The 59,322-nt window shown below is 41.1% G+C and overlaps 5 protein-coding genes across 8 annotated transcripts; 2 read left to right on the top strand and 3 right to left on the bottom strand.

Annotated features, from left to right (window-relative positions):
* Window positions 1-10,171: 10,171 nt before the first annotated feature.
* On the bottom strand, window positions 10,172-11,770 carry LOC110933646. The gene has a single exon (XM_022176858.1). It carries the CDS (start codon window positions 11,768-11,770, stop codon window positions 10,172-10,174), a length of 1,599 nt encoding a protein of 532 aa, XP_022032550.1.
* Window positions 11,771-13,243: 1,473 nt separating this feature from the next.
* On the top strand, window positions 13,244-15,975 carry LOC110936788 (rho GDP-dissociation inhibitor 1). The gene is made up of 5 exons (XM_022179188.2): window positions 13,244-13,712; window positions 14,563-14,626; window positions 15,156-15,377; window positions 15,496-15,620; window positions 15,721-15,975. Exons 1-5 carry the CDS (start codon window positions 13,470-13,472, stop codon window positions 15,787-15,789), a joined length of 723 nt encoding a protein of 240 aa, XP_022034880.1. The 5' UTR covers window positions 13,244-13,469; the 3' UTR covers window positions 15,790-15,975.
* Window positions 15,976-16,133: 158 nt separating this feature from the next.
* LOC110936787 lies at window positions 16,134-17,712 on the top strand. Its single transcript, XM_022179187.2, has 2 exons — window positions 16,134-16,688; window positions 16,861-17,712. Exons 1-2 carry the CDS (start codon window positions 16,283-16,285, stop codon window positions 17,553-17,555), a joined length of 1,101 nt encoding a protein of 366 aa, XP_022034879.1. The 5' UTR covers window positions 16,134-16,282; the 3' UTR covers window positions 17,556-17,712.
* Window positions 17,713-18,204: 492 nt separating this feature from the next.
* Window positions 18,205-22,760, bottom strand: LOC110936789 (phospholipid--sterol O-acyltransferase). 4 transcript variants are annotated; one of them, XM_022179190.2, is made up of 14 exons: window positions 22,361-22,760; window positions 21,598-21,733; window positions 21,369-21,513; window positions 21,120-21,289; window positions 20,718-21,008; window positions 20,459-20,627; window positions 20,288-20,387; window positions 20,124-20,218; window positions 19,986-20,037; window positions 19,832-19,903; window positions 19,093-19,261; window positions 18,913-19,017; window positions 18,761-18,845; window positions 18,205-18,679 (listed from the first exon to the last, which is right to left on the bottom strand). In XM_022179190.2, exons 1-14 carry the CDS (start codon window positions 22,571-22,573, stop codon window positions 18,598-18,600), a joined length of 1,884 nt encoding a protein of 627 aa, XP_022034882.1. In that variant the 5' UTR covers window positions 22,574-22,760; the 3' UTR covers window positions 18,205-18,597. The 4 variants fall into 4 exon arrangements, with proteins under 4 accessions (XP_022034882.1, XP_022034881.1, XP_022034883.1 ...); XM_022179189.2 differs by having other exon boundaries at window positions 20,459-20,630; window positions 22,361-22,759; XM_022179191.2 differs by having other exon boundaries at window positions 20,459-20,630; window positions 21,598-21,758; window positions 22,361-22,500.
* A 22,305-nt stretch (window positions 22,761-45,065) lies between these two features.
* LOC110933647 lies at window positions 45,066-46,145 on the bottom strand. The gene has a single exon (XM_022176859.1). It carries the CDS (start codon window positions 46,143-46,145, stop codon window positions 45,066-45,068), a length of 1,080 nt encoding a protein of 359 aa, XP_022032551.1.
* Window positions 46,146-59,322: the final 13,177 nt, after the last annotated feature.

The following is a 59,322-nucleotide window of genomic DNA, read 5'->3' as shown; positions in this document are numbered from 1 at the left end:
ACCGATATGTAATAAATTTTTATAGGATTTAGGACTTTTTTTATGATATTGAACGTTCAATTGTAATTATCTTTTTAATATGCTTTGTAAGACCATGTGTAGTGGAAGGGGAAAATAATGCCCCCAAGTGTGGGCATTTTACGCCACGTGGCGGTCCAGTCAGCAAAGGGGCATTATTGGGCGTTTTAGAAAAATGGGTGTAGTGGGGATGGGGCATTATTGGGCATTATTGGGGCATTAAATAAAAAAAAGAAAAAAAAAAGAAAAAATCTTATTGGATAGGACAAGGGGGATGAAATCTGATTGGACAAAGGCAAAGGGTGTTAGGCGTGGTTTATAAAACGCTAAAGGGGCATTTTTTGATTTTTTGCTTAAAAAAACGCCCCATGTAATGGTACATGGGCGTTTTCAAGCGTTTTTTTTGAATTTTTTTTAAAAAAAACGCCCCATTACACAGGGTCTAATAAAGATCAAATATGTGATACTGACATTCATGAGTGAACTAATTATTGTCAGATGTTTATTGAAAACGATTGGAAATATGATTAGGAGGCTTTGGCAATTATCTACCACACAAACATTATTATATTATATGCATGATATAGAAAAATGGTCGGTATCCTCACATTTATACACCAGTGACTTATGTCTGCCATTAAGATTTAAGATAGCCAGACTTGACTCAATTATTATAATTTATATAAAACATTGTTCTATATAATATTTGTTATTATTTTATATAATTTACCCACATTTCCCACTAGTTTGACTAGTACCTGTCTGTCAGCTGAATTAGTTATATAAAAATCTAATACATGGTTATTACGTGACATTAGCTGGGTTTACCGTCTTGATCAACCTGTCAGTGATAAATGGGTTTATATATGTGTGTGTCCAACTTATCAAACTGATAATGCTAATTAAAACCATATTTATTCATGAGTAAATTACTTTTTTTTACTCAATGTGTTTTATTTCACTTGACTTCAAAATAAAAAAGTTTAACGCTTTGAGTTTTTAACCACTTATTTTATAACATTTTGAGTCTAACTTTTAACACTTGTACTTTTGATCTTAGACTCAAGTGGTTAGAATCACTAAAACACAGAGACTCAAAAAGTTATAAAATGAACGATTAGAGACTCAGGGCGTTAAACTTTTTGATTTTGAACTACAATAGTTAAAACCATTAAAACACAAGTACTCAAAAACTAATTTACTCTTTATTCATATTGAAACCAACTTTATATATGTGTGTGTTATTTAAAAAAATCACATGTTATTTGTCCCAGACGTGATTTGAACCAATTGGTTGAAGATCATTTTAAATACTATATATGAGTTTGTTGCAAGGCATGTTTGGACTCCTTTCAGGAGCATGTAATACATTATAAAGAGCTCCTAACGTTTATACCAACACGATTTGATTTGATTTGGTTAGACACGTTTATTCTGACATATTCCGGCATCTTGGGTTTTGTTAAGAAAGAAGCACGTTAATTTTTTTGACCGACTCATTGGATGGAAGATCAACACCCAGACTAGCTTAGCTGACATTTTAGTCTTTGGATGAATGTGAGGAAAACACACATGTGTGGATCTAATAGAGGTTTCTCTCTTGTGAGATTGGGATCCGCGTTTTCAAGGTGAGTCAGACTGCTTTGAAAGTCGCTTCTTGCAAAGTGACCAAACATGAGAAATCATGCCCCGACAATCAACATGTGTCGTACCATTTGCATTTTGATACTTTTGGTATCTTTGCGCCCGTGGTTGTGGTGCTACTTAGTTGAGTTCAACGGGTCATGCTCTGTTATGTTTGACACTTTGATACATTCAAATCAAATAATCATAAGTTCTTTGGGATAATTTATTAGTGTGTTTAGTTATGAGTAACTGTAAATATATAAATAAGTTTTTTTAAAGAAACATCCTAAAAAGACTAGTATACTAACAAAAAAGATTTATATTTATAAATAGAGTTACGTTCATTAGTGAACAACTCCCTTGATAGTAAACTGTGTGTACTAATCCTAGCCCTTGATTATCAATAAACAAGTGTAAATCAATGGTCAGGATTTGATCAAGATTTGATGATGAAAACACACTAGTGTATTTTATGATTTTATGATGTAAATCAATGGCCAAGATTTGTTCACTCAGTTCACAAATACACTAGTGTTCACTCTAGAACCACACCCTTTATAAATATAGATAAAAGATCAAATACAAATACAGTTATCGTACAAAACGAACGAATGACGTGGAAAAGTAAAAATGGGGCAGTGACATTTTCGGAATTATTCTATTAGTAAGGTAATTAATTATCAAAAGTATAGTAATTATGGAGTGGTAATCGGATCTGGCCCGAAGTACAATTTTTTTTTTTGAACGGCAAATTTGGATCACTGACGGACCACTGGAGTATCATCGTGCCACCAGCGGAATCACCCGATCATATCCATCTCCACTAGGCATAATGCCTATACACCAATTCAGGAGGAAATCCAATAAATATGGGAAAACCCCCCTTGTGGGAATCGAACTCAAGACCTATTGGTCTCAAAGCCTTATCCCACCCCCAAGATGCCACTAGGCTATAAAGCCATGGGCCCGAAGTATAATTCTAACAACCATTTTTGCTTATTATGCAACCAAGCCGACCGTTGGCATATAAAGAAAGTTGTTTTGGGTGACATCTTATGTTGGCCACTTTTACGTACTCTTCTAGAATCCAAAAGACTCAAAACAGCTCAACGATCAACTACTTGATTAGTCATATCATATAAGAAGCACGCTTTTTATATTTTTTAATTAATTAACATTACTCGTTATTTGTTTGAACGGACAGCAAATGTAATAAAATATATAAAAACACACTGGAGTCAGAAAACAACCAAGAGTAAGACCATACACATATACGCCAACTGCCAAACCACACTCCGAAGCCAACCCAAAACAGGACAACTTAGACTTAGACAATCAACATGAATCATTCTTGTTCTAATCCAACAAATAGATGTGTTTAAGTGTTTTGATAGCTTCGGCTATCTTAGACAGACAAATTTCATTGTGAAACACCTTTGGGTTCAGTTAGCTTGTTATTGGCTATTGAATAATGTCTAGTAATAATTAATTTCTCATGTTATCTAAAGTACACAATATTTTATTATTATAAATTATATTTTTTGTTACATGTGTGAATGTTTGACATAATTGGCTTTGGAAATATGATCATATAGATTTTTGTTACCTAATGCATGGACAATTATAATATTCCCGAGTGTAATGGCAGGGTATACTGACAAGCCAATTTTTAAATACAGTATAGTAAAAAGACACATTTGTTGCTAGTATTCCATTCTATATATAAGACGTTTTACACTATTTTGTCGTGGATTAGTTAAATACTTTACTTGAATAATATGTTACAAAATTTTGAAATAGGTGGAAAATCTAACTTATAATAAAAGACTTCAAATAATGTCACATGGCATTCTCTCCTTCAACCTTATAAATTTTATTTATAATTATTTAATAAATTTCTTTTAATATTAATATTAATATTAATATTAATATTAATAACTAATATATAGATATCATTTATTTTTAGACCCTTTGTTTTTTTATTTTGAATCCAAAGTTTTTCATCTTTTACAATTTAATCCCAACTCATTTTTATTTTCAATTTTGATCCACCATACTTATCAGCTTTCCCAAGTTTTTCGTTTCGTTCTAAATTTTGTGAGTTAATGCACCGCAACGTGTGTGTGGGGTTCAACATTTTTTCCGTATATTTTTCCCGTTTGACTGCCCGTCGTAGCACATCTATTTTTCTCCGTTTAACAACATTGGCCAACGCCCGGGTCCTGGATTGAATTAGTTATTTTTCTGTGTTTTACGTTTTGGTTTAATTTCTCTGCAAGAACGTTCGTGATTTAAAGATTTTATGTCTGCTTTTCGCTCGGCGTTATTTTTTTCGTTCTTATTTAATTTTTTTTACGAGCTTTTTAGGTGTTGGTGGTTGCTGATAGTGGTATAGCATTGGTACTACTTGACACAGTTTTACAACCACCACTGCAACGCAGGGGCTTAATACTAGTTAAGGAATATAGAAACCACATAGAACAAAAAGAGCACCAAACGCTAATAAAACATTAAGTGCAAACTCATAATTGTAGATAGCACGCAAGTTTGTATCACATATTACGTTGTTTCGTCGTAAAAAGGAGGTTTTCGGAATATACATGAATGTAAACGATGATTCCATTTATGTGAGCCAAGGCTGTGTGTTCAGTTCACTTCAGTTTTTTACCCATATCTGTCCTATATTTGTAGGATTTGGTTTAGAAAACGTAAAACCAAACTAGTTTGGTTACTTTGGTTTTTTATTAGTTACATGTATAAAGTGGTTCAGTTATTGTTCCGTTAACCGACCATCAAACCTTCTTTTTTAGATCTGTCTTAAGCGAGTCAAGTTTATCATATATCTAAAAATATAAAATATTTCAAAATTCAATGCATATCTAGGCTTTAACACAGAGAGAAATCTCATATTCATTCACTCGATGAGCTAAATTTTAATAAAACAAATACATTAATTTTGTGAATGCATGTAACCGATAACCAAACAAATATAGGCGATTATTAATAATGTTAACATCAATAAGTTGTATTTTTTCTTTGATTAATTTGGTTTGTTTGCTTTATAGTTTGCTATATCGATTTTTTATCACCCTAACACAATAAAATAGATACACTAGGCTTGTTATAGCTAAAGGTATTTTTTCTTATAAAACAACTATTATATATATATATATATACACATAGAGAGAGAGAGAAAGGTTAACATACTTCACGACTTATCATACTTCACGTAGGAGACAATGGTAACCGTTGGATCAGGGGTATAATCACGCATGGAACATATAATCACGCATGGGACCATATAATCACGTATGGGACCACATAATCACGCATGGGATCCAAAATCACGCACGTTATTTTGGTCAAAAAAATAATTACGCATGTTATATATTTCGTGAAGTACGTTAATGTACGTTAAAGCGTGAAGTACATTATACTTTCTATATATATATATATTGTTGACGAAGAACGATGGATATTAACTTTATTTTTATAATAGTATATAGTTTTTTATTATTTTTTATTTAATATATTATAATAATTTTATTATTATATTTACTGTTATAACATATTTTTTATTTTTTTTCTGTTTCTAAAACGATATATTTCCTTTACCATTTTTTAATAATTCTTTTTTCTTTTTTAGAACATATATTAATTTATCAATTAATTTGATACTTCTTTAATATTTTATGTTTATAACTTTTTTTCTAAAAACTTAAATACGTAGTTGTGCTTTATTTTTTCTCTCGACATTCCGTTATAAATTTTGTTAAAAACGAAATTGTACTCAAAATAAAGTATTTATTTGATATCATAAAAAGGTTCGATGATAAACTAAATCGTTCTAATGGTCTGACTTTCTAAAAACATGATTTATTTTCAAATCACGTTTGTTTTACATTATTATTTGATCGGTTTCGTCGCAACACGCGACGTAAAAAAAACTCTCAGAGTGTGAGGTTGCTCAGCGTCTTCTTGATGAGAAGACGGCTGAGTGCCGTGCGTCTGAGCTACTTGCTGAGGAAGCTTCAGCTGATAGTAGGTGGTTGCTATCCCGTGGCGTTCCATTGGTAATGTTCCTTGCTTGCTCTGTTGTTGTCTTCCTTTTTAATTTTACTTTTGTGTATTCATTTCTGCTATCTTGCTCGACTTTGTTTTTCATGCAGCTTGCTGATCGTATCTTGCATTCTCCTGAGCTTGCCCGCTATATGTTTGAGTTGGGTGGGGCAGGCTATAATAGTGGGCGCAAGTATGGGTATGCTGAAGGTAGGTGTGCTGCTGTAAACAATGAGAAGGATTACCACTTTGAGTTGTTTAAAGAGGATTGTGAGGGTGCTTATGCTGCTAAGCGCCAAGAATTTTCGATGCTTGATTTTGCTGTTGTTCGAGCCGCTGGGAAGTTGGCTCATAAAGCGGATGGAGTAGCTTTACTGAAGAAAGCTTTGGGAGATGATGGCGATGGTGGTGCAGGAGGTGCTGGTTCTAGCCATTCTTGATTAGAAGTTTCCGGCCTGTGTGCCGTGTATAGCCCTGAATGGGCTTGTAATGGTTGTTTTTGAGACAATTTGAAATTTCTTACCTGTGGTGTTATGTATTTGACAGATATGTTGTTACTTTGATTATGGTTATGCAAATTTTGAAATCGTCATAATATGTGCATGTTTAATTACTTTGATTAGGTGTCACGAATGAATGATGGCGCTGATAGGTGATGTTGTGTTATTACAACGTTTTTATTCTGTCGTTTAGGTATGCGCGCTTGTATGTGACATACGAAGTGATCGAGTTGCAGGTTATTGTGTGAGCTCAGCTGGGATTACAGCCTTGGGAGCATTACAATGTTTTGTTACCTTGCTATCGATATTTTCGTGTTCATGTGGGCACGAAGTTATGTTTTTTGGCGTTTTGTAGGCTTTGGTTGTGTGTCTGACCCGGCTGTTCACTTGGTTGTGACGAGCCTTGGAGGTCTACAACGTTTCCTTTGGTCGAGCCATTGATGTTTTCGTGTACGCCCGAAGTAATAAATGCAGTTGTGACAAAAAATTTGCATGAAATGAAGGTAGCCAAACACTTCTTGTATTAAGTAAATGTGTCGGCGATTCGCCCTATACGATTACATGTTTGTATTATATGTAGCATTTTCGTAACTGTTGGGCATTCCAGGTTCGTGGAACCTCTTTGTCGTTCATGGTGCGTAGCTTGTATGCCCCCTTGCCGAGGACCTCATCGATGATGTACGGGCCTTCCCATTTGGGAGCCAGTTTCCCTGGTTTTTCTGCGTTGGACGCTTCGTTGTCCCTTAAGACATAATCGCCTGGGTTGAAGATGCAGATCCGGACTCGGGAGTTGTAATACTTTTCAAGCTTTGATTTGTATTTGGCTTCATTGATTGCTGCCATCTCCCTCCGTTCTTCTAGGAGGTCCAGGTCGATCCTCCTTTCTTCTTCGTTATTGATCAGATTCATGGAGAGCATTCTCGGAGATGGAAGCCCGATTTCTGCTGGGATCACAGCCTCGGACCCATAGACTAAGCTGAAAGGTGTTTCTCCATTGCTTGTTTTGGGCATTGTTCTATGGGCCCATAATATGCTTGGTAGCTCATCGACCCACCCTCGTCTTTTTTCACCGAGTCTTGCTTTGATGCCATCGACGATGCTCTTGTTGACTGCTTCAACTTGACCATTCCCTTGCGGATGTGCGACCGACGAGAAGGTATGTTCAATGTTTAGTTCTTTGAACCATCGTTCGAGATCATCTACTGCAAAGTTTGTACCATTGTCTGTGATGATTCGGAGTGGCAGGCCGAACCGGCATATGATTTGTTCCCAGATGAATCGTTTAACGACTGCCGATGTGGTTGACGCAAGTGCTTTTGCTTCCACCCACTTGGTGAAGTAATCGACCGCGACGATGATGAACTTGACTGCCCCCGGAGCTTCTGGGAAAGGGCCCACCATGTCTATGCCCCATTGCTGAAAGGGCCATGCGGTTGTTACTGGTACCAATTCGTTTTTTGGACGCATGGTTTTTGGTGCATGCCGTTGGCAGCCGCTGCACTTCCTTAATTCCTTCACGGCGTCGAGGTGCATTCCGGGCCAGTAGTAACCGGCGTTCATTACTTTTGCCACTACCATGCGCGGCCCGGCGTGGATACCGCAGATGCCTTCATGTACTTCCCGGATCAGATAATTTGCGTCGTCGGCGTCAACACATCTTAGCAGCGGGCCGAGATATGACTTTCGGTACAATATCCCGTCTGCCATCTGATAATGTTCTGATTTATACTGGATTTTCCGCGCCTCAGCTATATTTTCTGGAAGTATCCCGGACTGTAAGTACATGATTATGGGTGTCATCCAGGACGTGGTTCCTGTTTGGATGACGCTGACTTCTCGGAGTTGGACAGATGGGTTGCTTAAAACTTCTATACGCACGTCTTTAGCTAGGTGCTGGAAGCTTGTTGACGCAAGCTTGCTTAGGGCGTCTGCCGGCTTGTTTTCACTGCGGTTTATGTGGTGCACCTTGTAAGAATAGAAGGTTTGCAGCAACGTCTTTGCTTGGTTGAGATAGAGTGCCATTATGTCGCCCTTAGCTTCGTATTGACCATTGATTTGGCCTGCTACTAACATGGAGTCCACATGTGCCTCAATGTGTCGGACTCCCATTTTGATTGCCAAACGCAAGCCGGCCAGAAAGGCTTCGTACTCTGCTTCGTTATTTGTGCTCTTGAAGTCTAGGCGTATGGCGTAAGTGAACTCGTGTTTGTCAGGGCTTACTAGCCGTAGCCCCGCGCCTGCCCCATCTTCGTTGGATGCACCGTCTGTATACAGCAGCCATGGCTCTTCGGTTTGTTTTTTCTCCGCTTTCTCCATCGCCTTACACTCTCTGTCTTTGTCATCCGGGACTTCCGTCATGAAGTCTGCCAAAACTTGGCCTTTGATCGACGGTCGTGGTCTGAAGACTACGTTGTGTCCCCCTAGCTCTATCGCCCATTTGGCCAACCTTCCTGATATTTCTGGCCTTGCTAGGATATTCCCAATATTGTAATTTGTTAGCACGTGGATGACGTGATTGGCAAAATATCGGCGCAGCCTTCTTGACGCGTGAATCAGTGCAAGGACAAGCTTTTCCATGATTGCGTATCTGGTTTCTGGGTCGGTTAAGGTTCTGGACACATAATACACAGGTGTTTGGACACCTTGTCGATCGACCAGCAATACGGCTCCAACGGCCCTGTCGGAAGCTGAGAGGTACAGGACCAAAGGCTCTCCTTTGTTTGGTGCGGTTAGAGTTGGCAGCTTGATGAGACAGTCTTTCATCTCGCGGAACGCATTTTCTGCTTCCGGAGTCCATTGGAATTGGTTTTTCTTCATGCAGTTGCGCAAGGTCTTGATGAATGGGAAGGATTTTGCTGCGTGGTTAGCTAGGAACCGATTGAGTGCTGCCAATCGTCCTGCGAGCTTTTGCATGTCTTTGACGTTTGCTGGTGAAGGCATCCTCTCTATGGCCTGGACCTTTTCTGGGTTCACCTTAAAACCATCTTTAGTGACTATGAAGCCCAAAAACTTTCCTTCCTCCATTCCGAATGAGCACTTTGCTGGATTCAGTTTGATGCTCACGCTGCGCAGCGTGTTGAAGGTCTTCTGAATATTTGCCAGCATCGCGCTCTCTTCCTTGCTCATGATTACCAGATCGTCCATGTATACTTCGATGTATTTACCGATGGCGTCACTGAATGTTTCGTTCATCAACCGTTGGTACGTAGCACCTGCATTCTTTAAGCCGAACGGCATCTTGGTGTAGCAGTATAACCCCGTTGGCGTGCGGAATGCGGTTTTATCTTCGTCTTGAACAGCCATCTGGACCTGGTGGTATCCTTTGTAGCAATCCAGGAAACATTTCCACCGGAACGTTGCCAAAGAATCTATTTTCTCGTCTATGTCTGGTAAAGCATAGCAGTCACGGGGACATGCTTTGTTCAGATCCTTGTAGTCAACACACATTCTCCAACTACCATTCGGTTTCTTTACCATTACTGGGCTTGCTACCCATGTTTGGTACCGGACTTCCCTGATGATTCCTGCGTTTAGCAGTTCCAACACTTGTTCTTTCATTGCATCATGTTTTATATCGCCTAGGTGGCGTTTGGCGTGCACCACTGGCTTGGCATCTTCGGAGACATTTAGACGATGTTCTGCTATATGCCGTGGAACACCAACCATATCAGCTGGTGTCCAGGCGAACACGTCGATGTTGTCATGCAATAATTTCTTTAGCGCCGCGCGCGTTAGATCAGACATTGCGGGCCCCAGAGTGACTGTTTGTTCTGGGTACGCGCTGTTCAATACCCATTTTTCTGCCTCTATGCGTGGTGCAGGCTTGCTTGCTTTTGCCGGCCTGATTTCATCTGTTGCTAGCACCTCTTTGCTTGCGTATATCAACGCAATGCCTGTTTCGGTTGGAAAGCCTATGGCAGAATGTGGTGCGGAACAGATCATGCTGAAATCTCCTTGGGATTCTCGTCCTAAGAGGATGTCATGTCTTGAATGTGCCGGTAGCACCATGAATGTGACTTCTTCGGTTCTTGATTTCTCCCATCAGAAAGCAATACTGGGAATGATATTTGTCCTAGGGGAAAGACGGCCTCGTTGCAGAAACCAGTTAGTGGGTAATCGACTGGTTCTAGGCGCGCCTTATCCTCTTGGTCGAATTGATTGAAGCACTGTTCATATATGATGTCTGCGGTGCTCCCGGGATCAATAAAGATGTAATCTGTTTGGTAGTGGCCGATCACCCCTGGGATGACTATTGGCCGTTTTTCTCTTAGACCTCCCCTGACAACTGGGAACACCACTTGCTTCTCGCGCCATGAATCATCCTGCGCGCGCTTGTTGTAGTTTTTTCTTGGTCGCCGTGGACCTCCTTGCACCATATGAGTTTCTAGCTTTCTGAGCTTCTTGTTGTCTGGACCTTCATCTCTTCGTTGTATCTGGCGATAATCGCGCTTCCCCCCTTTGACTAAGTGACCGAGCTTTCCGTCTCTTAGAGCTCTTTCGATTTCTTGCTTTAAGCTAAAGCAGTCATCGGTCAAGTGGCCCGTATCTTTGTGGAATTCACAGAAGAGATTTGGGTCTTGACCCCTTTTGTTGCACATTTGCAAGGGTGGTTTGAACTGATGGTTCTCTATGGCTAAAACTTCAGAAGGTGTTTTGGTTAATGGGGTCCACTGCTTTTCTCTATTTTCGCGCTTTACTTCTTTTCGGTGGGCTATCTGATTGATCGTATGGCGTGCGTCGTCCCGTGGGGGGCTTCTTTCTCTGTTCCCAGAAGCCCTCCAGGGTTGATTTCTGCCCCTTCTGTTGTTTCGATCGTTATGGTTATGTGCGCGCTGACGGTGATCGTCACTGGTCAGTTGCCTATCTGTCTGCGCAATGGTCTTGGCCGCTTCAATGAAGGTTTCCCAGTCTTTGGGTCCTCCATCTCGCCCTTTGATTCTTTTAACCAGATCGTCGCACTTGACCGCTCGCATTAAGTGTGTGCGCATCATTTTCTCTGGTATGTCTCCGATCTCTAGACATTCTTTGTTATACCTTGTAATGAAATCTTCTACACTTTCATAGTCTTTTCTCCATATGTTCAGACAATCACCCGGATCTCTGGCTTGTCTTCGCTGTTGAGAGAAGTGTGCAAGGAACTTCTCTCGGAAATCGACCCATGACTTGATTTTGCCAGCTGGTAAGTTGTCGAACCAAATGCGCGCCGCGCCAACGAATGTCTGAGCAAACAGGTGGCACCATGTTGGTAAGTTCCATCCGCCTGTTGCTCCCGCACCTTTAAATACCTGGAGGTGATCGTCTGGGTCCGTCAACCCGTTGTATTTACCCACGTTGTGTGGTAATTTCGTTTTGTCGATGGCCGCGCACGCGATTTCTCGAATGAATTTTGAATTTTCAGCCATGTCCTCAGGACGATAGCTCAAGGTGTAATCATGCTCTGCTTTAGGGTTGTACCCTGCGCGCTTGGTTGGTTTGTATGCTTCGTGTTCCGGAGGAAGTCTGCTGAACACTGTGGATTCCGCCTTGTAAGTTGGGTCGTCTTCCTCCTCTTCCCATTCTGTATTCATGTTGCGTGCGCCCAAACGGGTTTGGATCGGCCTTCGTTGTAGATTGGAGGTTTGGACGAAGTTGCTCTCTGTTTCAGCGTAAGTATCGCGCGTGTCTTGTATGCTGGGTCTTCTGACCTGTTGCACTGGTTCTCTTTCTGGTCGTAAGTTCCACGCGTTTGTCTGCTGAGCCGTGTGTGTACTCAGAGACCTTGGTTGTGGAGTTACGAATGCTGATTGGTTAGCCTGTGCTTGGAGCAAGGCTTGTTGTGCGCTGAGCTGCGTATAAACGAGGTTTATAGACGCCATTTGTTCGGCATACCAGGAAGCCAGAGTTTTTCCTTCGGGTAGCCCTAAGAGTGCAGAATAGTTGAGTTGTGCTTGTTCCGATGGCACAGAAGGGCCTGGTCCATGGCTTACAGTCTGCATCGGCGGCGGTGTTTGGTGTAATATCCCCGTTGGAGGTTGGAGAGCAGCCCCGTTTGTGGTTTGAGTGATGATTCTTGCTGGTGTTTGGAAGATGGGTCCAGTTGTGGTTTGGCTAGCAGCTCTGGACGCACTTCCAAAAATGGATGGAAACTCGTTGTTCAGCTGACCTTCTTGGATGGTCTCGTTCCTTTGACCTCGTTGGACGTGTGCTGTGTCCGAAACGAGTTCAAAGGAAGAGATTTCTCCGTCAGCTGGGTGTGAATGATTCTGGTCTGCCATTTTCACGAGTGTTTTCTAGAAGAGAAAAAGAGGTGAGAGTGGTTTTGCAAAAAAGCGGATGGCGCCAATGTTGAAACAATGGTTAACACAAGGATAACCAAGAGGGTCGTTTCACTTATGGGGTTCAACCTCTTCTCTTGCTCGTATTGGTGGCGTGAGATCTGCAAAACAGTAAACACCGTTAGTCTCGTTAAGAGGGGGGAAGGGGATTTTCCCTCTTAACCAGGCTCCGGCGTGAGAATAAGTACTGCTCTGAGATGAATAAAACAGTGTGTGTATGGAGTGAGTAAAGAGAGCCCAGATGATCAACCTGAATGATGAAGGGTCCTATTTATAGCCGGAGGGTGAAGAAGGAGGAAGCAGCTGTGCCAGCTGTGGGTGTGCGCCAGCTGTCCGACCAAGGGGAATATCTTCTTGGTCTGCTCTGTCGCGAAGGGTGTAGTGGTACACGTGGCGTCCTTGTATTCGCTTGTGCTGGGTACCTCGTACTGGTCGCGTCAGCCCTGCTCCCTGGATTGTCGCAGGCCTACGTGCCTTCTGTCAATGGTGACACGTGTTGTCCTTTATGTTGGGCAAAGCATCTTTGGTGCCAGCTGTGAACCGCCTAAATGTCTTCTGGGAGCTTCTAGAAGGTTCTGGTGATATGGGTGCCTTGTGTGCACAAAAGTGGTGTGGTCCCTGCCATGTAGGCAGGGAATTGGGACCATACCTCTTCAAGTATGTTATTATTTTTGTCACCAAGCAAAAGTATAAAATAAAGTATGATTTTCTCACATCGTTTTATAACGGAGACATACGACCGAGCGACCGCACTTATTTTAAGGCAAAGAAAAGCAATTTGACAGACATTCAAACAAATATTTGATACTGACTACTGTTAACAGTGTCTATATCAAAAACCCAAAAAGGAAACAAAGAGAAAAAAAAAAGGGTTTATTTGATTTTGATTTCTTGAAACAAGGGTTTCATTCTCTGTAAATCTTCTTCGCATACTGTCTGCAGAATAACACAAATGGAAGGTGGTAAGGGAGCAGAAGCAGGAACTTCATCTGGGTCTTCCTCAGTTGTTAATGGAGATTTGAAGAACAAACAAGCAGAGGAAATTGCTGAAAACTTGTCAAAGATTAGGGTTCTTGATAATGACCATGATGATGATGATGTTGATGTTGATGATGATGAGCAACATCAAGAGGGTTTCTCTAAGTTTGTTCCTGGTCCTCTTCTTCCTCTTAAGGAGCAGCTTGACAAGGATAAGGTTTTACTTTAGTCTTTGTTTTTTCATAAGTTATATTTTTTTTTTTTTGTTTTTACTGTTGTATAACCTAACCCTAAGGTGTTTTTAGTGATCTGTTTTAATTTAGGGTTTTGTAAAAAAAAGTGGCTTTACTCTCTTGTAATGTATATTTGTGGTTAACATATATGGTTTGCTCTGTTTCAATTTAGGGTTTGTAAAAAGGGGATTTAGCAAGCCCTTGTACACTTCTGTGGTTTGGGGCAAAATGGGTATTTCAGTTAACTTATGCTAGTTTGCTTCACTATGATAAGATTCAAATTTAGAAGTAAAAAGTTGAGATCTTGCTCTGTTTTGGAAGTGTCTTTGTTTTTTTTGAACGGTGACTTTCTTTTTGAGTGACCCAATGTCACGCCGCCTAAACGGCGGCCCTAGCCAGGATCTGCCCAGACTACGTTGTCTTAACCGGGCACGCGCTGGGTTGGTCAGACTTGGTTACGGCGTTCCCCCGGAAACCGTACTGCCTCCACACGAGATGCCTCGCTGAGTACATCTGTTCAGTTTATACAACAATGCTTCTGATTTAGGGTTTCTGTAAACTATAATGTGAGTTTTTAGTGAGTTCTCGATTTATCAAGTGCTTTGTATTTCGTCTTTTGGGGCAAAAATGGTATTTGATTTAGCTATGATTTTGTGCTTCGCCATGTCAAGATCCGAATTTGGAAGTAAATAAGTTCAAATCTTTCTCTGGTTGGGTATGATGTATGGTTGTACTTCGTGCGTTTTCAGCTTTTTGCGTCAAATTTTCGCTACAGTTTGCAAGAGTCTTGCTGACAGTAATTAATTGTGACGATTCACTATTTTGGCTTTACAGGATGATGAAAGTTTAAGGAGGTGGAAAGAGAAGCTGCTTGGTTGTGTTGAAGGCGATTTGAACGGTTAGTTTTATGACTTTTATCACTTTGATGCAACCATTTGTTATGTTCTAAAGTGTGTCTCGTTTCTAATGTCGAGTATGTATACTTTGGTTTAATAAATGCTAAACCAAGAAACAGAGGAAACAATATATGTAGAGTTCGTAAGATGTGTGACGTGTCTTTTACCATTATTTTGTGTACGGTTTGACGTAGGCTGGATCTGGCTGGGTTGACCCGTAAACACCTTTTGTCCATTTTAAATTTCTTTTAAATTGTTTTTATGTTAAATCATTATTACAATACAACATTGTAATAATCTGAATACAAACAAAATATTTAGAAGGTTGTATGTGTTAAATATATATACTAGACGACTTCAACTTGTTTTGTTTGACATGTTCCCTTTAGCTAAATTAATTTATTTCATATAAAGAAAAAAGAACGCAAATCGACCATGAGAGATTCGGTTTGCATTAAATGCAAACGCTCTCAACACATGAAGTGTTTTGGCTAAAGAACAGCTTTTTGTTCCGATGATTTTTCTTTCTAGGGGAAAAGGATCCCGAAGTGAAATTCCTCTCAATAGGAGTGATATCAAAAGATGTTGGGGAGATCACGTGTCCATTGCCGGTCAAAGAAAGTCAAAGTGGTCGCCCTCTCTTTACACTCAGGGAAGGAGTTCCGTATAGGCTTAAGCTAACATTCACTGTTCTCCACAACATTGTTTCTGGTCTCACGTGCATCAATACCGCGTGGAAAGGAGGAATCCAAGGTAATATTTTGTTATCTACATCATGCATGTATGTATACTAAGATCACTCGATTTATGTGTATATTATGTATTCATTCCATTCAGAAATTTTTATGTTAATTTGCTGCTTTGGTGACAGTGGATCGAATCAAAAGTATGTTGGGTACATTTGCTCCCCAAAAGGATGCATACGTCGAAATGTTAGACGAAGAGACCACGCCAAGTGGCATTCTTGCAAGAGGAATATACACAGCAAAATTGAGGGTAAGTTACTTTCTTGTAGATCTTATTTTTATATGTTCGACTGATTATAGAACAGATTATTTTCCCGACATTCTCATAATCTTCTTGTTATGTAATGCAGTTTGAAGATGATGATAAGAGGTGTCATTTGGAGCTTGATTATTCTTTTGAGATCAAGAAGAAAAGCTGATATTCATGTGGGAAATTTGATCCTTCATGTCTAAACATGATTTCCACTCCCAGTTTTTAACCTTTTATTACTTAAAGATGTTCGGTTTCGAGTAGAATCTTTTGCTCAATTCTAAACAAGACTGCTATATCAACTTGTACTTTGTTCAATGTAAGTTGTACTTTGTGGATTTCGTCGTTTGAAAAAGGTTGTTTCTTTAGACCATTGGGTGTGGGGAACGGCAGAGGGCCGTCCCACCCCTTTAGCCTCGTCAAACACTGCCCCCTTGGGGCCCGGCATGGCTTATCCGTCCGAATTTGGACGTTGGAGACGGGCCGGCTTTTTGAATGGGGTGGGCCCTTGAAACGGTAACTTGCAACATTTAAAAAAAAAAAAAAAATTACCCCACCATTATAAATTCAACCCCTTTTCACCCCACTTTTTTACCAAAGTACTCCCACTTTTCTCTCATTTTTATGAAAAAAAAAAACCTCTCCCAACCTTTAAAAAAATTATGGATCCCTACAACCCAAATAATCCCAACTCAAGTTCACACCCGTTTTCGTCATCCGGCTACACACCCGTAATGGACAACGCTTTTGCGGGTTACCAACAAATGCCAAACGCTTTCAACCAATACCCGTTCAACCCAATGCAAATGCAACAACCCAACATGCCGTTCAACCCATATCAAATGCAACAACCCAACATGCCACAAGCACCTCAAACACAAATCGAGGAACAAGATGATGAGATAGAGGTTGTGCTAGAAACACAACCTGAACCTTCAAAAAAGAAAAATAAAAAGGGAAAGGGTAAAAAGGAAGACGCACCGGGCAAACAAATGCAACAATGGACAAAAATTGAGGAAGAGGCGTTGGCGAAAGCATATATTAACTCTTCAACGTCTCCTATAGTCGGTAAAATATTATTATTCTTATATTATTATTCTTATTAAATATTATTTGCACATTATATTTTTATTGTTATTATTAAATATTATTTGTATATTTTTATTGTTGTTTGTTAAATATTTATTTGTACACTATATTTTTCTTACAAAATATTATTATTATTGTTACTAACTTATAGGTAACAATCAACTAAGCGATTCGTTTTGGCAAGAAGCCCTTGATATATTCCACGGGCTTATAGAACAAGGCGAGTACAGAACCATTGATTCTATCAGCTCGAAGTGGCGCAAGATGAATACGTTGATCAACCGCTTTTGTGGGTTTTATAACACAACGCGCGCCAACAAACCGAGTGGGTGGAACCGCGAAAATGTTTTCAATGAAGCGGTGCGTTTATACGAAAATGAGAGCAAAGCTCCTTTCCCACATGTCCGTGCTTGGCTAGTTGTAAAGGATCACCCAAAATGGAAGGGATGTCAAAATGAGGTTGCACAAGCGAAACGAGCAACGAAACGGTCTAAAACTTCCGAGTCAGGAAGTTATAGCGTTGGAGGCTCAACCGGTCGTTGCCAAATAAATATCAACGACGAGCCCGACTATGAGGAGGAGCCGATTGAAGATGGAGAACGTCCCCCAGGAAGGGACAAAAGTAAAAAAATAGCGGCTGAAAAAAGGAAACAAGCCGCATCAGGAAGTGGTGGTGGTTCGAGGTTGGAAGGTGTTATGGCGGAGTTAAAATCATTCAAGGAAATCTTTAACGACAGGCAAACCGAGAAGGTAAATATTAAAAAAAAAACTAGCCGAGGAGAAGCTAAAAAAGCAACAAGAAGCGCAGGAGTTAGAGGAATGGAAAATAATGACCACCGACCTTAGCTCTTATCCACCGGAAGACCGTCTCATTTTACAAATGATGAAGGACAAAATTAGGAAAAAATGGAGTGGGGGAGGGTAGTTTTAATTTAAATGTAACTTTAGGTTTTTTTTAAGTGTGTTTTTTTTTTTTTAATTTAAATGTAACTTTAGGTTTTTTTTAGGTGTGTTTTTTTTTTATTTAATGTAACTTTAGGTTGTTTTTTTAGGTTTTATTTAAATGTAACTTTTTTTATTTTTATTTACTTTGTTTTCATTAATTAATTAAATCAAATAAATAATAATAATAAAAAAAAATAAAGGAGAAGCATCCCCACAACCTTGGATAGTCTTCAAGGGGAGGGTCCTTCTCCTTTGCCTACGTGGCGCTTATGTGAAGGATAGTCCTTTGGAGACTATCCTCCCCCATACCCAATGGTCTTACAAAAGATAGTTTCATATATTGTTGAAAAGATTGTACCTTTAAATTACCTAAAAAATTAAACCTGCTCAACTGATTTGAGTATTATAGACCGAACCAGTAAAAAAACAGTCAAAATTAATCAAAACCGGTTTGAACCTGAATCGAACCAGCAACAAACCAGTCAACAAACTGAATGAACATGAACCTATTAAGGGTTGCAAATCGATTTGTGCACCTCTACAACACATGTACAAGCAGTGTACAGCATATTGTACAAGTCACATCACGATAACTAGTATCATAAGTGTAAGTCGATGATCCCGAAGTATACAAACTATCAAACTTTCACCGTATGTAATAAAAATGACCAAATATTTGACTTTTAATACGCATAGACAAAATTCCGACTTAAGACAAACATGATGAATGATACTTCATACATGCTTCAATAACTAATGGCGGCGAAATGCTTCAAAAGAAAAGAAAAGGCCTTCTACTGGACGGTCATCAATCTCCTGTATGTATGGTGTATAGTTCATCATGACACATCAACGGGATTATCATGTACCTGGATATGATTCCAGGATCATATCCCACCACCGTCATTCATCAAAAACCGGACCATCAACTACCTCAAGATTTTTATACATAACTCAGAAGGAGATCAGCTGAAGAGCTTCTGACCCTGCAACTTTGACCCAAGTGTACATCTCCAAAAACATATCTGCACCATTATTTTTACATACATAAACCGTCATTATATACACACACACACATAAATCATAATGTTAAAAGCCAGATTTACCTATATTCACAATACTCAGGCCATGCACAACGGGCTTTCCCATAATCCCAATAACAATCTTCATCTCTCAAAGGTCCACGCTTACCTGTTAAACTCACACGTCAAATTTTGAAAATACCTAATAGAGGGATCTAGAAAGAAGATATACGGACCTTTCGTAACAAATTTTGATTTCTTATCGGGATGAATATCATGCCACATCTCAAGCCATAACTCCCGCATAAGAATAGGGGATCTCACAATGTTCCTATGATTTGCTGCCACCCGTGTCTTACACTCGATTAAAATATTTCCATATGATTTTATCAAAATGTGATTAACTAATTATATACCTTTATCAAGTTCCCAAACAGCTGTCCTTTGTCCTGGAAGGCTTTCAGAATCTTCATAATAAGTTATATATTTAACACGAGGAGATCTTGTCATGTTCGGGATTATGTCTGCTCCTGGATGGTGTTCTACATCTAAATGCACTTGCACGTCTTCCCCTTCATGCTCTGACTGAAACGATAACAAAATAATTCTCAACTGTGAATATATAAATATTTTTCTTGATTATTAGGCAGGTTTACCATAAAGTTAAACTATAAATAAATACTACAACATATAGAGTAACCATCAAGGGTTTTGGCATAGAGTAATTTTCGTCCCTGAGGTTTGGCCAGTTTTGCGACTTTTGTCCAAAAGTTTGTTTTTGCGCATCTGGATCCAAAAGGTTTGAAATCTTGCCATTTTCATCCAGCTCGTTAACTCCATCCATTTTTCTTTGTTAAGTCAGGGGTATTTCTGTCTTTTTTGCTAACTTAAAGGGCAATTTGATCTATTTCACTTTATATAAAAAAGATTGAATACCCTTAAAAAAAAGACCGAAGTGCCCTTTAAGTTAACAAAAAAAGACGGAAATACCCCCGACTTAACGGAGAGAAATGGATGGAGTTAACGAGCCGGATGAAAATGGCAAGATTTCAAACCTTTTGGATCCAGATGCGCAAAAACAAACCTTTGGATGAAAGTCGCAAAACTGGCCAAACCTCAGGGACAAAAACGACATTTTACTATTTGGCATATTACCTGAGGAGTTCTTGTTATGTTAACTTTAGATCCCAGCCAATTCTTGCAATAAGAAAGAGAATTATACGGTACCTGTAACCAACTTTATGTTTGTTAATTTCAAGGTAATATGATAAACCTAACTTAAAACATCAATTAAAAACTCTTAGCTTACCGTCTCATCACCACTTGCAGCCCCAGGATTTCCTTCAATCAAATTCCCAGACCTATACGAAATAAAAGAATTAATTTCATGTTATTCTTATAAGATATTATAATAAATAGAATCCTAAACATGGTAAAAGAGTGTTACCTGGTATACAAAGATCCTTCAAACTCATAAACAACATCGGTCATAATCCAGTTGTCGGGATAAGGCTTGCCACTTGGTGCAAAATAGTAACCAACCTATTTCAAATAAGTAGTATATAAGGTTCCGGTCCTATGTATTCTAAGGTTTAGTATCTTAATTGGTACCTCGGTTCTTGAATCTACTCCATATATACAAAAGATGTTTTTCAAAGGTGGTCTCTCCCAAGGTGTCAGCGGATTTATAACGGGATCATTATGATATAACCTGGATAATAAAGAGTTCGGTTTCAAATCGTTGCGGAAATATGTTGTAAAAAACAATTATTCGTTACTCACTTGTCTAATTGGTGAAGAAGCCTTTTGCTATCGGGATCATAATCCTCAATCGCTTTAAAAAACGTCCCGTCTGCTATCTCACGAGCAGAAAACGATAGCTGAGTGGGTACCCCGCATTCCATGTTAGATAAATTTGCTTGCATTTTATCTCCAAAGGACGGATAAGCTTCTGCTGCAATATTAAAAACCATCGATATAGTCAACATCAAGCGAATTAAAAAAAAAAAAAATTAATCAGACTCGTTCAGTCGTTCCATACCTACAACAGACGGGATCTCAATATTGATTATGTTTGTTGGAAAACCAGAATAGTTTAACCGATATTCAAGGTCATCACACTGATATACACTGTGTTTTTTTCTGCGCCCACCGGAAAAATGCTTTGAGTACACCTTTTCACTTGTACAATGCTCTGAAAACGGCGACATCCATAGTGAAGAGCCAAATGAATTGAACATCAATCGGGCTGTCCCCTCGGGTATAGGAAGACCAAAAGTGGAACCAGATAGTGTTGCTTCTACAGTTTGAACTGAACCAAGAAGAGGAGCTCCTGAAATTAAGAACCAAGAAAACGTCAATACGTAAATCATCCCCTAAAGCTGGTAGTGACGTGTAATCGTGTATATGTGATTTGTATTTGACCAAAAGAAGCCCATCGTACCAACAGCAAAGTAGGCATGAATATGATCATCTAGCCACTGGATATATCGTTTGGGGGAAATTTCTAGCTTCAACCACTCTAAAAAGTACCGAAAAACGTTGTTACCCAGTGAATGGGCGAATACAATGGACGGACCACCACGATGTTTAAGTGCTATTTCGAATGTAACTCTGCAAATAAACAGACACCATGGTTTTTAATAAATTGGCATAAAGGGTGCAAGAAAAGTAATTCGACGTATATACGAACTTGAGCTTGTGGAAGTACAAATCCCGCTCCTCGAGCTTTGACGGTGACAGTCTCCAATCATATGGAACGGCAAGAATAGCGTTTGCCTCGATCCCAAATTCAATGCACCATTTAATCCATTCCTTCCACACTGATGAAAGTGGGCCTGGAATTTACGAATTTGTTTACAGATGTACATATGTTCATGCAATAAAAGAAAAGGTCAAAATGAGAAATGAAGATACATTACCTGTTATATACCCTGGGTCAAGCTCTGTGATGGCGGAAAGGCCACTATCTGGTCGGGATTTGCATTCAGAGTGATCGGTTTGGTTGTAAGGATCCAACATCATGCACTTAAGCCAGCAATTCATTGCAGAAAGACACTGCATGGTAGATTGTAGCCTTCTTCTATCATCCACCGACATTATCGGATAAAAATGAGAAATATGTTGCACTTACTTCTGCTATAGCATAAATATAGACAGGAGTGCAATGAAATTTGACTTTTATTGAACATAACATGTCTTGTTAAGTCATTTCACTTATTCACGTCTTTACGTTATTCTAAAGCATAGATCCTAATTTAAAACCATATAATCAATTACAAAAGTCGATCTGTTACTTCACACACCATGTTAGGATTGTGGTCCCTAATTGTATGTAGATGAGTATATACAAGTAATATGCACTTCATTTTCTCTATAATATCCTGTCGTAAACAAAAAGTAGAACGAAAACACGATAACTTAAAAGAAGCATATTAAAAAGCTCCAAAAGTTGATCCTCATAATGGATTCAGTCAGGTAACCTTTTTACTTTCATTTAGCACATGTTACAATCCAATATGTGACATCTAATCTCAAAAATAAAGTATGATCCAACAATCAATAACAGCATAACAGAATCAAAATAGCTTCAATTAGATATGCTATCCTCCATAAATTAATAACCACACGTGACGGTTGCTTGATCAACAATTAACAAAAACAGTTAATTGAAAGAAAACATACTTTGGTGGTATCGAGCCAGACCAAATCGAGAGGATTGAAATCAAGAGGAGAGAAAGGGCAATCCAAAATAGACCATGCTCGAAGCTGAGTAGACGCAAAACCTGGTATTATTATCCCCGATAACTTGGAGTAATCGCCTTTCAACTGGCTACCGTTCACGACGCCACCCGCGATAACCAGCACCACGGCGATCAACTTGAAACCGCCTCTCATTCGCCCTTACTCCGTCCGTCGGGAGGGTTAGGTTAGTTAGTTGGGGATTTGAATGATTTTTATAATTTCATCGGAGGAGACTGACTGACTTTTCGTCGCCGCCGGGGAACTGGAAGCATGGATTGTTTGATTTTTTTTCTTTTTTTTTTTTTTAAATTGTTGTTTATGTTTATTGATTACATTTTTGTATCTTCTAATAAATACACGATGATTTTCAGATCAAAATGAAGATGAAATAAATTTGGTTTTATAAACTACTAAATTAACTTAGACGGAGCGGCATATATCGATATTTTCTAATTAACCATCCGGTCGTAATGTTTGGCAACTTCTGAATAGTTAAGTGCTGAACTAGTAAGAGCTCTGAATCATTAAAATCCAGTATAATACTTAACCATTCAGAGGCAAATGTTTAACTAATTCAGATTAGAGGTCTTAACCATTCAGACTACCATTCAGAGGCAAATGTCTGAACCATTCAGACATCTGCTTGCGAAACAAACAGTCTGAACCATTAAGTGCTGAACCAGTAAGATGTCTGAACCATTAAGAGCCCCATTAAGAGATAAACAAACGGCCCCTAAGTTTTGGTATATTTTTTTTTTGGTGAACACCTCGTAATGGGTGTGCATGGTTCAATGTTTTTACAACTATTTTTCATTCGGTTTAATGGTCCCACCGTCAGTGGCGGAACTAGCCAAAAAATTTCAGAGGTATCCCATTTTTTACCATATATTGTCGCATGACCAAAAGTATTAACTTATTGTTAGGATCTGAGTTTGGATTGATTGTGATTTGTGTTTGAATTTAGATGAACAAATGAAAGAGTAGTGCAGCGGAATTTAATGGAACCAAACTTTTCACAATCAAACAGAAGAAATGCTATCAATCATACATTTTCTAACACTGAATCAAATGATTAAATATATTTTTAAACTCTGATTACAATGTGTGTATGATATGCAAACTCCCCCTCAGCCTGAGCTCAGTGTTTGTTCGTGCAGAAAGAAGATGGTGAATGAGCTAAACAGAACAGTACAGAGTACTGTTCTATTTATAGGCACTTGCAAACCACTGAGCATCAAAGCTGACGTCACCATGAAAGTGACATCTAACCTCCTAACAAACTATAACCTCTGATCTATACAAACACTGCTATGCTAACTACTGATATTACATTTCAATGCATAAACTAAACATAAACTGCTGCTGCATCCTTCCACTTCTGTGAACCCAACAGTACTTGTCATGATCAGCAGTGCTTGAACCAAGGCAGTAGATTGAGCAGCAGAGCTTTAGTTCTTTTATCAGACTTTGTCTTGGTCAGCAGTTGTAGGTCAGCAGATTGCATGATCAGCAGATAGGAGGTCAGCAGATGTTGAAATCACTTTCAAGGGGAGAGACTTGCAACCAAACATCTGCTTATTCTGAATCTACTGCTGTGATCCAGTTTTGGCTTTTATTATCTGTTCCTTTGGTAGGGTTCAATCCCAACAATCTCCCCCTGGAACAGATAATGCCAAAACTCTCCATTATTGTAGATTTTTATTTCCTCAACAACAGTTCCCTTATTTGCCCTTTGAATTGTAGTTCAAAGGTTAAGGCATCTGTATCATCTTCATCCCTGCTAAGTGGAAGATCAAGGAGATCCTGCAAATCTTCAAGTCTCAGGCCAAGAGCTTGTTCCCTTGTAAATTTCTTCACTTCGCCATCTGCCCTGACTATAGTCAATACGTGGTTCTGTTTATCAGTTTTTCACTCTTTTATTTTTAGGCGAGATGGGTTTCTTGGGAGATTTTTATTTGTTAAGGAGTTTGGTGAGGCTGGCCTATTCATAATTGGCTGAGCAGTATGTGCAGATTTTTCCAGTTCAGATTCTTCTTTCAACATTAACAACAGGCCCTTTTTCACAATGGCATTTCCAGTAAGAATCTCTTGAACTGTTTCAGAACCTAACTGGCTTTGTCTCCTTCTTTTGTAGATGGCAGTACCAGCAGGAGCAGTGGTTCTTTTGAGATGTGGCTTTGATGATCCTTTCGAAACCTCTGCTTTGGAGTAATCAGGCTTTTGTGGAGCTGTTGGTTCTTTCTTCCTTAGCTCTTCCAACCTTTTGTAGGTGGCCCTGACCCTCGCTTCTCCCTACTTAGACACAGAGTTCTTTGACCCATATTCAGCAATTATCAGCTCCTCTTTCATTCTCTTCAGCTCTAAAGCTTTATCAGCTTCAACCCTTTTGAATTTTTCAGGGGGAGTCTGCTCGACCTTATTCTTGATCATTTCATGAATCCTGGCTACTTCCTCTTCAAGCTCAGGAATGGTCCAGTTTCTGAACATGTGTTTCTCCCCCTTGTATGTCTTGTAGGTCATTATATTTTCAATGTAGTCTTTTCTCAAGGACTCATCTGCCCTTTCAGAGATTTGCTGACATACATTTTTTGCAAATTGTTCCAAAGCTTTGACCTGTGTAAGTAGAAACTGATAGTTTTGTTGATACTCTCTATCAGATTTCCCTTGTTTGTTTTTGATTGAGATATCCTCTGCTTGCTTGGCCTTGATTTTCAAGTATTCTTCAATATTAGTTGGCCTGGGATATCCTTCAATCGATGGCAAGCTCCTTTTGGCAGGGTCATCCTCATAGTAGAAAGACTTAATTTCATCTCTGACTGTCACAAGTTCAAGAGGAAATTGAACACCTGCAGGAGGTAAGGGTTTGTACAGTTGAGCTGAAGAGAGAGGAATGGGTTTTGAAACTGTGACAAGTGCTTGGGTTTTTGAAGCTTTTGGTGGTGGTGATGGAGAATCATCATCTGATATGACAACCCTTCTCCTTTTTATTTTAGGGAGGGCAGATGATATTTTGGGTGGATCAGTGGGAGTGATTTGGATGGCAGTGGTTTGTGACTGACTAACAGCTGTTGAAACAACTGGTATTTCAACCACTGTTGTCATTACAGCAGATGTTTTGACATCTGCTGTCTTCTGCTTTAGGGCAGGAACTGATGGTGGTGGTAAAGTAGTGGTAGTGGTGTGTGTTGAAGTGGTGTGTGTTTGAGTGGGAGCAGTTGTTGTAACAACTGTTTGGGTGGAGGTTTGATGTTGGTGGCTTTTGGACAGTGGTTTTGGAGTGTGCTTTTGAAGGCTGGATGGTGTGGATTTGGGTTTCCTTACTTTTCTAGTAAGATTTCTTTTTGGAATTGGATTTTGATCATCCTTTTCACCAGAACAACCCTGCGCATTCAGCTTCATGAAAGCTCTTTTCTCCCCATTCCACCTTGCTAGATCCTTTGCCGCTCTATCCTTCTTTACACTTATGACAGCATCATCAAGTGCATTTTTGGTAACATCAACCTTTTTACTACCATCTGGCAAAGGAATATCTCTGAGCATTGCATCCTTTTCTGTGTCAAGGTATAGCCCATTATCAATCCCCTTCTTTACCCACTCCTTCATTTTCTCCCCCTTTTTGGCATTATCTGCAGAGAGGTCATCAATATAAAGTACAGTCGGAGGAGCAGTGCCAGTGGTTTTCAGCAAATGGGCCTTAAGAGCCTTCGTGTCATCGTTTGTATCCCTGAACCTAGACTCCATTGCCTTTTTGAGCTCTTGAACATGTTTGGCATGTTGGTGCTCGGCCAACTGAAATTGTTGATGGAGAAAAGGTTGAAAGAGGTTCCAGAGCTCATTTGTAACATCTGCTGGTGATGGAGCAGGTGTTTAAGATGGAACAGCAGTGGATGGTACCTTTTGAATTGTTAACAACTGTTGCAACATTTCTTTAATTTCTACAACAGATGTATCCAATTTTTCAACACGTTCCGTCAATTCTTGGTACTTTAAACCATCACCCAATTTAATGGGATCATCTGATTTCCCACTAGTAGTGGTTTTATCAGAAGTTGAAGTAGGGAGTGTACTCCAAACATCAACAACTGATGCCCCTTTTTCTTGGTACTGGGGTCTTCTTCCTTCAACACTTGATAATCTTTTGATGTTACCAGTGGTTAGTACAAACTCACTGGCAGATAACAGAGGTGTTATAGAAGGAATTGCCTCCAAGGAAGTCTTATTGATGTAACCACTGTCCAAGTGTAAACCTGTAGGTTCAACACTTGTAGTGGCTACTTCACTTGGAATACCACCAAGAGTTACGTGTAACTCAAGGGGTGTAACCTCCTCAGGTTGTGTTGGTGGGTTAGCAAAGATTGATACATCAAGCCCAGTCTCTTGTTGAGGTATTTTCTCATGAACAGGTGATTGAGAAGGACTGGTTTGTGCTAGGTTCAAATCAATTGCATCCAACAGCAGTTTGGTGTTTGGTGGAATTGGGGATGTGAAGGTAGGTTTAGAAAGTGGAATTGCCCTGGATATTGGGTTGTGGAGGATGGAAACGAGTGCTTCTAGAGCCTCATGATGTAGTGACCCTGTGTGTACAACCTGTTCTTTTTGTGAAGAGACAGGAAGAGTTTCAGGTATAGGTTGAGATATTTCTACCAACTGCTGTGAGGAAGTAGCAGCAGTGGTTTGTTGTGATTTTTGTGCAATCACAGGCAGTTACTCTGGTATCTCATCCTCCAGAGTTGCCTTTTTGATGGGTTTGGGGGGTTTTTGATTTTTCTTTTTCTGTGGTTTTTTGGTGATTTTAGGTGTGGGTTTCAAGACAGTTGTTTGGCTGCCTTGATCACCTTGAGCAGTGGGCTCAGCAGCAGATATCTGAGGAGCAGTGTTTGCTGCTAAAGTCTGCTCAGGCACCTCTGCTTGTGTTTTACAAGGTGCTAACATTCTTGAAAATGTTTCAGTAGTTAAGCTGTTTATTTGAAAAGATTCACCTTGGTTTATTACCGCAATATCATCCTTACTGAACTTTTTCTCAAAATAATAACTTAAAAATCTTGGGAACAGTAAGAATGATTTTGTTTCAACATTTTTAACCAAATCATTGAAAATTGCCTTGGAGTAGTTAAGATTTTCTCCTTGTAAAATAACATACCCCAAGTTTTGAATTTTCATTGGTATTTCATTAAAGGAAGTGGTTTTGTTTGAAACACACATGAGAAGGGTATGAAATAAAAATCTGGTTGCAGAAGGGAAGAAACCTTTTTGTAAGGTGTCCCTCTTCATTGTGTCTGCATACCCTCTCTCAATGAAGTCAATTTTTAATTCGTTTTTAGGGAAAGAGTCTTTACCTTGCAGATCATTGAGTTGAAAGACTTCAGATATTGATTGCGGTGTTATTCGGACTGCTTTCTTCTGCAAAGTAGAGTTAATGGCTATGACATCTTTTCCTTGTTTTTCAAGGATGCAATTTTTCCAAAACTCTCTCTGAGTTTGCAGGTAAATCGGTGCATCAGCGGTTAACAAAGTTTTGTACTTTGAGGCATTGAGCAGATCGAGGATGGAATCAAATGTGTCGATGGTACCGGGTTTTGTGAGAAGACCCAGTAGATTATGAGATGATTTGTGTGGGATTTCGGTGGAGGTAGCCTTTTGAGATGCCCCTTTAGAAGCTTTTGCGGATGATTTCGATTTTGTCATTTTGAAGATGAGAATCGAAGATGAAATTGTGAAGGAATTTGACGAAATGTGATGGAAACTGCTTTGAGAAGAGAATTTTTGAGAATTCAATTCGACAGTGAAACCTTGTTTGGGTGTTGAAAAGGGGGTTTTATAGAAGAAGAGTGAATGCTGACGTGGCAGCAGTTACAAAAGGTCTGACCCCTAAGTACTGCCCGCATGCCATCCCCTGGTGAGGTGAAGGACAGTACTTTTAGACAGTACAGGTTGTGAAAACAACTGGTGAAGACAGTAGTTGTAGTGATAATGGATGACAGTGGATGCTTTTTACCATCAGTAGATAACCTAGCAGTGGATGCACCACTGATTTTGACCATCAGTGGTTAACCAAAGAAAATGAGAACAGGGGATGACTTTCAGCAGAGGACAGACTTTTGTAGCAGCACAGACTTTTGAACCCATCAGTGGTTATGGCAGACTTTTAGGATTTTAATGAAAAATTCATTTTTAGCTATTTTTAAGGATGGATTTTTGATTTTCTGAAAACATTTTAATGCTTTTATTCATAGAAAAACAGGATTTTGCCTGTTATTCCATGTTGAGCATACCAATCCTAGAGATCAAGCTTTCAAAGGTAGATGTGTCTAATGCTTTGGTTAGCACATCTGCCAGCTGATCCTTAGTTGGAACATGATGCAGAGAAATCAAACCTTTTTCATAGCAATCCCTCACAAAGTGATGTCTGATGTCGATATGTTTGGTGGTTGAATGGGAAACTGGATTTTTGATGATATTTTCTGCTGCCTGGCTGTCCAACATGAGTGGGGTCTTCAAGGCAGTGATACCAAAATCCAGTAACTGATTTTGAAGCCAGAGCAGTTGGGCTGTACAGCTTGCAGCAGCTATGTATTCTACCTCAGCAGTGGATGTGGAAACAGCTGCTTGCTTTTTGCTTTGCCAAGACACTAAGCAATTGCCTAGGAATTGGCACCCTCCTGAAGTGGACTTCCTTGTTTTATCACATCCAGCAAAGTCACTATCTGAGAAACCTGAAAGCTCAATTTTACCATCAGCTGGATACCAGATACCTAGTGTGGGAGCACCTTTGAGGTATCTGAATATCCTTTTTACAGCAATAAGGTTTGACTTTCTAGGGGATGATTGGGATCTTGCACAGACACATGTTGCAAACATGATATCTGGTCTAGATGCAGTTAGGTACAATAAAGACCCAATCATGCTTCTATATAAGGTCTGATCAACCAAATCATCCTTTTCTTCAGACATGACCAATTTGTTGGTTGCAATGGGTGTACTACATGGCTTACAATCATTCATATCAAATTTCTTTAAAAGTTCTTTTGCATATTTGCCTTGATGAATGAAAGTGCCATTTTGCAGCTGCTTTACTTGGAGACCAAGAAAGCACTGGAGTTCACCCATTACACTCATTTCAAACTCAGCTGTCATGAGTTGTCTGAACTCTTCACATATTTTATTACATGTGCTTCCAAAAATGATGTCATCCACATAAATCTGGACAATCATCAAATCCTTTCCTCTCCATTTTAAAAACAGTGTTTTATCAATCCTGCCTCTGGTGAAACCAATGGAAAGTAAAAAGGTGGAAAGAGTTTCATACCAGGCTCTAGGTGCTTGTTTCAAGCCATACAAAGCTTTGTTTAGCTTGTAGACATGATCTGGATAAAATGGATCCTCAAAACCTGGAGGTTGACAGACATATACCTCTTCTTAAATCTTACCATAGAGGAATGCACATTTTATATCCATTTGGTACACCTTGATATTGTGGTTAATAGCAAAGGCTAGAAAGAGTCTGATTGCTTCAAGTCTTGCAACAGGAGCAAATGTTTCATCATAATCAATTCCCTCTTCTTGTCTGTAGCCTTGAACCACAAGCCTGGCTTTATTCTTGACAACAATGCCCCTTTCATCAGTTTTGTTTTTGAAGACCCACTTTGTGCCAATAGGACTTACATTCTCTGGCAGTGGTACAAGCTCCCATACTTGTTGTCTTCTGAACTGTTGGAGCTCTTCTTTTGCATGGCCTCTACCTAGCTGTTGTCTTTCAGTGCCTCTTGGTACTTGACTGGCTGATGGAGTGATAGAAAGCCAACAAAAAGACAAATGTTTTGGGACTGCTTTCTTGTGAGCACCCCTTCATTGATGTTGCCAATGATTTGATCTGGTGGATGAGATTTCAAGAAGATTAGCTCTCCTTGGTAGGGAATGACGGCATTTTGTGGTGAAGGCTGCAGATGTGTATCATCTGAGCTAACCACTGCTGTTTACTTTGATGACCCAGCAGTGGTTTCAAAAGGTGGAGGCATTGGAGGTAAAGGTGTGAACACCTGCTGACTTTGATCCACTGTTTGAGGACTTTTGTCAGCAGTGTTTGATGAGGTGGAAGCAGTGGTTAAGGGGCTACTTTGGTCAACAACTGTTGAGGTAGCAGTGGTTAAGCTTTGACAACTGTTTTGAACAACTGATGCTCCCCCTTTTGAAGCAGACTTTTGAGGAATGATGATTTCGTATCCATAGTCTGGTAATGAATCCTCTGATGGACCTGCAGTGTTAGTCTTGACAACAGTATTTTCAAAAGTGAATTTTTCAAGATCGAACAATTCTGCAGGATTTGCAGGGATTTTTAGTGATGAAAGTTCATTGAACTTTACATTCAAGGTCTCTTCCACTGCTTTGGTCCGTGTATTAAACACTTTGTAGGCCTTAGCAGTGGATGAGTATCCCAGGTGATATCCCATATCGATTTTGGCTGCAAACTTTGAGATAGAATCTTTTAAGTTCAAAATGAAGATGGGCAACCAAAAACTTTGAAATATGAGATTAATGGCTTTATTTTATACAGAATTTCATAAGCAGTCTTTTTGTGCCTGGAGTTGATTAAAACTCTGTTTTGGACATAGCAAGCAGTGTTTACTGCCTCTGCCCAAAAAGTTAATGGCAAACCTGAATCTGCAAGCATGGTTCTGGCAGCCTCAATTAGTGTTCTGTTCTTTCTTTCAACAACTCCATTTTGCTCTTGTGTTCTAGGAATGTTGTACTGCCTTACAATCCCTTTCTTCACACAGAAGGCATCCAACTCCTTATTTTTGAATTCTGTGCCATTGTCACTCCTGAAGACTTTTACTGGAAGGTCAAATTGCTTTTCAACCTGTATCACAAAGTCTTGCAAAATACCTGCAGTCTCATCTTTGGAGTGTAAAAAGAAGGTCCATGTAAACCTAGAGAAGTCATCAACAATAACCGAACAGTATCTTTTCTTTTTGAGACTCATGACTTGCACTGGGCCAAACAAATCCATGTGCAGCATTTGCAAACACTGGGTTGTTTTGGACTCTTCAATGGACTTAAAAGAGCTCTTGTGCTGTTTTCCTTTTAAACAGGAAACACAGTGTTCAGGACATGAAAACATTTCTTGTGGTAAGCCTCTTACTAAGCCATTTTTTGAAATTTCATTGATTGTTTTGAGATTTGTGTGTCCCAGTCTTTTGTGCCATAACTCTGTCTCTTTGTTAGAGCCAGCTAAGAACAGACAGGCATCAGCTCTGGGACACTCTCTTGACAAGTCAACAACATAAACATTACCACTTCTTTGAGCAACAAGTTTTGTTGAGCCTTTCTTGATTATTGCTTCAATCTTACTAACCATTTCTGGTCAGACAATCCTACAACAACCCTTTGTGAAGAATGATCCAAACCCTTTATCACTCATTTGAGACACACTCAGGAGGTTGAATTTCAGATTATCAATAAGATTGACATTTTCAAATTTTACATTTCCAGACTTTACAGTACCAGACCCCAGAACTTTTCCCTTACTATTATTACCAAAGGATATATCACCCCCTCCATGAATTTTGAAATCTTGAAGAAGGGCTTTACATCCTGTCATGTGCCTGGAGCCTCCATTATCTACATACCAAAGACTATCTAAGCATGCAGAAGCTCCCTGCACATGAAGTAAAGGATTAGTTCAAAAAGGTTTCCAAATCCAACAGGGCTTTGGATGGGGTCTCAACAGTGTCTGGGATGGAGGCAGATGCATGGACAGTGGTTAGCTCAGGGGTTTGTACATTTTTGGGAATGTATTTCTCTAACCACTGTTGGGGGTCTTGACCTATCATCTGTTGATAACCAAAAGGATGCCTGTTCACTTTTGGTTTAGAGGGCTTTTTGTAAGTCTCATAAACGTGTGGAATCCTTTGGTATGATGCTTTTTCCTTGCCTTTTCTGAATTGATTGGCTGGAGGTGCATCTGTCACCTGTACATCCCTTTGAACAGATGTTTGGTTCAGCTGTTTTGTGACAGCAGTTTGGACAGGGATGAACAGTGGTTGTTTCTTGGTGAACTTAACAGATGATGCTGATGAACTTAAGGATGTTTTTGCAGTGTACTCTTTCTTCTTTTCATCAAAGTTATTGAGATACACACATTCCTTAGTTTTGTGGTTATCTTTACCACAGATGGTGCAGCTGGCAGCAGGTGAAATGTTGCTTGTTTTGTTTATATCATATGCTTTTAGATGAAAACAATCTTTTGTTAGATGATTCTTCTTTTCACAGAAGTCACAAAACAAGTTTTTGATCTTTTCTCTTTTCTTCCTTTTCTCAGATTCCTTTGTAACAGAGTTTTGAACCTCTGTTGGGATATCTTTGATAGGAATGACTCTTGCTTTTGGAGCTTTTACACCATCAGTGGTTGTGAAATCCATTGGTTTGAAATTTTCAAGGATATCACACTCATCAGACCATGTGGGTTTAAATTGGTATTTCTCAATTTCCTCAAAAGTTGAGGATCCCACAGATCTTTCCAGAGTAATTTTGTTACCAAGTTTGTTAGTTATTTTAACCTCTTGGCCATTTTTGTTGGTTGGTATGATTTCAGAAGAAACAGCTTGCATTGCAGCAGTGCTTGCAATGTCATCATATTTTCTATGACCTATACCAAACTTGACATTGCTTTTAAGCTGTTTCTCAAGCATAACCTCATACCCTTTGCAAGACTCCACCCACCTTTCACAGGTGATCTGGGTAGACTCTAACTCCTTTTTGCAAACTTGGTATTTTTCTACCATAGTTTGGAGTTGAGTTTTGGTTATGCTTTGTTCTTCTTTGAAACTGCTGATCTCTTTATCTTTTTCAGCCAATTTGTTTCTAAGTTCTTTCAATGACTTTTCAAATTTGACCTCATCAGACAAGATTTTATCTCTAAGGTTTTCATTCACCTCTTTAATGTTAGCAAATGCAATAATACAATTGTCTGAACACAATTTTTCAAGAACTTGAGGTGATACCTTAGCAGCAGCCATCATGGCACAATCACATTGATGATTATCTTCTTCATCAGCTCTCTCTTCTTTATCACCAGCTTTCTTCGGCTCTTCTTCCTCTTTGTCTTCTTTGGACCAAGGGTCGGTCAGTGGTTCAATCAGGGTTTCTGAATTTTCTTCCAGCAGTAGTTCACCAGCAACTGCAGTAACCACTGCTTCAGCAACTTCATCCACTGTTTCAGCACTTAGCTATTCACCTTCAGCTTCATCCCCTTCTGGTATTGACTCTAATGCCATCAAACAAAATTCATCATTAAAAGCATCATTAGAAGCATATAGAGCAAAATTTTCATCACCAAGCTCTTCAGGCATGCTGCTCCAATCAACAAAGCCTTGTGTGAAAAAGCTTTGCTGATCTGGTTGTGTCACAGTTGGAGCAGCTGTTTGAGGTGCAGCAGGTTGCACTTGTGCCTGAGGGACAGGGGCTTGAACATATTGAATTTGTGGAACAGTGGTTTGAACATAATGCACCGGCACAGGGGTTGCAGCATAATGAGCAGTGTTAACATGTGCTGCAGGGCCATATTGGGTATAGTGCACAGTGTTTTGTTGTTGTGGTCTAGGATTTGTGCTAGGGTGAGTTATTATGGGACCAGTAGTTTGACTCCTTCATTCTCTAGCAAAGTGACCTAGCCTACTACACTTGTAACACTTGATTTTCGATTTATCCAGCCCCACCCTTAAATTTCCATGAAGCCATGGAAATTTTCTCCCTGTTCTTTTATAGAACTTGCTTGTTCTTACACTAAGCAAGGCCAACTGATGCAATATGTCCATCTCCTCTAAGTCAGTGGGATCAAAATGTTGCAAATCATTCAGCTCAAAACACAAATCATCTGACATCTGGTTTTCAGTATTTGCTGTGAAAGCATAATTTGTAGAGTGAGAATCAGAGTTGACGAAGTTACCCCCAGCTGTTATGTCAATAAAATGATCATAACTCTGATCCTTACTACTACTGCCAGATTCTTCCTGACCAAACAGAGCTGTGCTGCCGAATGAATAGTCATCAGCAACTTTACCAGACTCTTGCAACCTCCTTTTTTGGTTCAACTCCCTTTCATAGGTCAGGAGTCTACCATGGAGTTGGGTCAGGGTCAGATCTTTGAATTCAGCTGAATTCCTGGTGACAAAAACAATTGTGTCCCATTTTTCTGGCAGTGATCTAAGGAACCTGCTATTTTGGGTTGCATTTGGAAATGTAACCTTAACAAGCCTTAGCTCACTGATGAGACAACTGAAACGTTCAAATTGTTGGGTTAGTGATTCCCCTTTGATGTGACAAAACGTTTCATACTGCTGATTCAGAATTTCCCTATCGTTTTCGATAACCTCCTCTGTTCCTCCGAACTGTTCCTTCAATGCATCCCACAATTCTTTTGCACTGTCACAATGTAACAGTCCAGCATAGATTTCGTTGGGGAGTGCAGAGGCTATGATGCTAAACGCTTTGGCATCCAGTTCAAACTTCTGAAAATCCAATTCAGTGTAATTTTCAGTTGGTTTAGGAACGGATTTTTTGGCGTCCTCTGCGCTTGGCACCATAGGAACATGAGGACCGAAAACGACAGACCTCCAACATCCAGTGTTTTGTTGAGCGAGGATGTGACGCATCCTTCGCTCCCAGATGTTGTACTCATTTCTTTTCAGCATAGGTGGTTTAAACAAAGAGCCAATGTTATTTTTATCATCTTGTGATTGCGACATCTTTCCGGTTGTTTTACAGGTACTGATTAATCAACTTTATCGGTGATTAAACCATACTCTGTTTTTCAACAAAACGAACAAACGAGCAGTATCAACAATTTCGAGCTGAACTATTTACGTCAAAATGATTGTTAGATCAAGTTTGACTGTCGTTGCTCTGATACCAATTGTTAGGATATGAGTTTGGATTGATTGTGATTTGTGTTTGAATTTAGATGAACAAATGAAAGAGTAGTGCAGCGGAATTTAATGGAACCAAACTTTTCACAATCAAACAGAAGAAATGCTATCAATCATACATTTTCTAACACTGAATCAAATGATTAAATTTATTTTTAAACTCTGATTACAATGTGTGTATGATATGCAAACTCCCCCTCAGCCTGAGCTCAGTGTTTGTTCGTGCAGAAAGAAGATGGTGAATGAGCTAAACAGGAACAGTACAGAGTACTATTCTATTTATAGGCACTTGCAAACCACTGAGCATCAAAGCTGACGTCACCATGAAAGTGACATCTAACCTCCTAACAAACTCTAACCTCTGATCTATACAAACACTGCTATGCTAACTACTGATATTACATTTCAATGCATAAACTAAACATAAACTGCTGCTGCATCTTTCCACTTCTGTGAACCCAGCAGTACTTGTCATGATCAGCAGTGCTTGAACCAAGGCAGTAGATTGAGCAGCAGAGCTTTAGTTCTTTTATCAGACTTTGTCTTGGTCAGCAGTTGTAGGTCAGCAGATTGCATGATCAGCAGATAGGAGGTCAGCAGATGTTGAAATTACTTTCAAGGGGAGAGACTTGCAACCAAACATCTACTTATTCTGAATCTGCTGCTGTGATCCAGTTTTGGCTTTTATTATCTGTTCCTTTGGTAGGGTTCAATCCCAACACTTATGTTGTCGCGTAAATCAATTTTAATAAACTTTATTGTGCGAAAAAAAGAGATATTTCAATAGGAGCTTGCAGCAAACAGGACCAAAGGTAACTCATTTGAATTTTATGTTGCATGTTCTCCAACCGCTACTATATACCCTAATACACAAAAATATTTTGAGTATAACTGGCAAACCGTCATATCTTATTACCATTAGAGTCACAAAAATATTCTGATATGATGTCTTCTACTATTGCATTCATTGGCATTTAATGGATTTGATTAATTCTTGATATTTGAATTGGTCATTTAACAAAGTATCTTTTCAAATATAATAATAACAACAACAACAACGGCGGCGGCGGCGGCGGCGACAACGACGACGACGACGACAACAACAACAACAATAATAATAATAACAACAACTTATTTCAAACTGTAAAATGAAATCATAAAGTAGTAAATCTCATAATTTTGAGAATTAAGTAATTAAAAGAAACAAGCCGTATTTTTATGATCTAAATCGTGAGGTCCGTTGCTATTATATTTATTTAGGCCAAGTATTTTATCAACTGGTGGTGGAGCATCAACTTTGGGATGAGCTAATTGCTCAAATTAGATGCTCCAATACAGGTTTTAGAGCCTAAACCAAAAGGTGTAAAAGTAATGGATCTCCGTATTTAAAAAATAAAGTCATTTGTATATGTGTATATGTGTTTTCAAGATCTTGAGATCCCTTGCTTGTATATCGTTTTTTTGACCTGTTGCTTGAACAACCAGTGGTGAAGCACCTTTTTTTGATGGACTAATTCTTCGTGATGAAATAGTTTCTCCAAAACCATTTTTTAAAGCAACATAACAAATCGGTAAAAGTAGCGGATCTCAGAGTTTAGAAAAAAGTCATTTTTAAAACAAGACATACGTCTGTTTCCAAATTCCAGGATGTGCTACTTTTAAACTTTTTAGTACGTTGCACTCGAAGTTGGTACTGGGACATCTACTTTATGTTGAGCAAATTGTGCATTAATAAAAAAGGTGTTCCGGTACCAGGTTTGGATGTTGTAGACTAAAATGTGCGAAAGTAGCAAATCTCGGAATTTTGAAAATTAAGTAATTTAAAAAAAAACAAGAAGTATTTTTGTCATCTAAATCGTGAGATCCGTTGCTATTATATTCATTTAGGCCAAGTATTTTAACAATTGGTGGCGGAGCATCAACTTTGGGATGAGCTAATTGCTTATCGTAGAATAGATACTCCAATACTAGTTTTAGAGCGTTAGACCAAAATGTGTAAAAGTAATAGATCTCCATATTTAGAAAATAAGGTAATTTGTATGTGTGTTTTCTAGAACTTGAGATCCTTTGCTTGTATATCCTTTTTTTACCTGTTGCTTGAACAACCGGTGGTGAAACACCTTTTTATGACGGACTTATTCTCAGTGGTTAAATAGTTTCTCCAAAACCATTTGCTAAACGAACATAACAAGATTTAAAAGTAGCGGATCTCAGAGTTTAGAAAAAAAAGTCATTTCCAAAACAAGACATACGTTTGTTTTCAAATTCCGGGAAGTGCAACTTCTAAACTTTTTAGTACATAACATTCAAAATTGGTACTGGGGCATCAACTTTAAGTGAGCAAATTGTGCATTATTAAAAAAGATGCTCCAATACCGGGTTGGATGTTGCAGACTAAAAAGTGTAAAAGTAGCAAATCTCGGAATTTTGAAAATTAAGTAATTTAAAAAAAAACAAGACGTAATTTTGTGATCTAAATCGTGAGATATGTTGCTATTATATCCATTTAGGACAAGTATTTTAACAATTGGTGGTGGAGCATCAACTTTATAATGAGCTACCCATCGTAAAATAAATGCAAATAGATGCTCAAATACCAGTTTTACACTATACCAAAAGGTGTAAAAGTAATGGATCTCCATACTTAGAAAATAAGGTCTTTTGTATCTGTGTTTTCTAGATCTTAAGGTCCCTTGCTTGTACATCTTATTTTTTTCACAAGTTGCTTTAACAGCCGGTGGTGAAGCACCTTTTTGTGATTGACTAATTTCTCCGTGGTGAAATATTTTCTCCAAAACCATTTGTAAAAACAAGATAACAAAACTGTAAAAGTTGCAGATCTAAGAGGTTAGAAAAAGTCATTTTAAAACAAAACATATATCTGATTCCAAATTCCGGGATGAGCTACTTTTAAACTTTTTAGTACATTGCATTCAAAGTAGGTACTAAGAGCATCCCCAATAAGGTGTATTTGAGTGTTTTTAAGGAGAGAGAAAGGTGAGGTGGATGAGAGAGAGTGTGAGGTGGAGGAGAGAAGGTGTGGTGATGTATGTAGGTGATGGGAGGGAGGGAGGAGAGAGGAGAGAGAGTGTTGTTTTTAGGTGATGGGAATGGGGCAAGAGAGATAATGTTTGTGATTGGTGGGGGCAATGCCACATTGGCATCATAAAAACATCAAAAAACACCCCTATTGGGGATGCTCTAAGACATCTACTTTATGCTGAGCAAATTATGCATTATTAAAAAATGCTCCAATACCAGGTTTGGATCTTGCAAACTAAAAATTGCAAAAGTCTAAAAAGCTCCAAAAGTTAATCCTGCCAAGTTGCCAGGTAACCTTTTACTTTCATTTAGCACATGTTACAATTCAATATGTGACATCTAAACTCAAAAATGAAGTATGATCCAACAATCAATAACAACATAACAGAATAGGTGTAAGAGGAGATGGGTTGATGGGCTTTGGGCCCGAAGGTGACAACAAGGAATATCCTACTTGTCTAACTGGTATCGACCGTTAGTGGTTTCTAGAAGCTCTCCGGTGCTGGCGCACCTTGATTGGAGCCACGTGTCCTAGTTGTCGGCCTTGTTGTCCCTCTGCCATCAGCAGGTGAGTGGAGATCATGGGGCAGTTGTCGCCGCCCCCTGATTGGTGCCACGTAGGCGTCCTTGTGTACTCTCTGTCTCCTGCACGTCAGTCGATCGTGGAGCACGATAGAGCACAGCCTGGTTGACGCCGATTGGCTCGTTCTTCTGCCATTCGTACCTTTGATACTTTTTGAAGTGGACCTGCACCGTAACACCTGTGCGACCCTTGCTGTGCACGTAACTAGCCCGCGCAGGGTTGTAGGAGTTGAATGCTCTTATTCAGAATACCAAGTGTGAAACTGAAGCTATCTCTTGCTTGGACCTTGCGCGAGGTCAGGTTTTGCTTAAACAGCCCGCACGAGGTCTATAGATTGATCAGCTTACTGACTAAGGAGTATGGTCCAGCGCGTGACCTGAATGGTCTGCACGGCTTTTTGGGACCATACCCCTTCAAGTCCCCCCAGTCTAGTGCTGCTCCATGCGCGAAGTAAATGGTTGGAGCTTTGGACTTAGAAAAAAGAAAGTGTGTTAGCTTTGAAAAGTGCTTGCTAGGTGTTGGTAGGCGGCGCGCGTTTAAGTGATTGTCAATTACTACGGCGCGACTACCAGAGTTGCCATTTGATAGTATTTTGCTTTTGAGTGTAAGCGCGCAGGCTCATTGGATAATCATGAATGCTGCGCGGCCTTTGCTAACTTCTGCATGAAGTTTGTAGTAACTTTGAGCGGGAAAAATCTCGAATTTTGAATTTTGACAGGTTGGTGCAAATGTCGTTGATGGCGACGTTTGAGTTGACTGCTGACACGACGATCATCATGCTGTCACTGACAGTTCGACTTTCGGTCAGGCGAGTGAGGCTCACGCGCGCGTGGTAACCGTCACTCCGAGAATCCTGCCTTACGTGGCAGCTGCTGATTGGATAAGCGCGTGGTGATTCCAGCACGTTTACCCATCGCATTAAATGCGATGGGTATATATATCCGACGATAGGAGAGAGGATTTGCATAATCCTTTATCTGCTCTCTCTTTTCTCTCTCGAATATTCAAAACTTCTTCAAATCTTCCGAGATTTTACAGCAGATCTTCAAGTTTTTCTTGAGCATTTTTCGAGTTTCCCAGAAAATAGTAAAATCTTCATATTCGAGTACTCATGGCTGAAGAGGAAGTTCAAGTTGAAGAAGGCCCAGTCCCTGTTCTCAACTGGGATCAGGGGCTGTTTGAACAACTTGTTAGAGGTGTTCAGTTTCCGCAGAGTGGGATGCCCGGTACCCTCAGCAAGGGCAAACGGCGGCCGATGCACCACTAGGTTACATCACTCTTTTCGCCGACTTCTTTCTTGAAGTCAACTTCCGTTTGCCGGCCACCCATTTTATGGGGGCGATTCTGCACTATTACGGATTTCATATTTCGCAGATGAGTCCAATGGGAATGGTTAGGGTTCGCCATTTTGAGTTTCTTTGTAGATCCCATGGGCTCGAACCTGATGTTGCGAAGTTTAGAATGATGTATCAGTTGATCAGAAACATGGGTTTTTATTCTTTTGCTTCTCGGAACGTGAAGAAAATCCTGCTGAACCCTCCTAAAAGCTTCCATGATTGGAAGATGAAGTTTTTCTTTATCAGAGAGGAGGTCATGCCCATCGCAATGATATTCCGGGAATCTGATGAGATTCTAAAGGAGGATCTCCCTTTGCCGAAGAAGGAGATGTGGTATGTGCGTTTGACTTCGACACCCAACAGAGTTTTTGGTGAGCAAGTGCTCGTTGCTGCAGGCATGAGCGATAGGTGGCCTGCGCGTAGTGAAGAGGTTCCCTTGTTGTTACTTAATGGCGAAGGTATGTCCTTTCTTTTTTGTTTTTTATCTCTGCGATAGTAGTGCCTGATCACCCCCTTGTTGATGCAGTTAAGCAGTTGTATCAAGCTGCTTTTACTACTTTTGGAGGGGCCATGGGTGTACGCCCCTTGGAATCTGGCGAGGCCTACTGGTATGAACAGATCAAGGACAACTTCATGTACCCTCCTGTTGGAGTCTTTGCCAATCCTCCCACTGCAATCGAAGGTGCGCATCTACCCAACCCCAGGCCCTTGCATGCTGTGACTTCCGTTGGGAAAGAGATTCTTTATCTTTCTAGCGAGGAGTCTGTAGGGTCATCGAATGGGGAGCTAAGTTCCTGGTCTAACATCTTTGCAGGTGTGTTGCGCAACCTTGGCATAGATCCTGAGGAGAAGAAGAAGAAAGCGGGCAAGAAGAAGACGAAGAAGGTGATAACCATTGATGCTGAAGCGACCGACAAGAAGGGCGGGAGTAGCCGCGCGACTGTTGCAGCCTCTGATAAAGGTACTCTTCGATTTCGGCAGAGTAACCTGGAGGATTATGTTGTTGCGAGTGACTCACTGGAGGGTTTGTCTCGTATAGGTGAGAAGAAGGCCAGCGCGGTTGCCTCATAAAGTTCTGGAAGCGCGGGATCCAGGATCCCTGAAGCTGGCACGACCCCTTCATCAATCGCCCTGGATGAAGTAGAAGAAGAAGAGCATCAAGAGGAGGCTTCTGCCAAGTTGGTGAGCAGAAGAGATCTAGGGAGGAGGCTGCTGCTGGCGCTAAAGCAGCGCAAAAAAATGTTGGCCCGGTGATAGGGAAGCAAAGTAGCATGCGCTCCCTTTACAAGTTTTCACCAAGTTAGTGCTATGCTCTCCATATTTTGTCTCCCTAGTAAAATTTCCTAACACTTGATTTCTGCAGAGGCTTTAAAGAAAACCCCTGAGAAAACTAAGGGTGTTGAACTGAAGGATCCGAAAGAGCCTGCGCCGAAGAAGAAGAAGTTTATCATCAGACCCCCCACGACAACTAAGAGGGAGGTTGAGAAAATGTTTGAAAAGCCTACAGGCAGTGAAATCCTTGAGAAGGAAAAGCAGAAAGAGATCGAGATGGTTGCTGCTACTGAGCATGCTACTGCACATAGTCCGGAAGCCACGCGCATCACGGGGCTTGACCAGCCCCCCCCCCAAGGAGAAAGAAAAAGAAGCTGCTCAGACAAAAGGGCCTGAGGTTGTTAAATCAACGGAGCCCGTGCAACCAGATGCCTCCACCCAAACTATGCAAGTGATATCTGCGGCTGGGGGGTCAGCTGCTACTGTACCCGAGCAAGCAGCACATAAAGAGACTACCACTGCTGCGGGTGGTGCAAGTGCTGGTGTTTCTGGCAGTGCTGGAGGTTCTGGTGGTGGTGGAAGTGCAGGCGCGGCTGGTGGTGCTGGAGGGTCAATGCCACAAGCTCCATTGGTCCTAAGGATACTTTGGGAGATATCTACTACAAGATATATACTGAAGAGGCTCGCGGTGATGCTCCCCACCAACCTGTTTGGGGTTTAAAGCAGAAAGACACATTTATGGAGTTTGCAGCCTGTCGGGATTGGTACTTGGGCTCCTTCCCTCCCGGTGAAGTTAACAGACAAAGAGCGCGTACCCATGATGGGTTGTATCGCGCTTACATTGTTGGGGAGTCCAACACTCGCGCTGCTAACCATCAGATTGTGCGCGAGTGGCGCACGATGGTTAGAGAGCGGGCTGACTGGGAGAAGTACCGGGAGCGCTTGCTAAAACAAGTCCAAGACTTCAAAAAGATAAAGAGTGCCTTTGTTGAGGAGAAGGCTGCTTTCGAAGTGGAAAAGAAATCTGAAGAATGGGGCCGCGAAGGCCTAAAGAGCAAACTTCAAGCCGCTGAGGAACTGTTGTCAAAGGAACGGGCTAAATGGAAAAAAGTATGCGAGAAGGATAATCAGCGCATGTATGCTGCCCGCTCCAAAATCACCGACCTTGAGGCTCAGATCGCCACTTTAAAAGGGAAGGTTGAGGAAGTCGAAGCAGACAAAGGGCATGTTGAGGTTTAACAAACTTAATCTTTTATGTTTCTTTTTATTCTTAAAATATTGCTAAGTCTTTGTTTCAACCCTTGCTGGCTGAGTTGAATACGCAGGTTGCAAGCAAAGATAAAGACCTAGCTGCCAAAGATGTGGAGATTGCGGAGCTGAAGCGCCGATTGTTTGAGGCCATTGACAAGAACGAATCATTGGAGATTGATCTTGAGGCTGAGAGGGTGAAGGCTGATACCGCCGAGGAGGCCAAGAAGAAGGCCGAAGAGGCGCGAGACATCAGCACTTCCGCCCTTAATGTAGCTCAAAACAACTATGCTGAGGCTCAATCAATCGTGGACACGCTAGTATCCGAGTCCGAGTGGATGCGTGGTAGAGGAGTAGATGCGGTGAGTTTCTCCTCTTTACCTTAACCTGTTTATTGTTGTTTTATTCTTATGATGTCTCTCTTTGTGCAGATCGCTAACTCTATTCTGAATGCCACTGAGCTGGATGGGGCTGTTGCCGCGCTTATAGATGCTTCGCGTGCCGTTGGGCATCGTGGGGTTATCTAGAGTGCGCTCATCATGTGGAAGAAGCCTTTGGCCAAGAGTTTGATACTCATCATTGCTCGGTGACTGATCAGGTTGACGCTATGCTAGCCCGCGCTGAAGAAGTCTACGACCATGTTTCGCTGCCTTTTATGGAGTTGGTCACCGAAGCGTTAAAGCACAATGACTGGGGCGCGCGGCTGAAATTCATCCTTGATCCTCCAGAAACTGTGGAGTTGACAGATGAGGAAGAGGTAGCCGGCAGAGATGGCGATTGCGATGGAGATGGTTATGAGTAGATGACAGGATTCATAGGCTGATGCCTTGTAATTTTCATGTTTTTAATTTTAATGTATCGTTGCGCAGACGTGCTTTTTGAATAGAACATATGGTGTTTGCTACTTATTTTTTCAAGTTACAATTATTGCATTGTTGTTAGAAACTTTGTTTAAGTTAGCGCGAATAAATGTAAGTGTGGCTCGTGTATAAGTGTTATTGCCCGATCTCGCGCTATGTTCGCGGAGGACCTTGGAGGCATAACTCAAGAGCTCATAATTTACTGAAGTGTTTTTGTGCTAATCAAAAGTTTAACATGCATTTGTAACGTAGAAGGTGTGATGATAAATCATAAGGCATAGCCAATGCTTGCATTAAGTAGCTTAGAAACAAGCGCGGGGCCAACATACATAATCGAAATAAAAGAAAAGGCGTATAGCCAACATAGGTAATTAAAAGGTGTGTGGCCAACATAGCTAATAGTAAAGGCGCGTGGCCAACCTAAATGACTGAAAGGCGCTTTGGCCGAAGGTGATCACATGTAACACTTGCGCAGTTGCTGCGCGTTCCAGGTGCACGGGATGATATGGCCATCTAGAGTGCGCAGGTTGTACGCCCCTTTTCCTAGCACTTCGTGAACCAAGTATGGGCCTTCCCATTTTGGTGCTAGTTTCCCAGGGCGCTCTGCGTTAGAGGCCTCGTTATCCCTAAACACGTATTCTCCTGGGGTATACGTACTGATGCGCACTCTGGCATTGTAGTATTGCTCCAGCTATTTTTGTACTTGGCCTATTTGATTCGCGCGATTTTGCGCCTTTCTTCGAGCAGGTCCAAGTCTAAATGGCGCTCTGCCTCGTTGTCAATCTTGTTGACTGTTGATAAGCGCGGCGAGGGGAGGCATATCTCTGCTGGGATAACCGCCTCTGAGCCGTAGACAAGGCTAAAAGGTGTTTCGCCAGTGCTTGTTTTTGGCATGGTTTGATGAGCCCACAGAATGCTAGGGAGCTCATCTACCCAGCCTTTTCTCTTGGTGCCCAGGCGGGCCTTTATCCCTTCAACAATGCTTTTATTGACACTTTCTACTCGGCTGTTGCCTTGAGGATGCGCAACGGAAGAGAAAGTGTGCTCGATGTTCAACTCTTTCATCCACTCTTGAAGGTCTTCAGAAGCGAAATTGGTGCCGCTATCAGTCACGATCTTGAGTGGGAGGCCAAATCTGCAAATGATGTGTTCCTATATGAATTTCCGCACCATCATTGCAGAGGTTGAAGTGAGGGCCTTTGCCTCCACCCACTTAGTGAAGTAATCAACAGCAACAATTATGAACTTCACTGCGCTAGGAGCTTCAGGGAAAGGTCCCACCATATCGATCCCCCACTGCTGGAAAGGCCAGACTATGGACACAGGAATCAGATCATTTTTTAGGCGCTGGGTTTTTGGAGCGTGTCTTTGACAGGAGTCTCATTTGCGCAGTTCCTTCAGAGCGTCAACGTGTATCCCTGTCCAATAGTAGCCAACGTTCATTATCTTTGCTACGACCATGCGCGGGCCCGCATGAATGCCGCAGATGCCTTCATGTATCTCCCTGATCAGATAACTTGCATCTTGAGGGTCCAAGCAACGTAGTAATGGCCCTAAAAAGGATCTCCTGTAAAGAATGCCCCCATTGATCTCATAGAACAACGCTCTGTTTTGTATTTTCCTGGCTTCCGCCTTGTTCTCTAGGAGGATTCCTTCTTGCAGATATTGAATGATAGGGGTCATCCACGAAGGTGGCCCTATCTCGATCACATTGACCTGGCGCAGCAGTACCGATGGGTTTTTCAAGACTTCAATTCTTACATCCTTGGCGAGGTGTTGAAATGCTGTTGAAGCGAGCTTGCTTAGCGCGTCCGCTGGCTTGTTCTCTGACCGGTTGATATAAACAAACTTGTAAGATTTGAACTTCTGAAGTAGCTCCTTCACTTGTTCCAAATACAAAGCCATGACCTCGCCCTTTGCGTCGTATATTCTGTTGATTTGACTCGCGATCAGGAGAGAGTCGACATGCGCTTGTAAGTTTTGTGCTCCCATCTTGATGGCCAGGCGCAAGCCTGCCAAAAATGCTTCATATTCTGCCTCATTGTTGGTATTTTTGAAATCCAACTTGATGGCATAGGTGAACTCATGCTTCTCTGGGCTAACAAGGCGCAAACCAGCTCCTGCGCCATCTTCATTTGAAGCTCCATCAGTGTATAGCATCCATAGTTCATCTGATGTATCTTTGATGGGAGTTTCTACTGCTTTACATTCCTTGATCTTGTCTTCAGGCACTTCGGTAATGAAGTATGCTAATACTTGGCCTTTGATAGCTGGGCGCGGCCTGTACAGGATATTGTGGCCCCCTAGTTTAATTGCCCACTTTGCCAAATGGCCTGATGTCTCTGGTTTTTGCAAGATTGTGCCAATATGGAAGTTAGTGAGAACAGTGATTACGTACCCAGTGAAATACCTGCGCAGCCTCCTGGAGGCGTGGAGTAGCGCGAGAACTAACTTTTCCATGGTTGAGTAACGTGTTTCTGGATCCGTGAGCACCCTACTAACATAGTGGATTGGAGTTTGAACTCCGTCTCTTTCTACCAATAATACTGTAACAACTGTCACTAAAATCAATAATTAGGACGATAATTAGTCAATAAGAAAACCCTAATTGAGACACCCAAATAATTCTGCATTAGCCCTAAAATTTTCAGAACAATCGGAAACAGGATCAGGGCCCCTAAAACTCGAGGGGGGCAAACCCTAGTTTAATAATTATCTAAAATAAACGTTGCAAAGTTCTGATTGGTCAAATTCATTGATTCATGCAAGCTAGTCCCGAGCCTAGGCAGCCTATAATTAGACTTCTTAGCTTACGAACCGTAAGGGATCAGGCATACGGTCCGTAAGGGAGTCCCAAAAATTAGTATAAATAGCAGACATTGGGACATGAACAGAGAAGTTGAAACGACGCACAAATCTTCTGTGTACGTCGAGTTAAGGCTGTTATATCACAATTAAACACACACGATCACGAGGTGCTGCCGCAATCAGGGTAATAACTCGATCGCTATTACGATTCAACGTCCGATCGATTATAACTATCCAACGATTGTCTGAGTGCTGCTCAAATTGAGCTGATACTTTGTTATTCATTGTGATTTCAACTTGAATGTTTGAGTGCTGTTCGAATTAGGACTATGCTCTGTCATTCATTGTGAATCCATTGAATTATTAAGTATTGCACTTATTAATTGTTGTGAGGGTTTAATCTCGTGAATTGACGTAACTGCTGAATTAGTTACTAACCCGTTTGTGTGTGCATTGTTAATTAAATTAGGTTAATCACAGGCAAATCAGTAAGGCTTAAACTCTGCTCGTAAAATCTGCAAAGTGAGTCATTCTCTTTTTATCAACTGTTTTACAAAACTCCAAATTATTTTCAAAGTTATAATTACAGGGATTAAGTCTTTGTAATCACCATATTACAGCCGGTATGTGGGGTTTTGTATACATTACTTGATAATCTTCAACATTGGGGCAGCCAATGGGTGATATGACCATAATCACAGACACCACTGGACAGGTGGGCCAGTGGGTCGAGTGGTAAAGTACCGTGGGTAGTTGGTTTGATAATCAGAAACATTGTAATCGCTCTTAATACTGTGAATTATAACAAATGTGTCGTTTTAGTAAAATGAATGATTCACTCAGTATTTCCCCGCTGACAAAACCTTTTTCAAACATGTTTCAGGCGATATGTTGTGAGCAAAGAAAGAGAAGTACCGTGAAGCACTCCCAGCTTAGAAAAGTGGCTCATTGTAAATAAATAAAAGAAACATGTTTTGAAGATAAAAGATTTCCCAGAGAAATCACATTATTGTAAATTATGGGATTTTATCCCTCAGTTATAAAATGGGCAGTTTAAATTATTGAAAGATCCTGTTTTTAAAAAGACTTCCGCTGTCGTCTAAAATTTAAATACCGCAGGATTTCTGTCCCGCGGCTCCTGAAACGGGTCAAACCGGGTCGGGGGCCGTGACAGAAATAAGGTGGTATCAGAGCCACTGTTTTAAGCTTACTGATAAAGCTCAATGTTCTAATTGATTTAAGCCTATTACAATTAGGAAAATTTTATTTGTCATTCTGTGAATATATGTGCATTAACTTATTAATTGTTGAAATTACAGTATGGGTAAACAAAAGATTTCTGCTATCTATCGCAAATTAGATAGTACACCTAAAGAACAAGGAACCTCTTCCTCCAAATCTCCTATCGAGTTAGAGGAAGGAATCTTTGTTCGTAAGGCAAATTATGAAAATCCACTTACACCGAAGAAAAGGAACCTGATTGTTAGAAAGGGTCAAGAGAAAAAGAAACCCCAAACCAAGAAAGTGAGGTTTAACCCGGAGATTCAGGAAATTGGTCATAATCCACCAGGGGAAAATAACCTAGATGAAAAATGGGCAAATCTGTATCTGCTCGCTACCGTAGCAGAAAATGCAAATCTTTAAACTCTAAATCTAGAAATAAGTACTTCCCAGTAAATCAATAAATAAATCTGAGTGTGTTCTGTTTGCTATTATGTTGTACAAATTAGTGTGCAATAAAAATGTTTATTTGTTAAACTTTGTTCCAAAGTTTTAACTTAGCATTTTTGTGCATTTTGCATATATGCTACACAGCATAAGTGAGCTATCCGAGGCGTTTCAGAACCTCAACCTCTATCCTGTGCCAATTGAAGTCTCCCACAACTTCACTGGTTACATTGCTGACATAGAGGAACCTCTGGAATTCCAAGCTCCACCGCTGGAAAAAGCAAAACCTAAAAAGAGGAGAAGATATGTAGGATGGAGAAAAGTGCGTAGAAGGAAACCCGCAACTAGGAGACTTCCTAAAATAGAGAATCCTGTAAGTGTGAGCAAGGGAAAGGAAATAGAAACCAGAGAAAGTTCCAAACCAGTAGAGACAGAAATAGGGATAGACCTAAAGCAAAAGGGAATAGAGATCGGAGAAAGCTCTAAATAGCCAGAGGAGATCACATTCCAGGACGAAATAGACCGTCTACTGGCCAATTGTGATGTCATAGAGCCTGTCAACAATAATCTCTTCTCTTATCCTGCTACAGCCAATTCCCAATAAACCTAGAACCAGTTATTCCAGACCCACTAGTACACACACGACCATTAGGCCAAATGGAAGAATGGTGGACCAATGACTGGCAATTCCAGAATATAGTCAATAGTCCCTATAGTTTTCTCCCACAGTTTGATCCAGAACCTATCCCTAATCCGCCAATGAGCTATGAAAATTTAGTTGAACTGCATCAGTTTGGTGAAGAACTGATAGGCACTGGGATCAGGGAAATTGGGGAGCAGATTTCCTGGAAGTATGACGAAAGGGAACGTCACTACTGAACTGCCAGTAATCCAAGAATAGTGGGGAGGGTTTGGAAAAGTCTGTTTGTATTATAACTAATACAGTAAAACTAACTCTGTAAAATGGGCAATAAAACAATGTAAGATAAAAGGTGTGTATTGAAGCAGGTATAATATATAAAACAAAACAGAAGTCGAGGCATCGACAATTTTGGTTATATTTGTATGTTGTAATAATCTATGTGTTTATCTGTGTTGATTTTGTTACCAATAATTAGATACTAATAATTCCTATCAATATAAATTAGCAGATGGAAAACGCTAGTAATGAACCAGTTAACGAAGAGAATCAATCTGAGTAAAATCAGGAAAACCAATACATGACTAGACAAGATATTGAAAATATCATTACTCAAGGGATAGCCAATGCTATTCCAGAAATCATGGCTGCTGCTAGGAAACCTGTTGAATCCCAACAAATCATTCCTAGTAAACGTACTCAGGAAGATAATTTTAGCCATAGTGTAAATGGAGGCGGCAATCATGATAATCATGATAACAATCCGCAACAGGCCCCACTCCCTAAGAAAATGAAAGCTGCAACGCCTGGTTGCACTTACAAGGAATTTCTTGCTTGCAAACCCACAGAATTTGCAGGTAATGAAGGGGCAACTGCAACACTGGCGATGGTTAGAGAAAACCGAAGCAGTAATTGCAATAAGTAAATGTGCTGAAGAAGATCAAGTTATGTATGCGTCGAACTTGTTCAAAGAAGGGGCGTTAGAATGGTGGAACACAGTGCTACAAGCAAAAGGAAGAAGAGTGGCCTATGCGATGAATTGGGACGAATTTAAGAGTCTTGTCGAAAGAAAATTCTGTCCCGAATACGAAAAGGAACAAATGGCAACCAAGTTCCTGAGTCATCGTATGATAGGCGTAGATTGTCGAGGATACACTTCGACATTCTTCGAATATGCGAGAGTAGTACCTAACTTGGCTTCGCCAGAACCGGTACTCATTTCCCGTTATATTTGGGGATTAATCGGAGAAATCCGTAACATCGTTAAAGCTGCAAGACCACGCACTATTGACGATGCTGTAGAGTTAGCCAACACCTTAACCGATGAACTGGTGCGCACAAGAGAAGAAGATCGAAAGAAAGAATTGGCTCAAAAGATTACCCAGGGATTTCGTACGGGTAATAATAACCGCTTTAAAAGAAGAGGAACATGGCAATCCTCAACCCCGCCATTCTGCAGAAATTGCAAGAGAAAGCATTTTGGAAGATGCTATATAACCTGCAATTTTTGCAAATCAGTAGGACATAGTGAAGATAACTGCAAAAAGAAAGCCATAGTCTGCTATAACTGTGGAGGAACCGGACATTACAAAACAGAATGCCCTAAATTGGTTAAAGCCGCAGATAATAAAGGCAAGCAAGCTGAAGGGGCAACTAAGAAGAATGCTCGCGCATTCCAGCTGACCACTCAAGAAGCCGAACTCATTCCAGACGTGATAGCGGGTACGTTCTTAGTGCCTAACGTCTATGCAAAAGTATTATTTGACTCTGGTGCAAAGCAAAGTTTCATTAATACTTCATTCTGCCAAGCTCTTAACTTACCTTTAACTACTCTTAGGCATATTTTTACAGTCGAAACGGCAGATGGAAATTCTGTCAACATAGATGTGACACCTCGGATCTTTCCGGATAACCTTTCGATGTAACAAACGTGTACGTAATCGACTAACAGTAAAAATGTATGAAAAACTATTTGTTATTATGTGTTATATGCCGATTTACTTATGTGTATGTATATATATATATAAGTGAACCGAAACCTCAACCCGACTCGAAACCACGGTCTCGAGTGAACAGTGAAGCACTTGGGCCGGTTAAGGCCTTGTAACCAAGAAACCCAAGCCGGAATCCCCTAAGCCCATTCGGAACACATTATATAAACCCAACCCCACCTCCCTTATCCATTTTACACACTCATCACACTCTCCCTCATTCACTCTCTTCTTCACTAAACCCTAAAACCCTAGCACCACACTACAATCCCTCTTCTTCCTCTCGGGTTCAACCAAATCAAGAACATACTCGGCTTTAGCTCGGAACCACCAATCGGAAGCTCATTCATCGAACCCACACACCTTGAATCTCTACCGGTTAGTGTTTTGTTGATATGGTTCTTGTTTATTATTAGTGATATGTTAGATAGCATGGTTATTGGTTTGTGCTTGTTGATGTTGATGATTAGAAAGATGCTAGTTGTTTTGCAAATTATTGTTGGTTCCGGTTTGTGTGTATTTCAGTTTGTTAAGAAGTTCGGATAGATTATGGTCATTATAAATGTATGTTTCGGATATGTGCTAATTGCCTGAATGATCATATTAAGGGCTTGATTATGAGGTTTTAAGTGCACAGCTTTGGGTTTTAGTAGTATGCCTTTGTTTGAATGATTTTCAGCTTATTGCTTGAATGTTATGTATAATGATGATGATGAACATGAAGAACAATTTGAATGCCTTTGAAATATTTTGAAATGTGTATATTTGATCTGTTTTGGCTATTGATCAGACAAACAAACATGTTTTAGTGGAAATGGTACATATTGGTTTCATGAAAATGCATTCCTATTGGTTCGTACAAAATGACAGGTTCTAGAAGGGCTTCATGCACACGTAACCACGGTTGCGAGTCGCAACCTTTGGTTGCTACCCGAAACCACGCATGACCAGTCGAAACCTCCCAGTTGCGAGTCGCAATCAGCACGCATCAAACCTGGTTGCGAGTCGCAACCACACCTGCTAAGTCGCAATCTCCGGTTACGAGTCGTAACCAAAACGTGACGGACCGAGACCGCAGTTACGAGTCGCAACCTCGGTTGCGAGTCGCAACCACCTTAGTTTCGACTGGGCTATTTTATGTTATTGGGCCTTGACTGTTTGTCTTGTTGTTTTGGGCTTCAACTATTGGGCCTCCTGTTGACTGGACTTCGTTCTGATCTGCTACTGTATGTATATATGTTACTGTTTGTAGTTCTGCCTGTTGACTGTTTGTATACGTGCATGCTATACGTGTTTACTTGTACCCGACTTGACCCATACTTGGTAACCATGCTAGGACGTGGTAACCAACGAGCTTAACCAAGTAACGTATCATACCGAGCAACCCAAGGTGAGTTCACGACTTAAAAGCATGCGTCCCGGTGGTTTGGGACACGAGACTGAAACAACCCTATCCCCTTGTAAAGGGGATACCGTCTACATTCCTTCCCGAGTTATTGGGAAACAAACTTACTTTATCTTCCCTTGTATTGGGAAACCTTTTTAGTTAATTACTGTTTATACGGAATGCAATCAACGGCACTAAACGCAACTCTATCACTCAAGTCCCTACTACATAATACCGATTAGTCGCCGGTGCCAGGCGAACGGGTTATTAGTTGATAGCGCTATTTAGGTCTTACCAGCCTCACACCGTGCCATGGTATGGGATCGGTCGTGAACTAATGTACTCAGGCATTCGTCAATGATGATAGAACATTGATATTGGGGCATCCTGCGGAAACGCAAACGGTTACCTAGTGTTCGGTATTGGAAAAACAGTTTAGTCGCTAACTTTTGGGGTAGCTCCCCATGGCATGTATAAACGGATAAATTAACTGGTGAAACGAGTTTTTGGTAATTAAAACTGGACAACTAGTGAACTCACTCAGCATTATTGTTGACCCCTTACTGCATGCTTGCAGGTGGCCAGTGACTGGAGCAGCCGCTTGGGATGTGTAGTGGTTGTCTGCCCGTGTGTTGGGCATTTATCTTGTTTACCTTATGAACAATGTTTAAAACTGTTAATTATGCTTCCGCTACATTTTACTCTGAACTTAAGACTTGAACTCTAAACTTAACGCTTGCCAATCATATGATTAGTAAGTACTACTTTTGTTATCAATTTAGTTATTCAGTATAATTGGTGGCTGGATCCTGGTCAGTCACGCCCTCGAAGCGGGTGTCATCCGCGGGTGGATTTTGGGGGTGTGACAGATTGGTATCAGAGCCATTGGTTATAGTGAACTTGGTTTTAAAAAGGGAAAAATCTTTTTGGGAAAAACCAGACTATAACCCGTGACTCGTGACGACACTACACTCCAAGTACAAGGCTCGACTTATCTGACCTCATGGCTCGGACCCATAATTACTTGCTTGGTTGTTTTATACTTTCTGCTTTACTATACGTACTAGTTGCCTGATTAGATAGATGCATCTTCTCTCTTCTATCTTATTCTCGCTATGTTACGACACCACATTCATACTATGTTTTCTGGTTATGAAGACAATGAGTGGACGCGGACGAGGAAACATCAACATGACTCAGGCTCAGTTCACTAGCCTGCTCAACACTGTGGCTGCAGCTTTCGTAGCTCACCCGATAGGTAAACTCGTTGTTTTAGGATGTTTAGATCCTACCGCCACAGCGTCTTTTCGCCTCTAAACCTATTTCGCTCCTCACAACAGGTCAGCCTGCACCTGTGCAACCACGTGTTTGTACCTTCAAGACCTTCATGGATTGCAAGCCTCTTCCGTTCAGTGGCACTGAGGGTGCCATAGGACTCCTGCACTGGATCGAGAAGGTCGAAGCTGTTTTCGCTGTATGCGAGTGTCCCCCTGCTAATTGGGTGAAGTTTGCTACTGGTACTCTGGAGGGAAGCGCACTTTCATGGTGGAAAGCGCAAATTCAAATGCTTGGTTTGGAGACTGCAAACGCTACTGCGTGGGAAGATTTCAAGGATATGATCAAGGAAGAGTACTGTCACAGGGATGACATCCACAAGCTGGAAAATGAGTACTATGAACTCAAAATGGTTGGGTCAGAGATCGAGACCTACACCAAGCTGTCCAACGATTATGCTGCTCTTTGTCCAAACATGTCTCGACCTATGTATCGAAGGATCGAACTGTACATCAAGGGTCTGGCTCCAGAAATTCGAAGCCATGTAACTTCAGCCAACCACACTACCATTCAGCCGATCGTTCGACTTGCTCACAAACTTACTGATCAGGCTGTGGAAGAGGGCAGGTTGCCCAAAAGGATCAGTGCTGCGGAAGGAAGTTCTAGTGATAGCAAACGAAAGTGGGATGGAAATCAGGGCAAGGATGCTAACCCTACTCAAGCCCCAGCTCAGCAAAGGAAAACTGACAACAACAAAGGCACTCAGCAACAGGGTGGCTACCGGGGAAACTACCCTAAGTGCAACAAGTGTAACAGGCACCACAATGGGGCATGCAACAAGGGTCAGTGTCAGCGATGCCACAAGATGGGGCACGAAGCAAAGGATTGTAGAAGTCAGTTCCCGGCAAGGCAGAATCAGCAACAACCCCAACAGCAACAGCAGCAGGGAAACAACAGAGCATGTTTTAAATGCGGGGCAACAGGGCACATGCGAAAGGATTGCCCTGAACTGAATCAGAATCGCAACAACAATCAGGGGGCTGGGAACAATGAGCAAAACAACAATGCTGGGAATGCAAGGGGCAGAGCTTTCGTGATTGGAGCTGGAGAAGCAAGGAACGATCCCAACGTCGTGGCGGGTAAGTTCCTACTTGATGATCGTTATGTTTCTGTGTTATTTGATTCCGGTGCCGATGCCAGTTATGTATCCCTTCGCATTAGTAAGAAACTTAAGCACTCGCCCGCCTTATTAAGTTCTAAGCACACCGTCGAGTTAGCTAATGGTAAGAACATCGAGGCCACGCATGTGATCCACGACTGCACCCTAGAATTGTCTGGCCATACGTTTAGTATCGATCTTTTCCCTGTCAAACTTGGGAGCTTCGACGTCGTCATTGGTATGGATTGGTTATCCAAACATCGCGCTGAGATCCTCTGTCAAGAGAAAGCAGTTCGTATACCTCGCCGTTCTGGTCAACCCCTCATCGTTCAAGGCAACAAAGGCGGAGAAGTCACAGGCATTATCTCGCTTTTAAAAGCCCAGAAGTGTTTACAGAAAGGGCACACCGCTATCTTAGCACTCGTCACCAATACCCACGATAAGGAAAAGAGGATTGAAGATTTTCCTGTAGTACGCGATTATCCCGAGGTATTTCCTGAGGAACTACCTGGACTCCCTCCTCACCGTCAGGTCGACTTCCAAATCGAGCTAGCTCCCGGAGCAGCACCCATAGCTCGTGCACCGTACCGTTTAGCCCCTGCAGAACTGAAGGAACTCTCTACGCAACTACAAGAACTATTGGATAAAGGATTTATCCGTCCTAGTTCATCACCCTGGGGAGCCCCAGTACTCTTTGTCAAGAAGAAGGACGGCACATTCCGAATGTGCATCGACTATCGTGAGTTGAACAAGGTTACCATCAAGAATCGTTACCCTCTCCCGCGCATCGACGATTTGTTTGATCAATTGCAAGGATCGAGTTACTATTCTAAGATTGACCTGCGATCAGGCTATCATCAGCTGAGAGTTCGTAATGAAGACATCTCTAAGACTGCGTTCAGGACCCGTTATGGTCACTATGAATTTCTCGTCATGCCTTTTGGAATGACCAATGCACCTGCAGTGTTCATGGATCTTATGAACCGCGTATGTAAGCCTTACCTCGACAAATTTGTGATTGTGTTCATCGACGACATTCTGATTTATTCGAAAAGTCAAGAAGAGCATGAACAGCACCTACGCCTTATCCTCGAGCTCCTTCACAATGAGCAACTGTACGCCAAATTCTCTAAATGTGACTTTTGGCTTCGAGAAGTCCATTTTCTCGGCCATGTAGTTAACAAGAACGGAATTCACGTCGACCCCGCTAAGATCGAATCGATAAAGAACTGGCCTACGCCTAAGACTCCCACTGAAGTTCGTCAATTCTTGGGCTTGGCAGGCTACTACCGCAGATTCATTCAGGGATTCTCCAAGATTGCACAACCCCTCACGACTCTTACTCAGAAAGGCGTCGCCTACAAGTGGAATGCAGCGCAGGAATCTGCTTTTCAGAGGCTTAAGGATAACCTCTGTAGCGCTCCTATTCTCTCGTTACCTGAAGGTACTGACGACTTTGTGGTTTACTGCGATGCGTCTATTCATGGACTCGGTTGCGTGTTAATGCAACGCGAGAAAGTTATTGCCTACGCCTCTCGACAACTCAAGACGCATGAAAAGAACTACACGACGCATGACTTGGAACTAGGAGCAGTGGTTTTTGCTCTTAAGATATGGAGACATTACCTGTACGGTACCAAGTGCACTATTTACACCGATCATAGGAGTCTCGAGCATATCTTTAGGCAAAGGGAATTAAACATGCGACAACGTCGATGGGTCGAACTCTTGAACGACTACGAATGCGCCATCAAGTATCATCCGGGCAAGGCCAATGTAGTGGCAGACGCCCTCAGTCGAAAGGACACTATACCGAAGCGCGTGCGAGCATTGCAACTTACCATCCAGTCTAACCTCCCTACCCAGATTCGAAATGCTCAAGTTGAAGCATTGAAGCCGGAAAACATCAGGACTGAGTCTCTGCGAGGGTCGAGACAGCAAATGGAACAGAAAGAAGATGGTGCTTACTATGTAACAGGACGCATTTGGGTTCCACTCTTTGGAGGGTTACGTGAACTCGTGATGAATGAAGCCCACAAGTCCCGCTACTCAGTACATCTTGGTTCGGACAAGATGTACCACGACTTGAAGACTACATATTGGTGGCCTGGTATGAAGGCCCACATAGCAACATACGTCAGCAAATGCTTGACTTGCGCGAGAGTCAAGACAGAATACCAGAAGCCGACAGGTCTACTCCAACAACCAGAAATCCCGAAATGGAAATGGGAGCAAATTTCCATGGATTTTGTCACAGGGTTACCTAGATCTCAACGCGGAAATGATACTATTTGGGTAATAGTAGATCGGTTGACCAAGTCCGCGCACTTTCTGGCTATTAAGGAAACGGACAAATTTTCTACCTTGGCGGAGATTTACTTAAAGGAAGTAGTTTCGAGGCACGGAGTGCCAACCTCAATTATTTCCGACCGAGACGCTCGATTTACTTCGGAACTGTGGCAAGCTATGCACAAATGCTTTGGCTCACGTTTGGATATGAGCACTGCTTATCACCCGCAAACGGATGGACAGTCCGAACGTACCATCCAGACTCTAGAAGACATGCTTAGAGCGTGTGTGATCGACTTTGGCAAGAACTGGGAGAAGCATCTACCGCTAGTGGAGTTCTCCTACAACAACAGCTACCACACTAGTATTCAGGCAGCACCTTTTGAGGCATTGTACGGTCGTAAATGCCGGTCACCTCTCTGCTGGGCAGAAATCGGTGATAGTCAAATCACGGGCCCAGAGTTGGTGGTGGACACAACGGAAAAGATTGCCCAGATCAGACAACGCATGGCGGCAGCTCGTGACCGTCAGAAGAGCTACGCTGATAAGCGTAGGAAACCATTGGAATTCCAGGTCGGTGACCGGGTTCTACTTAAAGTCTCACCCTGGAAGGGTGTGGTTCGTTTTGGTAAACGGGGCAAGCTTAATCCGCGATATATCGGACCATTCGAAATTACCGAGAAGATCGGTAAGGTTGCTTATAGATTGAGTCTGCCTGAAGAACTGAGTGCGGTACACAACGTTTTTCACGTATCCAACCTGAAGAAGTGTTTGTCGGATGAAACACTTGTGATTCCTTTTAAGGAGCTAACGATTGACGAACAGCTACACTTTACTGAGGAACCGATTGAGATCACTGATCGGGAGATCAAAATCCTCAAACGTAGCCAGATACCTCTTGTACGAGTTCGTTGGAACTCGCGACGTGGCCCAGAGTATACCTGGGAGCGGGAAGACCAGATGAAGCACAAATATCCCCAGTTGTTCCCTAACGAAAATCCCAGCACTGAAGCTACGAACGAATTTCGGGACGAAATTCCAAACTAACGGGGGATGATGTGACACCCCGTTGAAACGCTTTTACTCACGCTAGCTTGACAGTGGCTGCCTTAACTTTCGGGACGAAAGTTCCTAAAACTTGGGGATAATGTGACACCTCGGATCTTTCCGGATAACCTTTCGATGTAACAAACGTGTACGTAATCGACTAACAGTAAAAATGTATGAAAAACTATTTGTTATTATGTGTTATATGCCGATTTACTTATGTGTATGTATATATATATAAGTGAACCGAAACCTCAACCCGACTCGAAACCACGGTCTCGAGTGAACAGTGAAGCACTTGGGCCGGTTAAGGCCTTGTAACCAAGAAACCCAAGCCGGAATCCCCTAAGCCCATTCGGAACACATTATATAAACCCAACCCCACCTCCCTTATCCATTTTACACACTCATCACACTCTCCCTCATTCACTCTCTTCTTCACTAAACCCTAAAACCCTAGCACCACACTACAATCCCTCTTCTTCCTCTCGGGTTCAACCAAATCAAGAACATACTCGGCTTTAGCTCGGAACCACCAATCGGAAGCTCATTCATCGAACCCACACACCTTGAATCTCTACCGGTTAGTGTTTTGTTGATATGGTTCTTGTTTATTATTAGTGATATGTTAGATAGCATGGTTATTGGTTTGTGCTTGTTGATGTTGATGATTAGAAAGATGCTAGTTGTTTTGCAAATTATTGTTGGTTCCGGTTTGTGTGTATTTCAGTTTGTTAAGAAGTTCGGATAGATTATGGTCATTATAAATGTATGTTTCGGATATGTGCTAATTGCCTGAATGATCATATTAAGGGCTTGATTATGAGGTTTTAAGTGCACAGCTTTGGGTTTTAGTAGTATGCCTTTGTTTGAATGATTTTCAGCTTATTGCTTGAATGTTATGTATAATGATGATGATGAACACGAAGAACAATTTGAATGCCTTTGAAATATTTTGAAATGTGTATATTTGATCTGTTTTGGCTATTGATCAGACAAACAAACATGTTTTAGTGGAAATGGTACATATTGGTTTCATGAAAATGCATTCCTATTGGTTCGTACAAAATGACAGGTTCTAGAAGGGCTTCATGCACACGTAACCACGGTTGCGAGTCGCAACCTTTGGTTGCTACCCGAAACCACGCATGACCAGTCGAAACCTCCCAGTTGCGAGTCGCAATCAGCACGCATCAAACCTGGTTGCGAGTCGCAACCACACCTGCTAAGTCGCAATCTCCGGTTACGAGTCGTAACCAAAACGTGACGGACCGAGACCGCAGTTACGAGTCGCAACCTCGGTTGCGAGTCGCAACCACCTTAGTTTCGACTGGGCTATTTTATGTTATTGGGCCTTGACTGTTTGTCTTGTT

The sequence above is a fragment of the Helianthus annuus genome, chromosome 4 (genome assembly GCF_002127325.2).
Source record: "Helianthus annuus cultivar XRQ/B chromosome 4, HanXRQr2.0-SUNRISE, whole genome shotgun sequence".
NCBI classification, from domain to species: Eukaryota; Viridiplantae; Streptophyta; class Magnoliopsida; order Asterales; family Asteraceae; genus Helianthus; species Helianthus annuus.
Note: the sequence above shows the minus strand (reverse complement) of the source record. Positions and strands in the feature narration are given on the sequence as shown.

Coding starts and splice junctions, on each gene's coding strand:
- LOC110933646 (XM_022176858.1), bottom strand. CDS start 11,770: ATGAATACAGAATGGGAAGAGGAGGAAGACGACCCAACTTACAAGGCG.
- LOC110936788 (XM_022179188.2), top strand. CDS start 13,470: ATGGAAGGTGGTAAGGGAGCAGAAGCAGGAACTTCATCTGGGTCTTCC. Junction 15,378..15,495: donor GTGGAAAGGAGGAATCCAAG/GTAATATTTTGT, acceptor CTTTGGTGACAG/TGGATCGAATCAAAAGTATG. Junction 15,621..15,720: donor TATACACAGCAAAATTGAGG/GTAAGTTACTTT, acceptor TATGTAATGCAG/TTTGAAGATGATGATAAGAG.
- LOC110936787 (XM_022179187.2), top strand. CDS start 16,283: ATGGATCCCTACAACCCAAATAATCCCAACTCAAGTTCACACCCGTTT. Junction 16,689..16,860: donor TTCAACGTCTCCTATAGTCG/GTAAAATATTAT, acceptor ACTAACTTATAG/GTAACAATCAACTAAGCGAT.
- LOC110936789 (XM_022179189.2), bottom strand. CDS start 22,573: ATGAGAGGCGGTTTCAAGTTGATCGCCGTGGTGCTGGTTATCGCGGGT. Junction 19,904..19,985: donor CTGCAAGTGGTGATGAGACG/GTAAGCTAAGAG, acceptor AGTTGGTTACAG/GTACCGTATAATTCTCTTTC. Junction 18,680..18,760: donor CCTGAGTATTGTGAATATAG/GTAAATCTGGCT, acceptor ATAATGGTGCAG/ATATGTTTTTGGAGATGTAC.
- LOC110933647 (XM_022176859.1), bottom strand. CDS start 46,145: ATGGAAAAGTTAGTTCTCGCGCTACTCCACGCCTCCAGGAGGCTGCGC.